We start from the raw sequence: 51,945 nt of genomic DNA, 5'->3' as shown, positions 1-51,945 counted from the left end.
AGGCTTGTTTCTTTTTAGATTGTGAGCTCTTTGGGGACAGAGAGCCATCTTATTTGTATATTTATTTTTCTGTGTAAAGTGCTTGAGAACTTTGGTTGAAGATAGTAGGCAGGAGGAGGGAAAAATGATTGTGTGGAATCAAGGTAGGAGGGGGGAAAGCTGGGTAGGACAGCTTTTCCTCCTACCTTGCTCAAATGCTGGGTATGAAAACTGGGTAGAACAGCACTATCCTACCCAGCTCTTCTCCTACCTTGATTCCTCACAATCACTTCTCCCTCCTCCTACCTAGTTGTTTGCTCCCACACAACCAAAAATTGGGAGTATGCACAGCTCCCAAACACGTGTTCTACCCAGTTTTCAGTTGTGTGAATGACCTCAGTAGCTGCTAGGAATGAGTACATAAGATGGTGAAAATCTCACTGTTGTTTATATATTGGCTTACATCTAGCATGCAGTTTAGTAATACTTTCTTATCTATAAATAAACTGATATGAATAGAAAATAATGCCTTCCTCCCTCATGAGTGGTGGTAGCCAAGTTGCTGGTTGGCATTTATCAGAGTCATAGGGATTCAAATCACTTCTTACTGAACAGGTTTCTGTACTTCATCTAGTTGTAAATAGAGTTTAGGTATCCATCAGTTCAGGTATGGCAAAGATAATCAGTGGAGATGCATAACATTCCTTTTGTGTGCTGTAAAAAGCAGTACATTTAAACTACACTCCAGTCTAGTGATCTCTTGAGCTTCAATATTAAGGATGTTTCCATGTGCAGGAGATTTACTTTAAATCATTTTTAGCCTCCCACTATTTATCTGAATGTGTTCTCTTAGTGTAGAATAGAGGAGCAGACATTTATAAAATGTGCATTCTGCTCAATGTAGAATTAAAAAAAAAATTGGGTAAACATATAACACAGAACATACAATTGTTTATAATTGTTGGGAATTCTCTCTGGTAAGGAACCCCTTTTTCATTATAGCAGAGTGCACAGAGGCACAACACAGCGGATTTAGTTAGGCATGCGTGTATGCTGAGAGTAAAGTAACTTGGAGCCATTTCATAGTTTCAAATCAGTATATATGGCATTTATTAAAGAACTCCATTCTAGATAGGAAAGTGAGGAGTTAGGATGTCTAATCTAGCTAGCTAGCTAGCTGGATGCAGATGGATTCTTTATCTCTGCACAAATGGTGCAGGGGAGTGGAGCTTGCATGTTTCAAGTTAGAAGGAACAGGAAGAGAAGAGAGGAAGGAAGTGGCTGGAAGGAAGGAAGTCCCCTGAGAGTAGCAATCTACATTCCAAGGGGATAGTGTCAGAGCAGTAGAGAAGGGATGACCAATGTCTTGACCCTCTGGCCCTCTGACTCACTAGTCTGTTCCCCACTGTCTTTGAGACAAGAGACAGCGCATAATCCTTCACTTCCAACAATAACAGAGCCACATGCAATTGCATCCCTTTCTACAATCACATAAGCTCTAATTTCTACTTCAGTGTAGACTTCATATTTGCATTACACGGCAATTTAGGAAGAAAAAAAAACCAACAACAACCCTGCTTTAGTATTAGTGTGTGAAAGCACCCAAAGTAACTAACTGGTTTATTATGGCATTTCTAAAATAAACCCACTGGTTGACTGTTTTGCCGTTACAGGCCACTTCTCTGAGAACGCTACCCCTCCCTCTTCTCTAGAGTTTAAGATAGTGTCAGAGTATGCCCATTGTTCTTACTAAGAGGTGTGCATATTAAGCATAAGCATATCACTTAGAACAAGCAGCACAATTCTAAACAAGAATAACAAGAATGTTTATGATTTCAGCTTTTAATCTGCTTTGCAAAACTGTTTCTGAGGTTGAAATAGTGTCCAATATTCCTGGTGCGCAAATGTGCTTTTATTGCTGTTGTGAAAGGCATTTTATTTGTAGATAATTCAGACTTCATTTCAGGCATTCTACTTACATACAGGCTCGCGCTCTCTCTCGCTCTCTCTGTTAACTTTGCCTCCTTTGTTTTGCTAAGTTGTATTTCACATGAAATATGGTGTCTTGTGGCTTCTCAGTGCTAAAACCACTACACGAAAAAGACTGAAAGCCACTGCTGTTGCAGCTGCTCTCCTGCTACTGCTGCACATTGTTTGAAGCATAGCAGAGGCAAGGAGGCGGGATAGATGACTAGGACTACAATTGTAAGCACCGTTACTAGGCAATAAGACTAATTGAACATGGTGGGACTTACTTTTGAGTAAACACACACTAGATTGTGCTGCAGATCTGGGTGCCTTACAGCCTGATCCTAAGAGCTGCGGTTCCAGTAAATTAGTGCTTAAACGTGAGTGTGTCGAGCCTTGTGTCAAACCACGGCACCATTCCGTTGTGGTCCTCAGACTGATAGGCCTGGAGTAGTGCCACATTGCAACTGGCAACACATTTGACTTCCGACTGATATCAGCTAATGCACGGTGATGTGCAGATTAGACTTCCACATCTTTCAAGGAAGACTTTTCGGAGAGCAGCCCAGTCAGCTCTGCTTCCCATGTTCAAGATGGCTGTAGTTCAGAATAGCTGACAACATTCACGTTAGGGCATCGTTCAAAAGCAAACCCCCAAATTAACAGAAGCAAGTACTGAAGCAAAAGTTATGTCCCTTCTGCTTCCAACAGGAACATTAGATTTACATTGTTTTATTTCTCAGACCAAGATGCACTGTGTCTTCAGCACTGATAACTGTGTAGCAGTTATGTAGGAATGCCATTGAGTCTGCTTCCCTTGAATAATGGTGAATCTAATGAAAGTGTGTGGTGAATACTGTTCAAGAAACTAGCCTTCATCCCTCCACTGCTGCTTGTTTGCTGGCTCTTAAAATTAGAGACAAAAAGGAAACTCAATATGTTCTAACACCAATTCCAGTCCACCCCTTTAGTTGTCTGACTCAGTTATTTAACATGGAGTGTGTACACTTCACATTTAGAGTAATGCACTCTTTCCCCACAACACAATGAGCTCATGATGGCTAGGTAATGAGATGTGAGGTGAATAAGAATAACAACACATAATGTGGCGGTAAGGAGGAGAGTAATGGACAGTGCAGATAGGAGAGAGGAAGGACTCCAGACTGACTTCATTTCCCCTGCAATTATTCAAACATTTATATCCCACAAATAGATCTACATTTTTCTTGGGTGAGAGTTTAAATCTACATTTTCAAGGCAGCTGACCAAAGAAGACAATAAAACCAAAACAAAACAGACTTTAAAAGCATTGTAATTAAAATCACTAGCTGGCATCCTGACTAATGAAGCACTCATGGAAGTCTGCACAGTGCATGCCGTTCCCCCAGGGCATGGGGGGAAAGCATGCATGAAAAGCACAGTGCAGGGGAAACATGCATTCCCTGAAGACTGCTCATGGTTCAGAAGCGCTCTGTTGGAAAGATGTTGCTGAGGGTCAGGAACATGTCTCAAATGCACACAAGTGGGAGGACTGGGAGAGTTGTGTGTGGGGTCCTGGTGTGTCCCTGCAGAGCCTCCTTATACATACACTTCATTAGTTAGGATGTCAGCTACTATCTGCAGAGCAACTAAAACTGCCATAGAACAGCAATTCAAAAATCAGTTGGAGGCCTGGACAGATTAAACACAAAGTGGTGGCTAGCGCCTAAAACTTCTCAAATGAGATGTCGGGTAGGGTTGTGGACAGAACTGGCTGGCCCAATTCAGTTTGAGCCTGGACTAGACTCGAACCAGACCAGGCCAGTTCAGTCTGTCACCCCCTCAAACCCACCCAGATTAGTTTGGTCCGGGCGGTGGCGTTTGCAAACATTTTTTTAATATTACTTACTCCCTTCAGGGGAGTTATGGGAGGCGGAGGCGGGGGGTCCACAGAGGTTCCCCCTCCACCCGCCAGCTTCCCTTGCAGCCCAAATCGGCCCATTCGACTGGCTCGTCGGCCCGTTCGGGCCTTCCTGCTCCAGCGCGGCAGCTATTTTGGAGGCCGCTGCGCCTGCAATTGGCCTCTGCACGAACAAGAAGGTTCTTCAAGTAGGGCTGCAAAAGGATCTTCAACTTGTCCATTAGTCATAGCTGGTTAAAGGTGCTATGTGGAAACATGTTCTGGAGTGAGTTAGCATGTCTGTGCATGTGCAGAGAGACATATCTCACAAATGAGTAGGTATAGCGACTCACATGCATCAGATATTAAAGGGAAATCATTGCAGGTCAGAAAACATGCCTTCCAAGTCAGTCTGTTTCCCCCACTTTTTTGTTCTGTGTTGCTGTTTTTTGTTACAAATTAAGCTCAGCCCCACTGTAGTTTTATAACTGAAGGTAAAAGAAGGAAAGAGAGAAAAGTAAACAAGTGTGAATTTAATTATGATGCAGATAGACAGACACTAGGATATAATGAACATGCTCTGCTTCTTGGCAGCCTCTTTTCAACTGGAATCAGGACAGAAATCCCTGAGATTTACTAAGACAAACTTATTTTGCAAATGAACACAGCTTAGAGTGCAATGGGCATTACCAGTTCAGATCTATCTTTAGCTTCCAGCCCAGCTTAAGGATAATTATACATGCTCCATAAGAGCAAGTTACAGTATTTATTTATTTTTTAAATGATGAAACATCACTTCCAAGTGAAAACTCTTCCCCCCACCCTTAAATTCAGAACAATACAGGGATGTTTGTTAGCTTGTTTGTTGCATTTTTATACCACCTTTCTGCCTTGACCAAAGCACGCAAAGCAGTTCAGTCTTAATAAACACGTTACATGAGGTTCATAAAACAGCCCTGTATCAGGCCATTGACTGGCTTCTCAGAAGAGGAGAACAAGAACTCCCTGACCTGGGCACCTCCTTCCTTGCCTTCCTCTGTGAGGATGTGAGAGATGAAGATAAATTCCCTATTGAGAGTATAGTACAAAAAATGGTTTCATCCTAAGATTGATTGTATTGGATAAAAGACACGTAGCAGGGGCACTCATCTGCTCTACTGCAGCAGTGCCACATAGGAGTATTTTTCTGTGCTAACAAAGCTGCTTGGCAGCAGCAGTAGACAAGCAAGTTTTTGCAACGGTTTTAGAGTGCTGGGGGCACAAACAACGCTGCACAGTTTATCCAAGTTCCCTCTTCTTAAGGACCTTTAAGACCTAATGGTTGTGGCAGGGTAAGTTGCAAAGTAGCTATGTCTGTAAACTGCAATATGTTGTGATCCTGTCTCTTTAAGAGTAGTTTTACAAAGCCAACAGAAGGGAAGGCCTGCTTCCTGTAGCTGAAGGAGGAGCCTTACTGTTGTATTCTATCCAGTATCTTTTATGTTTTGTTGTTTAGAGATTTGTCCCAGTAGGGATCCTGTAGAGCAGGCCAGCTCAACTTTGCCCCCGCCTCCTCCCCCACCGCCAGCTGTCTTTAGACCACAACTACCATAATCCCCAGCCACAGTGGCCAATAGCCAGGGATTATGGGAGTTGTAGGCCAACATTTGCAGGTGGGCCAAAATTGAGCAGCCCTGCCCAGTGGGTGGGGGGGTGTGGAGTCAGAAAGGAAAGGAGAAGGATGTTTTTGCTGATACTCCTGGCACTGCCATACATTTCAAACATAAAATTCAGATGAAGGCAAATGCAATACCTGTACAACACAAAGTGAGGAACATACCCATAACATTGCACCAATCACTTAGAGAAGAGCTCTTAAGACTACAGCATACTGACATCATACAGCCTGTTGATTCATCAGAATTGGTCTCTCCCATTATTCTTAAGAGAAAATCAGATACACCTTGAATATGCATAGATTTAAGAGATGTGAACTCCAATATGTTAGTGGATTGTCATCCATTACCCAGTATCAATGAAGTGCTGCTTACTCTGAAAGAGGCCTCAGTCTTCACAACTTGGGACTTGTCTTTGGCCTGCCATCAAATTCCTCTGCTCAAACATTCTCACAAATACGCAGCCTTCATTACCCTAGAGGGTCTTTTTTCAATACAAAAGACTGCCCTTTGGATTAGCCTCTGCAGTTTTGGTATTTCAAAGAATGATGCTTCCAATTTTGGGGACTACGGATGGCATCACTTACTTTCAGGATGACATTTTAATGCATGTCAAAACTATTGAGGAGCATGATGCTAAACTGACAGAAGTCTTAAGAAAACTCCAACAAGATGGGCTTACTATCTCTGCAGAGAAATGTCCGTTTTGCATACTTGGGACACACAATATTTCAGTGTGGCGTACATTCAGGAAGCACCAGAGCCACACAACAAGGATGCTCTTGGCTCATTTTTAGGAAATGTGTTAGACAATTTGCCTCCAGAGTTGCTCCATTGTGTCTTCCTTTTTAAAAGAATGTAGCATTTATCTGGGATGCAAGACTAATTTCAGGCTATCAAATCGGCCATGGCTGAAAGCGCTGCTCCCACCTATTTTGGCACCAACAGGCACACTATTGTAACCACTGATGCTTCTGAATATGGTTTAGGTGCTGTCTTGACCCAGCAAAAAGGGGACAGGGAAGTTAGAGTTGCTTTTGGTTCCAGAGAAGATGTATTCTGACATTGAAAAAGAAGCTCCAGCATGTTTCTGGGTGGTGAGGCACTTCAGGACTTACTTGTGGGGCAGAAAATTCACTTTACAATCAGACCATACACCCCTACCTGCTTTATTTACTACTCAGGGATCAATAAAAATAATAATAAAATAATAATAATAAGTTGAGCAACCCCAAGAATAGCCAAATAGATCACCAGACTTAGGGATTTTGATATTCCAGGTGGCATATCTTCCATGTCTTCAGAAGACAACAGCAGATCATTTATCTCGACTTCCACTTCCAGGCCAAAAGGAGATCCCAAAAGATGAGCATGAGGGGTAGTAATTGTGCAAATAGCTTCACCCACTCATGGAGTGATGACATAAGTCTTCTGAATGGAAAGCAGCCCTCAGTGCTGATCAAGTGCTTGCTTGTTTGCGTGCCATCAAGTCTCTGTGTCGACTCTTAGCGGCCACATAGACCTTACATAACTAATAGATGGCCACACAAAAACAAGGTACTTGAACATCTTCAACCATACATGCATGAGCTGTCTCTTAATGAGCTGGTGCTGAGAACTGTTTGTTTGATGGTGCCAATCTCCTTACACACAAAAGTGATCAAAATTGCTCACACAGATCATCTGGGCATGAGCTTGACTAAAAGGCGAATTAGAGAAAGTTTTTGGTGGCAAGGAATGGACATATATTGACGAGATGAGATCAGGCACTATATAGCTTGTGTTGTAAGGTGACTTTTGCCACCTCTTTGATTCCAGTCGAGTATCACAATAGTCCCTTGGAAAAAACTTGCTCTGGATATAAGGGGGCCTTTTGATAACCAACTCACAAGCCAAAGCTTTGTTCTAGTGATGGTGGATTACTATTCCAGATGCTCAGAAGTTTTATTTCATGACAACATTACTGCAAATAAGGTGATCCAATTCATAGCTGCAGTTTTTGCAAGATAAGGCCTTCCTAAAGGACTAATGACTGAAAATGGGACACAGCTTACCTCATTTGAAATGGAGCAATATTTGCACAACCATGGGATAAAATATAAGACTATTTCTTTGCACCATCCTTCAGAGAATGGCTTAGTGGGAATAATGGATTAGTGAAAAAAAGTTTACAACTGGCTACTATGCAACAACAATCCTGGAAAGAAGCAATCTGTGAAATTCTATTTGCTTATCAAACTGCTCCTCATTCCATGCCTTCTCACCCTGGCATGGAAGGCTTTCCATGCTTTCTCACCCTGAAGATGCAGAGGTTTGTGATCAGGTAAGGTAGAAGCAACAAAAATACAATATGTATGTGGATCAGAAACAGGGTGTGAAACAGCAGACATTTCAGGTGGGAGACCTTGTTGAGTTTGGCTGCCTTTATAACGTGAGAAAGGAATGTCTCCAATATACTAGATCAAAACAAATAATTGAAATCTGAGGAGATTCTGTCGTATTGGATGATGGAAAGAAATGGAACAGTTCAAGACTTTCAAGCATGCATACTATGAGAAAAGAGGGAATGGAGTCTGGTCTCAAGAGAGGAACTGGAAAGGATTTTGATCTTGCCTCCAGTTTGGACCTCACAGAGGAGGCTGATGAAAGTGATGGACAATCCTTTTTACCAGAAAGAATGTCACTAACAGCTCCTGTGCCAGAGAACCCAAGACTTAAGTGAAGTCAGCATGACAGGAGACCACCTAAAAGACTTCAAAATTTTAAATCAATTCAATTCTGGTTGTTATAAAGGGGAGGGATATGTTACATTCTATCCAGTATCTTTTATGTTTTGTTGTTTAGAAGTTTTATCCCAGTGGAAATCCTGTCAAGTGTGTGTGGGGGGGCGGGTGGAGTCCTAATGGTGAAGGAGAAGATTGAGTTGTTCCTGAATAAACTCTTAGTTAAATCTATATCAGATTATTTTGTGTTTGTGAGGGAAGCAGCTATAACACACTTATGTTAAGAGTTCAGGAAAGAGATCTTGCAACTGGGGCCATTTTCTCTCTGTGTCCTGGCCTTTCAATAAAGAACTAGGGGTGCAAATATTGTTTTGAAAAGCACCTATTTATACAATTAAAATTATATCATTTCACCATTTAATTGTTAACAAGTTCACAACTCCAATTAGGAAGAAAAGGTGAAGAAGAAAGGAGATTCCAGCTCACTTTCCTCAGACTGTCTGAGGCAGGGCAGGTTGCCACATCTCCACCTCAGAGTGGCTGCTGCTTTTCATTCCTCAAACAAACCCCTGTCTCTTGAGCCTTCCTTGAATGGATGCCACATGACAGTATCTAAGGTTTGGTTGTCCGAAAGGCAAAAAGTTATTTCTGGGCTGTAGTACAGTTGGGAGCTCACACAACTAAGTGCTGTTCCATGCAAATACATAATTAAATAAACTCCTTCAAACACACACACACACTAGCCTACCAGGGAGAACGTTTTAGCCTCCCCTTTCCCCTGACATGCTACTTCTGTACGTGCAGGGAGGTATCTTGGTCTTTGTTTACCGAACAGGCATTCAGTCATGGGATCCTCCACATCTCATGATTGTGCAGCCCAGCACAGGGTTTACCACCTTGGTAAGAACTAGGTCGAAAAGGAAGTGCAGTCGTGGGTTTCATTTAGCAAGTAGTGCAGAGCTGGATGGCTCTGCTTGCCAGGGATATGATGCTTCTTTGGCTATAGCGGTGCAAGCAAATGTGTCATATAATTATGTCTTTCATTGTGTTACATAATACTGTATAAGAGCCCCTCTAACATGATAGAAAACTCACAGAAAGAGTTGCTGATACTGGTCGAAGTCGGCAGTTGTTGCATCTTTCTTGCTTTCCCCCTTACTGCCTGCATACATTTGGTTAGGTAGGAAAGGCAATTGAGTTCAAAGCAATTTCTTACCCAACAGCCTTATTATTTTTGTTATTAACATCTTTTGGCAGTTAACATGCAACTGCAGTTCTCCAGGAGATTAAAGAAGAGATGTGAAAAACCCCAAACCTAGGAATGAGCATAACCCCAAAGAAAGCTCCACTAACCGCCATGAAGAGAACTGTTTTAGTACAAAGTCGTTCACTGAGGAAACACAGGGGATGTACACAATTTAGCAGCAAAAGAGGGTAAATAGTTAGGATGCACCAGCCCTGTAAATGGCTTCCATTCTCGTGTGACTGTGGACATTTTCAATGTAAAGCAGTCCTTTTTATGGAATTACAATATAAATTAAGGATCATTTCTATATCGATGAAAATAGTTTCTCCATTCTGTCTGGATAGGCAGACCAGGATAATAATAGCATATAGAAATGAGTAATTCTAAGTAGAGCGAATGGAGCTTACTTTCCATTTATTTTAACATAGTAAATCTTACTTTGGACACCCTCCAGTCCCGTGTGCTGTGTATTTGGTTTGTATCTGACTGTCAGCACATGGCCTGATCCTCCCATAGAGTGCAGTGGAACTTACTCCCAAGCAAATGTACATAGGACTGCACTTGCTTCTTGGCTATGCCAGTGCTGGTACAGGCTCTCCTGATTTGCCCCTCATTCAGACATATCCCCTGTGAACAAATAGAAAACTAGATGTCAGGGACAAGGGTTCCAGCCTAGCCTTTTCCTGACATGCTAGCTTTTGATCTAGCATGGATATGGTGAGTATTATGAGCATATGAGCTCCTGCTTGCAGGCTGTAGTGCTGCAGCCCAGCCCAGCCACTGATTTACCTTTTTATTTTCTGTGTGTGAAATCTAGGCCTGAAAACGTTAAGATTTTGTCTGGGATGAGGGATGAGAAGTGTCTCGTGCCAGTTGTGTAAGATTCCAAACAGGAAACTCCAAAAAGCAAATGTGTTGAGAGTCCTTCACATGAAGGCAGTAGATAAGAAGCATTTATTCAGCTCTAGTTGTCTGTACATGAATGTTTTTCTAATGGGTCCAGCTTTTGTAGCTGCATACAAACCAATCCATTGATGCTTCATAAAATCTGCAAGGGGACGTGAAATTTTGGTAGCATTCAAAGAATAAAGCAATTGCGTGTTCAGAAGTTTAAACATTTCCTGAAGGATTTCTTTTTCCTTGCTTTCTAGACTCTCTGAAAATCATGCCCCATGTGTCATTTGCTAATAAGCATTTATATAGCTTTTTGCAATGCCACTGTGCTTTTCAGGCTCAAAGACGTGATCAAGATTTGCTACTGTAATGTCAGCAACAAAACAGACACTGCCTACATAATCATCTTTAACCAAACTGCAGTCACTAACTGGATTCTACTTTTTAATATCTTAGAAAAGAAGAATTCTAAAGGGCTCAATTGAACTGTCCAAGATTAAATGTGTAGAAATTGTGAACAGTGACATCACAATTCCATGTAACTATAAATATCCTTTCCAGGTAAGTGAAAGTCAGTCTCATAAATCATACCAGCCACAGAGTTCATTTTTAACATAACTGAAGACTGCATATTTAGTTTTTCTAGATACATCAATGTGTCACACTGATAATGTGCAACTGAAGTCTGAAATTTTGCATAAGGCCATAAGTGAAAGCAGATTTAGCTGTGATGAGGTACTGATTCTTTTTAGCAATATTAGTAAAAATCTGCATTTGACATGTGCAGCCTCCCTGAACCGAATGCAATCATATCATTCTGCCCTATTTTATAGAAAGCTACCTAAAATGTCAGGAAAATCTGGAACTAAAAACAATGGACAACATCCAGATTAATGCTGCCCTCACATTAGAACATTTGGCACATGCAGTGATTTCCCCCAGTGTCCCCCAGGGACATGCATTGAGGGCAGCAGAGGGAAGAGAGGATTAGGAAAAATAATTGGGTGTGAAAAAATATTCTAATATGAGGATAGTGTTAGTCTGGATGCTGTCCAATGTTTTTAAAAATCTGAGTCTCTTTAATGAACACACTTTGATTTTCCTCCTTTGATTTTATGATAAAATTTAGTGCAACTTAGTTGGATTGCTGCTTTCAATAGTTTAAGGGAAAATAACTCCCTGGGTGATAGTATGGGGAGACATGATCAAATCAGCCTCTTGACTTTCCAGATTTGTTTCTATTCTGGTGCTGGGGTTCATTCAGTGGTCAGAAATGTGTCCCTGCTGCTCTATGTGGCATCGTTCTGACTGCATTCTGAAACCATCAGATTTACTTTTCTTCACAGAGTGATTCATAACTTGGTAATTCTTCTGGGAGTATACAGAGGGATGGTAATGAATAGACCTATAAATTTACGTCATTAAGGTATGGAATTACACATTCAGCTGCAAACATGCAAAGTGATAGAAGGAGCGATTTACGCAGGAGAAGCAGAGGGTGGGAGGCGCTTAACCTTTTCCTTGCACATCACTTTTTCTCTGCAGTATCTTCTCCAGTCAGCTAACCCCCATCTGGGCTTCCATGTGTTTTCAGGTTAATAGGAGATAATAGCTGGAAGCAGAACCTACAGCAGAAAAACTGCAAGTAGGGGAAGGTTAAATAGCAACCAATCCATGGAGTTGGGTTGGGAACCTTGTGTTTGGTGATTAATGTGCAGTTCCTCTCTGACTGAGTACTGGGCAGACCTACAGAATGCTAAATGTACTTGTGATTAATTTCTACTTTTTAGTTGCATTAAAAAAAGTATCCTTCTACATAGCTTAGTTTTACATTTGTCAATGAGATGAAGACTCCATAATATTTTGATGAATTTAGTAATGTCAAGGAATTCTTCTACTCTATGTCTTATGGCACTAGCACAGATTTTGGTATGTCACAGAATTCAGCATTTTGAGAATCTCAATGAATTTGCACTTCTTAATTTTTTTTTAAAGCAGTTTTATTGTGTGTGGAAATTTTATTCATTTGTTTGTTCATCATATTTCTATACTGCCCAAAACTTGCATCTCTGAAAATATGAAATTGGCTTGAAAATAGGCCACTATTTTCCTGCAGTAATAAACAGTGCCTTTTTGTCTTCTGAACTTCCTGTTCTTCCTCTTGGTAAACAGAAATTTGTACAAAATAATAAACTTGCCCAGTTTTTACATGCATTCAAATACTGGAATTAATTATCCAAATCCCCTGAACTGGATTTTTAAATATCTATGTTGAGAGAACACACAATTCAGATTCTTAATTTCAGCAATACATCAGGGAGTCTAAATAGATCATGGATAATTCCTATTTGGCTTAGAATTTATTCTAATCACTTTTTTTCTTACATAGGTTTTTCACGACAACTATCTGCTATACGTGTTTGCTCCCGACCAAGCAAGCTGTCAGAAATGGGTGTTAGCTCTGAAAGAAGGTAACTGATCACAGTATCATCACTTTAACTGAAGTATTCTAAGATTAGCACTGAATGGAAGTGAGGGTGTGGGAGAAATAGTACCTGCTGGTGCCACCCCTAATCTCCTCACATTCAGCTGAAGTGTGTACAGTGTGGGTTCCCCTCCACCTTGCATGCCATCTTACTAATGCCTAATTGTACAAGCGAGAAGAGTTTACAGAAATATTTTAAAGCAATATTTAATCACAGGCTTCAACTGCGTGATTAGGCACTAGAGGGACTACACAGCTAAATGGCGGGGAGACATGGATGCTCATGCTCTTCCAAAATGCGTTTGAGAGGGTTGGTGGTCATATTGTCAGAATCAGCCCAATTCTTAAAGTAACAGCAGGTCTAAAGAGGGTTTTTGGTACCTCAAAAACTAACAAATATTGTGACATAGGTTATGTAGGCCAGAGCCCATTTCGACTGCACTTCAGAAATACCACGTAAGGCTAAACTAGAGAGTCCCTTAATCACACAGCTTGCAAGTGCATGCTTGGTTTTTAAATGTTAACCATCTGTTATTTGCCATGGGAAAACATGCTTCAACTAGTACTTTTTTCCTTGGCAAGTAACAGCTGCAGGGCCAGTCCAAACTGGACTGGGACTGCAATGGGTGAGTAGGGTTAAGTCCCCTCCCCCACCATGGTCCTAATCTATGGGGGGACCAATTCAGCTGCTGTTAACAGCTCTCTCGCTCTCTCTCGCTCTCTCTTTGAGTACCTGCTTAAAGCAAAGTGAATTTGACTGTTAAAGCATTTCATGCCTCTTTCCTCCATTGCTGTGCATGTATGAGAGAAGGTGAATGTATGCAAGAAAATGAATTTACACTCACATTTCAGTTTTCCTGTGAGGATTGTGTCCAGAGGCCGTGATCCGTGGTCTCCAAGGTCTAGGGGGCCTCCAAATGACTGGGGGGCCTTCTGAAGCCACCCCATGTCCACCCTAGAGCTTGTGCCTTGTGTCCAGGGGCACTTTAACCCCTGGACCTTGGGGCCCCAGTCTGTGGCCTCCAAGGTCCAGGGGGCCACCCCACGCCCTTCCTGCCACAGCCTGCTGAAGTGAACCTACGTGGGGTTTTTTATCATTTCAGCTGCTGTGCGGCTGAGAGGTGGCCGCGGGGGTGGGTGGGTTAGTCAATCCATCATCGTCCTCCCCCCCCCATCCCCTGCTGGCAGGAGCAACTTTTGGACCTGTCCTTTTTGCCCTGTGGCTGTTGCTAGCTGCAAGGCACGCCTGCGCAGTTGAGAGAGAGATCATCACAAGCCCGTGATGTCACAAGCTTGCAACGATCTCTCTCAACTGCATAGGAGGACCTCGCAGTTAGCAACAGCCACTGGACCAAAAGGTAGGCCCAGCAATTGTTCCCGCCACTGCCGGGTGGGTGGGTGGAGGACGACTGCCTGGTTCACCCCTGGCAGGCACCCCTTGGCCGCATGGTGCCTGAAACAAAAACACATAGGTTCGCCACAGCAGGAGGCCCCCCAAAGTAGGTTTCAGGGGTCCTCATGGCAGGGGGGCCTCACAGCGCGGGTGGTCCGGGAGCCAAAATTACCTAGGTGCGCCCCTGCCTGTGTCACCCATAAGTAAAACTGTAAAGTAGTAGAAATTACCATTTCAGTCTGGAGGTGAGGGGTCAAACTTTTGTATGCTGTCCAGTGTGAAATATATGACAGCTAGCACATCAGCAAGAAAGAATTAACATAGCCCTCTTCCCCATAGGCTGGTTTGCTACATGCAGAAAGCTTTTGACATGAGAAAACATGATCCCCACACCTATACTCTTAAATTGATCACTCTAGAACAGTGATTCTCAAACTTGGGTCCTCAGGTGTTATTGGACTTCAACTCCCATAATCCTCAAGCAAAGGCCACTGAGGCTGGGGATTATGGGAGTTGAAGTCCAATAACACCTGAGGACCCAAGTTTGAGAATCCCTGCTCTAGAATCTTGATCATTCAAGTCTCCTGGCACATTCTGCTTAATGTGTAGTAAAGCTCTTATACATTCTGTTATTCAGTTATGTTCCATTAGAAAATGAATTTAGCCATAGCAGATAAATCATTACATCTCAGCCCTATTAGCTTCCAGTGATAGCTCAAGGGAAAATCTTGCTATGAAGGGATGAACAAAGTATACAGTGCTACATGGGGTAAGTAAAGCTATGTGTAATTCATCTTCCAGTTCCCAGTCATTGTTGGTTGCTGTTGGGTTTCTCTTGGGATTATAATAACGTTCCTCATCATCTGGCATTACATAACTATAAAGACTGCTGGCCAACATTATGATGGAGGTGTTGGTATTTACGATCTTAATTTTTTCGATCAACTGTTTCAGAGACCAGAAACAACAACAGTTTAGTGACAAAATATCACCCTAACTTCTGGATGGATGGAAGATGGAGATGCTGTGCTCAGACAGAAAAACTGGCAACAGGCTGTGTGGAGTACATTACAGCCAAGAGTGGTATGAAATTCATTCCAGATGTCCTCATTCCTTCTGAATCAGTACTGAATCAGTGATCTAGCCTTGTGTCTGGTGCATTCATTTAGATAAGATGTCAAGCAAGCCCCTGGTCAAGTTTAGTAGCAGATATTATATTATATCTCTGAAGAGAAGAGGGGGAGAAGCTACAGCCATGTGCTGGTTAAATTTTCATCAGCTAGTTACTCAAGCTTTCATCATCACTGTTACGTCAAGGCAGCTAACCAAATTGAATAATGATAAAAATAAAAACCAAGCAAGGCAGCAGATAAAACACAATTACAATAAACCAGTTAGTAAAAATCTTTAAAATAGTAATCTAGGCAGACTTTATTACAGTCGATGACCAGCAGAAAAAAAATCTAATCCAGTTAAGAGGGAGTATACACTTGTCCCTGATCAACCACGAGAGTTCCATTCCTGGAAAACCTTGCTGCTGGCAAATTCACGGTTGACAAGGCATTGAAACCAGTGGGAAACAGGGGGTTAGGGGGAGCATGGTAACAAAAAGATTGGGGGGAAACAGTTAAAAATGGAAAAAACACTCTCTGACCCCTGGAAATAGCCCCTGAAAATGACCCCCTGGCCCCCAGAAATGACACCCTGACCACCAAAATCCCCCCCAAACCCCCAAAATTTCCAAAAAAATTGTACCAAATCGCAAATACTCAGGTCACGGTTGGTGAGAACTGCCACAATTTCCCAGTCGCGGATACTCAAATCCACAATTGGGGAAACCTGTGGTTGGTGAGGGACAACTGTATATTATAAAAGATGACCAAATGCAAAGACAGATGACCAAAGACAGATTTCTTGTGGTGCCTGAAGAAAGTAATGAAGGGCACTTTCACCAAGAAATGGCTCCTGGTAAGAAGGCCCTCTCACTTGGAGACACTTCCCTAATCCCTGAAGGTTGGGAGCCCATAGAAGAGCCTCCTATGACACCTTAGCTGATGAGCAGGCACAATAGGGAGAAGACAGTCCTTCAGATATTATTTATTTATTTATTTATTTTTACATTTCTATACCGCCTTTCGTTAAAAGAAAACCCCAAGGCGGTTTACAAAAATTAAAACATACAATAAAAGCAATAAAAACATCAAGCAATAAAAACATCAAGCTAAAAACATATAACACAGGCATAAAAACAAGACAACAGATAACAGATAAAAACACAGAGAAGCCGCAGTAAAAACAATTATGTAAAAGCCTGGGTAAAAAGCCAAGTCTTTAAAAGCTTTCTAAAAGCCGTGATGGGGTCTGAGGAACGAATGGCCACTGGGAGAGCATTCCAGAGTCTAGGGGCAGCAACAGAGAAGGCCCTGTCCTGAGTGCACGAAAGCTGGGCCTCCCTCATTGTCGGCAACTGGAGCAGGGCCCCCTCACATGTCCTTGTCAAGCGGGCAGCAACCCTTGGGAGCAGGCGGTCCCTCAAATACCCCAGGCCCAAACTGTTAAGGGCTTTAAAGGTCAAAACCAGCACCTTGAATTGGACCCGGAAACGAACCGGCAGCCAGCGCAGCTCTTTCAAAATGGGGGTGATATGTTCCCAACGGGCAGCTCTGGATAACACCCTCGCTGCCACGTTTTGCACTAGCTGCAGTTTCTGGATACTCTTCAAGGGCAGCCCCACGTAGAGCGTGTTACGGTAATCCAGCCACAACGTGACTAAGGCGTGGGTAACCGTGGCCAGATCTGCCTTCTCGAGAAAGGGACGCAGCTGGCGCACCAGCCGAAGCCGTGCAAAGGCACCCCTGGCCACCGCCTCCACCTGAGCTTCCAAAAGCAGAGCCGGGTCCAGTAGTACCCCCAAGCTGCGTACTTGCTCCTTCAAGGGGAGTGCAACCCCATCCACAACCGGTAAAATCTCCTCATCCTGATTGGCTCTCCTACTGACCAACAGTACCTCCGTCTTATCCGGATTCAATTTTGTTAGCCCACATCCAACCCATCACGGCCTCCAGCCCCCGATTCAGGACGTCCACCGCCTCCCTAGGATCAAATGATAAGGAGAGATAGAGCTGAGTGTCATCCGCATATTGCTGACAACTCAGTCCAAATCCCCGGATGACCTCTCCCAGCGGCTTCATGTAGATGTTAAACAGCATGGGGGACAAGACCAATCCCTGCGGGACCCCACAGGCCAACGGCCACGGGGCCGAGCAGTAGTCCCCCAGCACCACCTTCTGGACCCTCCCCTCAAGAAAGGACTGGAACCACTGCAACTCAGTGCCTCCGATTCCCATACTCGAGAGGCGGCCCAGGAGGATACCATGGTCGATGGTATCGAACGCCGCCGAGAGGTCCAGCAGAACCAACAGGGACTCACTCCCCCTGTCTAGTTCCCGGCGTAGGTCATCCACTAGAGCGACCAAGGCAGCCTCAGTCCCATACCCGGGGCAGAAGCCAGATTGAAAAGGGTCCAGATAATCCGTATCATCCAAGACCCTCTGCAGCTGGGACGCCACCACACGCTCCATCACCTTGCCCAAAAAGGGAAGGTTAGACACAGGTCTATAGTTGTCTAGGTTGGAGGGATCAAGGGAGGGCTTTTTTAATAGTGGTCTTACCACCGCCTCCTTGAGGCACAATGGCATCCTGCCCTCCCTTAATGAAGCATTAATGATCACCTCCATCCATCTGCCTGTCCCCTCCCTGGCAGCTTTTATTAGCCAGGAAGGGCAAGGGTCAAGAGCGCACAAAGTCGCCCGCACACTGCCCAAGATCTTGTCCACATCCTCAGGCCGCACCAACTGAAAAGAATCCAACACAACGGGACCAGATGGTACCAAAGGCACGTCTGCCGGAACTGCCAAAACTCTAGAGTCCAGGTCAGCACGGATGTAAGCGACTTTATCTGCAAAGTGACAGGTAAACCGATCACAAAGAGCTGTAGATGACTCCTCCCCCATTGTCTGGGGGGATGTGTGGAGCAAAGTTTTCACCACAAGAAACAGCTCTGTTTGTCTGCACTGAGCAGACGCAATGGAGGCGGAGAAAAAGCATTTCTTCGCCACCCCCACTGCCACGGCGTAGTCCCTAAAATGGGCTCTAGCCCGTGTTCGATCGGATTCGTGCCGACTCTTCCTCCAGCGTCGCTCCAGCCGTCATCCGAGTTGCTTCATCGCCCTAAGCTCCAAGGTAAACCAAGGAGCCGAACGGGCTCCACCAAGCCGGAGAGGGCGTTTAGGAGCAACCATGTCAACAGCCCGGGCCACCTCTCCATTCCAGAGATCAGCCAAGGCCTCAACAGGGTCACCAGCTCTGGACACTGGAAACTCCCCGAGGGCCATCTGAAATCCAAGCGGATCCATAAGCCTCCGGGGGCGGACCATCTTAATCGGCCCACCACCCCTACAGAGGGCAGACGGAGCAGTCAAACTAAACCCCACCAGGTGATGATCTGTCCATGACAAGGGAGTGGTCTCAAATTCCCCCACCTCCAGATCATTTATTTCCCGGTCGGCAAAAACCAGATCCAGAGTGTGTCCCGTCACATGGGTAGGGCCCGATACCAATTGAGACAGGCCCATGGTTACCATGGAGGCCATGAAATCCTGAGCCGCACCCACTAGGGGGGCCTCAGCGTGGACATTGAAATCCCCCAAAACAATAAGCCTGGGGGAACCCAAGGCCACCTCCGAGACCACTCCCGCCAGCTCAGGTAGGGAGACTGAAGTGCAGCGGGGTGGTCAGTACACCAACAGAATCCCCAGCCTATCTCGGAGGCCCACCCTCAAGGACAAACACTTGAAATTCTGAGATTGCCTGACCGGGCACCTAGAAACGGGGAGAGTCTCTCGAAAGATGACCGCAGCGCCTCCTCCCCGACCCACGAGGTGGGGCTGCTGCACGATCTGGAAACCTGGAGGACAAAGCTGAGAGAGACCAACCCCGCCCAGCGCATCCAACCAGGTCTCCGTCACACACACCACGTCAGCACGCTCATCCACAATCAGATCGTGGATGAGAGATGTTTTTGCGTTAACTTACCTGGCATTCAGCAGCAGCACCCTAATCCTTAAGGGAGTGTTCTCAGAGCTCCCTAGGGTCAGAGGATTGGGAGAAGGGCCAGAAAAAGGAACAGGCCTCAATTGCCTGGACCGATTTCCCCTGTAACGGCCTGCCCAACTCCCACCGCCATACCTCCCTCTGCCCGCTACCCGTGATATTGCCGCCCCCACTCCAGACCCACTTTTTTGCTCTCCCAGACACATCTCCCCAGACTAACCCACCACGGCCTCTTGGCTTAATAAAAACCAGAACCAGGCTTATGTAAACTCCTGCTAGCTTCTTGATTAAGGGAAGACGGATCTTCAGGCAGAAGGAGAGAGATCTCCTGGGCCCCCAGGCAGCTTGCCCCACGGCTGAGAGCCACAAGGACGAGAGCCCTTGGGCCAGCCTGCCCTATACAGTGGCAGAAGCCCCAGCTCAGCAACAGCCCAGGAGATGTTACACACCTGGAGAAGAGGTGGGGCAGAAGCAAAAGACAGTCAGTGCCCCACCCAAGCTGTTCCCTTCTTCCTTCTTACCCAAGTCCCTGGGCTTCATCCTGAGCCATTTAAGGCTTTAAAGACCAAAATAACCCTCTGAATTTAGCCTAGAAATGGACTGGTGTCCTGTGGAGATCTTTTAACACTGACATAATATGGTCATGGCCTAATATTTTCTAGTAGCATTTTGTCTTTTAAGAGTTGGCAACCCTATGTATGGTCAAAGTACCTCATGCAGGGAAGCATGATACTCTATATATCATCATAAGATCACTGTGAAATAATATAAATAGCATCACTGTAAAATAAAAGCATCCCTCTGTTACATAAGGATATGGCCCAGTTTTGAGGAACAACCAGGGGCGTAGGGACCACTGAACAAGGGAGGACGAGTGTCCCCTGACTGCCAGGGTCTGGAGTTGCTGCCAAGGCACCCACGCAACCTCAGCCAGGGCATCCCCTTGTCCTCTTCCTGTACCCAGCTGGCAAGCATAGTGCTCGCCGGTTGGTTGTACAAAGCATGCCCTTCTCCTCCCCAGCCCGTGTTTCACTGAAACACTGGCTGGGCTTGAGCGGGGGAGAAAGCGTAGCCAGCCAACGTTTCAATGAAACGCTGATAGGGAAGATGGGAGAGGATCCAAATGCACCCTCTCCTAGGCAGGGGCCACGCCCCCTGTGTCCAACGTTAAAAATTTCTGAGTTTTAAATTTGATTTTTAAACTGATTTTTAAAAAAAGTTTTAAAATTGTTTTGTATTGTATTTTGTATATCTCCCCCACCCTCCGCTTTTGGGGATGTTGTGTTTTTTTTATGTTATGTGTTTTTATTTGATGTTTTAATGCTGTGTTGTGAGACGCCCAGAGAACAATTTGTTATGGGGTGGCTAACAAATAAAGTTTGTTTATTAATGGGGATGAGGCCAGTTGGCCCTTACAGAGCTTCCCCAGTCAGTGGTTCACTGAATCACTGACTGGGAGCTCCTTTCCCTGCCTCCCGAGGAGGCAGGGAAAGGAGCTCCTATTCAATGATTCAATGAACTGCTGACTGGAGAAGCTCTGCAGGAGCTGACTGCCCCATCCCTGGAATTGTCCATGCCCCCTAAGGGTGATGTCAGACACAGGGGTGTGGCTTGGGGCATGCATGAGCTTTGTGTGTGTGCTTGACAGTCACGGGGCTGAGGAGACACCGGCAAGACCAAAAGTTCTCCGGCTGCCCAAATGCTTTCTACACTCTTGGGAACAACATTGGAGTAAATGATTGATGGAATGAGGGTTTAGCATTTTGGAATGGTTAAATATGAGTTACACATGCAGATCTGTTTTGATTTGATACAGGTGAACATTTGCTACATGGTGACCACTTGAAAATTTGCTGCATGGTAGCTCTAATCACCTGGAGAGTTGGTTGCCTGTATTCTCTGAACATGTGATTAACTGACAATTATCATATAGCCTCCACACTCTGTTTCTTTCAATTTCTGGGCCATTGCAGGTGTGATCAAAGTTGCTTCATTGCATGGTCAGAGCCTATAGCTACTAGCTCTATGCAAAAAGAGCTACCATGTGGTTATTTGAATCTGCCAGGTTTCCAGTGTTGTAGTGTTCTAATTAGTAAAGTAGTAAGGGATGTGCACAAAACAGATATCTGTCCTGTTTTGAACTTGAAACGAAATACAAACAGAAATCCGGCAAAAAGCAGATAGTTATAGCAGCAAACACACAGCATATTATACTCAGTGCTGAGAAAAGAAAACCACAGAATCAAACCTACCTTCCTCCTCTCCTGATGTATCCTATTCAAGACAGGCACACTATAAAGGTTCTCTCTACCTCCCAGTCCCTTTGAATAAATTTTGAAACTCCTGCCATTTGTGTTCCTCTTCCCTCCCCGCAACCAATGGTGGCACAGTTGCCCATGACAACACTTGATTTGTATGATAACAAGTCAACCAAGAAGCAAGCCAATTGGAAGCCAGTGCCAGGAAACCAATCAGCAAGGGGGAAACAGGCCTCCAAAATGGTGCTTGAAATTTTTCCATCAGTAGGATAGTTCTGCTCTGAGCTCAAAACAGGCCCTTTATTTAAAAGGTGTTTCAAATTCAAAACACTTGAAACAGCCCATTTTGAACCGAAACATTTCACCATCAAAATGTTCTGTACATCCTTAGAAGTACCACATCTCTCATTTTCCCAGTAGTTATTTCTGCATTGACCTAGACATGTGTCATTATTTTTGCATATTTTCTTTCAGTTTCCAAGAAACCTCTTCCTCCAACACCAGAGGATAATCAGGTGAGCACAGGGAAATGGGTCATACATGGAGATTAAACAAAGCATTTTAAAATTCAAAACATGAGAACCTGTTCTCAGTTCTGAAATCTGATGTCAGAATTTGTACTTTAAATTTTATGTAATGATGGCAAAACATTTGTTAAAAAATTGTATAATGTTTATATTTAAATATCTGCATAAATGCATGTATTCAAATGAGCAAATATACATTGCTGTGTTTGTTTCTTCATCTTTTATACTGTCATTTTATTATTTTCAGAATATGCTTTGGAAACATCTACTAATAATCCTGAATTGGATATTATTCCCCTTTGAGTTTTTTAGTGCAGTCATTCATAATATGAAAAAGAATGAAATCACATATTGATTTAAAACAGGGCTTCCCAATAGTACCATTAGGGATACTTGAAGGTTTCCCAGGGGGTATTCAGAACCCTCCTACTGGCTTGAAGTCAGCACATCCTCAGCCCTCCGTCTATGCACCTGATTGCCTTTTCCTCTGCTCCTGATTGCCTGGCTACGTGCTGAAGCTCAGAGTACTCCTCCCCTCATCTGCACACACACAAAATCTCTGTGGGGTATCTAAGCTGAAGGTTTGTGACAGAAGGGGTGCGCTTGTTAAAAAAAGGGTTGGGAACCCCTGATTTAAAACATATATGGAGGCACATCACACAAGCAGTGTGAAGTGTCAGGAGAGAAGGTTTGCAGGGAGAGCGGCTTTGACCCACTCTCCCCGCAGATGATAATGTACCCATCGCTGGGCGTGCAGATCACCTGCCCAGATGAGTGGCAGCTGGACTCCAGCGCTCCTGCACCTCGCTGCATCTCGCCAAGCAGTTCCCAGGGTTGGGTGAAGGCAAGCGCTGCCATTCGCCCCCCTCCAGAGCCCCTGTAAATTCCTGGGATCCTCCCTCCTCCCCCCCCCCCAAGTGTGTTCACCGCAGCTGCAAACAGACACACATCCCCAAAAAATGAGGTTAATGGTGCGCTTGCTCCGTTAACCTCATTTAAGAGGGTGGCTACACAAGTGGGCTTGCTATCATGGAGCCACTGGGCTCGCCCTTGAGCCCATTGGTTCTCACGGGTTGCAGGAACTGGGTTGGGCTCCCTTAGCCCAGTTCCTGCTGGTCGTGAGAATAGTTTCATGGTGTCAGTTCACTTAATCTCAAATCTGAAAACACTCTATGTACATGTACAGCCAGTTGCCTTATGTCTTCTACTGCACTGCCATGTACATGGTGGGTATGGGGCCACACCAACCTTTCTGTGGGTCCAGTTTCTAGCCTCCTTGGTTTATCAGATGCCTCAGAGTGGTGCAGGAGAGGTGGTTATATAATCACCCTTTCCTTTCCTCTCCTCCTGCGCTAATACCCATGTCCGGTTCCCTCTTCAGGAGAACGTTGGTCCCGTTCCCAGAGAGCAGCCCTCAGCACTGGCTGCCTCAAGTTTAAATAGCCCTGTGCAGACCTGGCAGGGCTCCAGTCCTACCCTCAACTCTACCCCCTCCCAAGTCTTGTTCCCTGCTTCCTTTCCTCCCCAGTCTTGCAAAGTTACCAGGATTGCTACCAGCAGCTCCTTGTTCCACGGCCCCTCAGCAATTCAGGGTGTGCGCCAATCTGATGGCAGCCCACCCGTCACACTGCCGGGGAGGAAAGGAAACCCCAAAGAAGGGATGCCCTGCCCCTTACGCTCCTTGCCATCAGCTGCGGGGCCACGAAGAGGTTGGGGCACTGGAGCGCTCCAACACGCATATATGATTATACACGTGATAAGGAATACATATTTCCATCTTTAAGAAGTGGGCAGAAAGGTTGTAAAAAGCTGATTTAATGTTTTTGCTTAAATATTTTGTTACTCTGCAGAGATTATTTTCAGACTCCAAGGAGTTCTTAGCAATAGCCATTTATGACTACACTGCCCAGAATCCTCAGGAGTTATCATTACAGTATAATGAAGAATACTATGTGATTGACAGCTCTGAAGTCCACTGGTGGTTGGTTCAGGATAAGAATGGGTAGGTATCCCTTAGAAAGGAGAACCAAATCCCAACCAGTTTGGAAATCAAATGCTCAGGCTGTATTTCTTTCTCATTTCTTCATTTTGCTTTGCTGTCTCCTCTAGAGCTGTTCCTGGAGTATTGTACCATTCATCTTGGTTAAAGATACTACAGTATGACCCATAATTTAATGCAGAGTTAAGCACTTAAATTATGTTCAAACCAAAGTTCAGTGTTGGAATGATCATCATTTGCTTGTAGACCAGGGGTGACCAAGTGCGACCCTCCGGCTGTGGTTGGCCTACAACTCCCATCATTCCCAGTCACAGTAGCTAGGGATGATGGGTGTTGTAGGCCAACTACAGCTGGAGGGCCACAGTTTGAAACCCCTGTTGTAAAAGATGAAATTCAAGCAGGACTCAAATGGCAGCATGGAAAGCGGGTTGGAAATGGTAAATCTACATCTATACACCAGATTCTTACCCTCAGTTACATCCTATCTGCACAGCTGTGACTGTCTCAAGGGATGTTTTAAGTAGTTCCACAACTGCGCTCTTGTTCAACAATGCCAGGCACAGCAGCCCCGGTGGGTCAGAAGCCCCAGATTGTCTTGCACAACATGTTGAACATTGTACCTTGTGTAGGTAGGACACTGGTTCTCACTGGTTACTTTCACATTCATCTGCCCTACAAACAGATCAAGAACTTAGTGCATGTCACTTGTGGGAACCAGATGTTTTCATCCTGTGCATCTTAACTAATTTACTGGGGCATAAACCTTTGGGGAAAATAGTCTACTTCAAAAAATGCATGGCATTCAATGGTAACAGGTATAGTATACATATGGGTTGATTTACACATAAACCAAATTTATAAGGTGAGAATTAAAGGTAGATTTGGACTTCATTCTAACTGCAGAGGTACTTTAATATTTTAAGATGGAAGTTCAGAGTTCTGCTGACTAGGAATGTTATGGGAAATTGTTCATTATTTATTGCCAATACATGATGTATTAAAACATATGATGTATTAAAATCTTGTATAGTGTAGCCATTTTATAATCAGCATGAGGCACATATATCAAGGCTTGTTAACAGAGGAAGTTTATCACAGACCTTTTGAAACTATTACTTTTGCTGGGAAATGCCTACGATTCTAATGTACTAATATCAAGGCATCTTGTTTTTTTAATCAGGCATGAAGGATATGTCCCAAGTAGCTACGTGGTGGAAAAATCACCAGAAAATCTGCAGATATATGAGTAAGATTATTTTGTTTCATGAGATGCTACATTATCACTGTGAGAATGTAAAATTAAGCTTTTTACCAAGACAATCTAATGAAGGAATAAATCGGTTAAAGTTCTGTTTAGAAGGAACAATTGATAATCAGCTTTGTTAAGTTAATGTAAAAATGTTAACTGCTCTATGGCTAAAAGTTATTTCGAGGAGTAGTTAGTGTGATTGTCTCCCACTGAAAAAAGCATAAGAAGGCAATGAAAGTCCCAAGACTCTGTTTCATCTACAAAATTTGATTGCAGCCTGAAGATTTGGAATTATGTTTTTGTTTTAATGATGGATTCATTCTTAGTATGTTCATATCAAATTAACATTCATAACTGTTCACATAATTGTTCATGGGGGCAGGGCCATATTGTACACATCATCCTTAACTTAATAATTCAGAAGAATAAGTTTCCTGGCAATTCTAAAAAGCATTAAGCCAAGAGACTTAGAACTAAATCAAGATTCTCTGATCTTTGTAGATGGTACAACAAGGATATCAGCAGAAGCAAGGCAGAAGCTCTGCTGAAGGAAGAGGTAAGATGGTGGTCATATTTTAATTTATTTGGACGGTTTAGTTTTGTGGCTTTGGCAGATGCACATCAAATACAGCTGACAGCTGATTGGTGTTCCCAATACATTTCAATGGAGAAATCTTTCTCAAGAGATTTTTGAAATTTAAACAGCAGCGTAATACAGTTCCATGCAATCTAAAGAACCATGGAATTGCATTGAATCACAGTTTAGATTTCAAAAAACACCACTTCTGTCAGCGTTTTTCAGGTGTGGCAGTGGCTAACATTTATGCTTTGAGATTTTATCCTAAAGAATCACATTTGCAGTCTGGGGCTGCTCATAGGAAATAGAGTGTTGAACCTGGGTCATGAGGAAGACCAAGATTCAAGTCCCGGCTCAGCCATGATGTTCACTGGGTGACCTCAACCTAACCTTTCTCAACCTAAGTTGCTCATAGAATTGTGGAGAGGATGGATAACTACCTGCCTGCTGTCTTGAACTGCTTGGAAGAAGATTGGGATCCAAATGTGAGCACCCTCTACTAGCACAAGACAGGGTGACATGAAATGTTTTATGCCAACAAAGCACTTTGAAGACTAGCTGTTTCTGAGATTTGTACCATTCCTCCTTTAAAGAGAAGTACAAGCCTTAACTCATTGATCAATTGGATCATACAGATAAGCTGAGGTGAAGTGGTTTGGTGTGTCCAAACTTTGAAAACATTCTTTGTACAAACTTAGCCCATGAGTCCATTTCTACTCCCTTTATTCTCTTCTCTTTATTCTCTTCTCTTTATTCTCTTCTCTTTATTCTTTTTTCAGGATAAGGAAGGAGCCTTCATGGTGAGAGACTCAAGGCAGCCTGGCACATATACAGTCTCTGTCTTCAAAAAAGCTTTGAGGCAAGGCAGATCTTAACAGAATTTTGCACTGTGTGAATTATTTTAGGATATATATATATATATATATATAGAGAGAGAGAGAGAGAGAGAGAGAGAGAGAGAGAGAGAGAGACTTCTGAACTCTTCCCTTTCACCTCAGAATCATGCAGGTGAATTGTAAAAATGAGAGCATCAGTTAAAGAAATCTTTACATTTAAATTTTCCCCAAGTTTGAGATAAACAAGCAAAGAAAACAACATCATATCTGTGTAATACGTAGCATAAAAAGATACTTGTTTTTATAATCCTTATTATTTGGCCTGTTGTAGTAATACAATCTATCATGATGCATTTAAAGCATGAATAACTGCAGGGCAGGGAAAGACAAGTGATAGACAGGAGAATCTGCCCTATTCTCCAAATGTACCTATGACTACATCCTATTGTTTCCATGCTTCCTCAGTGCATGGGAACTATTGCAATGGCTTCTTTCAATGCCATTCAAGTAAGATGGGAGTCCTGAGATCATGTGGTAGAGTTAACCAGAATGGTTATTTCCTACAACAGCATTGCTTGTTGAGGCAACTCTGATCCCCTCATGCTGAGACAAGTAAATGGGCCAGAAAGGGAAGGTGAAGCACGCATCAGTCTTTTGAACATTTTTTAAAATAAATAAATAAAATAAACCAATCAAACCTACCTACTCCCAGACTTTCCAAAGTGTGAGATTCTAATGGTGATGTGTCTGCTAATTATTTTAGATAAACTTTTGTTTTGTTTTAATTGATTTAATATTGTTTTTAGAATATCATTTTTTAAAATTGTTTTTAAATTGCTGTGTTTAAAATTTTGTTTTGTTTTGTGGTTTTTAACTAATGTTTTATCTTTGTTTTTAATCTGGTTGTAAACTGCCCAGAGACTTAAGTTTTGGGCAGTATAAAAATACGTTAAATAAATAAATAAATAAAACAAAAGGAGGAAGTCAAAAGCTTTAAATATCATTTAGACATGTAGACATGTGAAGAGGTTTCAGGGGTTAATCAACATTGTTTCATTGTCCTTAAAGGCAGAACAGATCTCTTCCTTTCTTTCTACCAAATGCTTATTAATGCTTGATAGTTCCCTACTACTTCCCTACCTTGGAATTTTATCTGCCTCTACATTATTTTGAAAGAAATGTTTTTAATTTTTAGTAATGAAAACAACCCCGTTGTAAAGCATTATCATATCAAAGAGACAAGTGACAATCCCAAGAAGTTCTACTTGGCAGAGAAACATGTTTTTGATTGTATTCCGCAATTGATCAACTATCACCAGCACAATTCAGGAGGTGAGTGCAATTAGAAGATATAAGAAAAGACGGGAAACTGAAATAATTCAAAGGAATGTTTTGGAAGAAAGGAAGGGTTCTTACAGTCTGCATGAGGCCAGCTGTCTGGTAATCAGGAGATTTGTGAGTTGTGCACAGTTCCGATTTCTGGTCATAAGAACCTGGAAATTTTTGGCAATGTCGGGTTTGCACCAGCCTAACATTTAATGGGATTGGCAATGTAGAGTACTGAAAATTTCTGGGTTCTTACAATCAGAAATCAAGAGAATGCATGGACCATGAATCTCCTGAATCCCAGTCAACCGGCTGTGCATGTATTATGAGAACCTGCCCAAAGAAAGATTGGCCCTGTTCTTAAGACCTGCACGATCATAGTTAAAGCTTTAACTACAGTCTCTGAGCCAGGTGTGCTCCCACAGAGTGTGACATGAAAACCAGTGCTGTGCTGGAAATTGTAGTCTCACTGCTGCAGTTAACTAGCATTAAACTAAGATCAGCAACTACATTCTGATTGTAGTTGCCAGTCATAGTTTAATGCTCAATCACGGCTGTGGGACTATGATTGCCAATAATGTGCAGGTTTCATTGTCACACTTCACAGCTTGGCAATCATAGTTAGCCGTTTAACTACGTTCTAACTACTATTTACCAGGTTGTAAAAACAGGCTTATTGTATTTGTATACCATTTGTATACTTTAAAATGTTCAAAGTAGTACACAACAATAGGGATGAAAATAGCATGCACAATCAATTAAAATAATCAAAATAAAAAATAGAATCAGAATAATCACTATGAGACCAAAAGTCCAATGTAAGACAAAGAGAGCTGCTTAAGAGAGAGAAGTTCAACAAAACAAAACAAAATAAAATAAAATAAAGGTAGATAGCATGCTGCTTACATAGTTTTACATTGACTTGGAGTTTCATAAGCCTAGGAATTCAGACAAAGAAGAACAGACAACTAAATAATGGCAGTTCTCCTATATCAGACAAATTCAAAATATGGCAGTTTATTTCCAATTAGTACATGAAACGTGACACTGGTCTACTTTTGTACTCCTCATGCTCTCCTTAACTTCAGTCCATAGGCTCCCTGCCTCACTCCTTTCTGCCTCTTTCCTGCCACTCTATGTTGTTCTCTGTATTGTAGGTCTTGTTAGTCGTTTGCGATATGCTGTTTGCTCCTGGAGAGAAAAGGCCCCTGTTACTGCTGGGCTAAGCTATGGTAAGCAGACCTGATCACATTGACCTGATTCTGTTTATTCTTTTGTTACATTCATCTCACTTGGCATCAAATTGTGGAAAGCGGGCAGAATCTGTTACCCCTTACACTGATTCTAACTTCCCATAGAAGTTAACGGCATATCTTATTGAAAACAAAGAGGCTCAGATCAATGACTGGGACAAAGTCCAGAAAGGTTGCTGTGTTCGTCTGTTACAATAAAAATAATAGATTCTTGTGATTCCTTAGTCACATCTATCATTCAATTGGTTTTCTGCCCCTTTCTAGGAAAATGGATGATAAACCCTCAGGAACTGACATTTGAGCAGGAGATTGGCATTGGCCAATTTGGGGTGGTGCATCTTGGCTACTGGCTTCAGCAGATGAGAGTGGCCATAAAGACCATTCGCCCAGGAGCAATGTCAGAAGAAGATTTCATTGAGGAGGCCCAAGTCATGATGTAAGCAAAACCAAAGCCTGCCAAGGCTCACAGCACTGCATAGAACAAAGTTCAGTAGACTTGATTTTGCATAAGTGCTATTTTTTCTGTACTGAGTTATTGTTATAGAGCTACATTATTGCTTTAGAACTCTTAGTGTGCTCAACTAATGTGTGTTTGGATAATTTCTGTAGTCAGAGCCAAAACATTCAAGCTCTTTGCTTTCTCTACAGTAGTATTAAATGTGCTTCAAGGATAAACTGGAAAGCTATGGCTATTTTTTTCTTTTCTTTTTTGCAATGAGATTACAACAGTGCATAAAACATGATCAAGGATAGTAACAATATATGTGAGTATAAATGAAAAAGAAAAGGAAGGGGGGGAAGATCAGTTAAACATAATAAGATACAACCAATGTAGGAGAAAAGAAAGAGGTGGGAGAAGACACCTTCTTCTAAGGATATATATCTTGTTTCAAAGCATAAGTTCCAGAAAGCATGGAATTTATTTTAAACCACAGTACTAGAAGCACAGTTGAAATGTATACCAAGAAGGAGGAAAGGTATGACCAAGTTCAGGAGGATGCCAGCATGGCTAACAAGTAGTGTCAGGGAAGCTATAAAAGGGAAGAAGACTTCATTCAGAAAATGGAAGTCCTGCCCAAATGAAGAGAACAGGAAGAAACATAAACTCTGGCAAAAAAAATGCAAGGACACAATAAGGGATGCAAAGAGAGAGTTTGAGGAGCATATAGCTAGAAGTGCCAAGGGGAATAACAAAAACTTCTTTAAATATATCAGAAGTAGAAAACCTGCCAGGGAGGCAGTTGGACCTTTAGATGATGAGGGTGTGAAAGGATTATTAAGGAGGATGAGGAGATTGCAGAGCAGCTGAATGAGTTCTTTGCATCTGTCTTCACAGCAGAGGATACTGACCATATACTCTCTCCAGAACTGAGTTTTTTAGGTTTAGCGGCTGAGGAACTGGATGAATTTGAGGTGACAAGGGAAGATGTTCTAAACTGTCTTGAAAAGCTAAAAATTAACAAATCACCATTTATGGAATTCCTTGCCATGGGATGTGGTGATGGCCACCAGCTTGGATGGCTTTAGAAGGGGCTTAGACAGATTCATGGAGGACAGGTCTATCAATGGCTACTAGTCTGGTGGCTGTGGGCCATCTCCAGTCTCAGAGGCACAATGCCTCTCAATATTTGTTGCAGGGGAGCAACAGCAGGGCATGCACATACCTCTTGCCTGTGGGCTCCCCAGAGGCATCTGGTGGGCCACTGTGTGAAACAGGATGATGGATTAGATGGGCCTTGTGCCTGATCCAGCAGGGCTTTTCTTATGTTCTTATGTTCATAAGCAATTCATTAAAATTTGACCAAATAGCTGAAAAACTCCTCATCTTTAACTTTCTGTCAGAAAAAAAGCCAGTTCAGATGCTGATAAGGAACACATATCAGTTATCCAAAGTTGCAGTTCTGGAGTAAATTTGTCCTTCCAGTGTTATATTATAGTTCTTTTGGTAAACAACCCCCCCCCCCCGCCCCAAGCACAAAGAATCCAAAATTCTTGATGTAATGCTAGATTCCATAGCTGGGGATGTATCCCAATAAAACATGAACATCCTTGACAGGCAATGATTGCTGCAGAGTCATATTAACAACCTTATGGATTTCAAGCCAAAATGCCATGATAACTGGATAGGACCAAACCATATGCATTAGTGTACCCTCATACAGATTACACCTCCAGCATCCAGAAGTCTGCAACCATCCTTGTTAAACATTTTCTGAGGTGTCCAATAAGCAAGGAATAAAGTTTTCTACTGTATTTGCTGCATTTTGAGATCCAAAGAGACATCCTTCACTGCCTTAGAAGCAACCTGCCATTAATTTAATGAGATAGGGTATTCAAGATCATTGTTCCAAAGATCTAGGATATAATTGATATCAATCTTATCAATATCTTTAAGCTTCTGATAGAGCAAGGTTGCATCCAATAGATGTTCTAATAATAGAAATGGAGTTTCAGAAGCTTCAATCACATCAGCACCAAGGAGCCACAATAGTAAATGCTTTAGCTACATGAACTGCTAGCTAGCATTTAAAGATAGATTAAACTCAGCTCTCAACATGTCAAAAGATTTAAAAACAGCTTCAGAAGAGATCAATTGATCTGATGTAATGATGTTGTGGGAGGCCCACTTAACCCAATAAAAAGATTTATGAGCAATCTTCAAACAGGGATTCTCCCACAATGTAAACTTTTCATGCTGGAAAGGATCAAAACCATATCTGGAACCCAAAGTTCTCCATATATGCCTTGCGGCTTTAAACACCGGTAATGACCCAGACCCATGAACAAATGATGAACAGAGCAACTGCCAAAATTTCAGTGGGGTCAGATAATAACTTTCAAGGTTATCTTTTCCCAATATCTTTTCCCATTATCTTCCCCAATATCTTTTGCCCAAGGCATGATAGAAATGAACTCATTGTTCCACCCCAAGATTGAAGATAGATGCCCAATAAATGCCCAATAACAAGCCTGAAAATGCAGAAAGTATCATTGATGTTTACTAAATGAAAATCTGGGTGGGTGTCCTTGCCATAAGAAGTCATTGACTAATTTATAAACTTGCTTAAAATATGATAAAGGTATAAGAATGGGAAGACCTCTTTAAAAATGTATGAACCTCAGCATTTCATTCATCTTAACCACATTTATTTTGCGTCAGTTACTCAATGAAATTGTAGCCCACCAATCTAAGTAATTTTTATTTGAACCAAAATTTGGGAAAATCTGAATTTACTAACTGAGAGAGCTTCCTAGAAACTCCTGTGCTTAAATAGACAAAAGACTCTGGACATCACCTAAAACCACAAACTCTACACCACAAACTCTTTATGTTCTACAATATGTAGAATATAAAGACATCAAATCCAATTTATCCCAATTTATGAAGTACCCAGATAAATTACCAAACTTTTGAACTAAAGAAATAAGATTAGGAACTGAGACCTCTGGTGTATCAATAAAACATAAAATTCATCTGCATATAAAATCAACTTGTGCTCAGTCCCACCTAGTGTAATACCCTTTATGTTGTCAGAGACTCTAATAGTGGTGTAATGCAATGCTTTTTAATGTAAACCACCCTACGCCATTTTGGGTGGTATAGAAATCAAATAAATAAATAATAAAGATGATGGTGGTGATGATGATGATAACAACAACAACAGAAGGAATAGAACTGCCCAATGGAAGCAACATCAAGAACCTGGAAGAGAAAGAACATTACAAATACTTGGGCATTCTCCAGGCTGATAACATCGTACACGCTGAAGTTAAAAGAAAAATTGGAAGTGAATAATCAGGAGAGTTAGAAAAATCCTAAAGTCCAAACTCAATGGCGGGAACACCATACACGCCATAAACACTTGGGCTATACCTGTTATCAGATACACTGCAGGAATAATAGACTGGACCCAGGCAGAGCTAGAGATGATAGATAGTAAGACCAGGAAAATCATGACCATCAATCATGCTCTACATCCCCGCAGTGATGTATATAGGCTATACCTCCCTCACAGCTCAGGTGGAAGAGGAATGCTACAAGTCCATCAAACAGTAGAGGAGGAGAAAAGAGGCCTTACAGAATATATAAAGGGCATTGAAGAAGATGCACTTAAAATGGTCAATAATGAGAAACTATTAAACACCAATGAAATAAAGCAGGCCTACAAGAAAGAACAAGTCAAGAACCGAGCAGAAAAATGGAAAAATAAGCCCCTGCATGGTCAATATTTGCACAATATAAGTGGAAAATCAGACATCACCAAGACCTGGCAATGGCTTAAGAATGGCAACTTGAAGAATGAAACAGAGGGTCTAATATTGGCTGCACACGAACAGACACTAAGAACAAATGCAATAAGAGCAAAATTAGAAAAATCCACCACAAACAGCAAGTGCTGCCTTTGTAAAGAAGCAGATGAAACCATGGACCACCTAATCAGCTGCTGTGCAACGATCACACAGACTGACTACAAGCAAAGGCATGACAAGGTAGAAGGGCTGATACACTGGAAAATCTGCAAAAAATACAAGCTACCTGTAGCCAAAAATAGGTGGGACCATAAAATTGAAAAAGTGGTAGAAAACGAAGATGCAAAAATATTATGGGACTTCCGACTACAAACAGACAAACATCTGCCACAGAATACACCAGATATAACTGTAGTCGAGAGGGGGGAAAACAAGTTAAAATAATTGACATAGCAATAGCAGGGGATAGCAGAATAGAAGAAAAAGAAATAGAAAAAATCACCAAATACAAAGACCTACAAATTGAAATTGAAAGGCTGTGGCAGAAAAAGACCAAAATAATCCCAGTGGTAATTGGCGCCCTGGGTGCAATTCCAAAAGACCTTGAAGAGCACCTCAACACCATAGGGGCCACAGAAATCACCATCAGCCAATTACAAAAAGCAACTTTACTGGGAACAGCCTATATTCTGCGACGATATCTATAATAACAACAACAGCATTGACAATAAAATTCAGCCATTCCAGGTCCTTGGGAAGGACTCGATGTCTGGATAAAACAAACCAATCAATAACACCTGTCTGACTGTGTAAATGAATGAATGAATGAATAAATAAATAAATAAATAAAAGCACAAGCCAGGGGTCACACCATATTAAATAGAAGAGGGGATAGAACATCCCTGATATGTGCACCATTCTAGCCTAATTGAAGGGGACAATAGTCCATTGGTGATGACTTGTGAATAAGGAGCCATGTATAGCACAGTAACACAAGTCAAAAAACTTGGTGGAAATCCAAATTTAATCAAAACATGATTCAAGAACCCAAGATGGACTATGTCAAATGTCTTCTCTGCATGTAAAGAAATTATAACCACCTGGTCTTGCTTCTCTGAAGAAAAGGCTAATACAGCAATCAGCAATCTAATATTATCTGATCCTTGATGACCAGATATAAACCCGGTCTGAACTGGATAAATAATGGTAGGGAGCACAGTCTGCACCCTATGTGCCGGTGTGGCTGTCAATATCTTAGTGTCAACATTTAACAAAGAGAGAGCTCTATAGCTTGTGCATAAACCAGGATCTTTACTGGGCTTAAGAAGAACAGTTATATAAGCTTCATTGAAAGAAGGAGGGAAGTACTTACTTTAAAAAGCGTCATTATAGACCAATAAAATTGGAGCCAGGAAACTAATATATTTCTTGTAAAACTCCACAGAAGATCCATCAGGCTCCGGAGCCCATCCAGATTTCATAGGTTTAATTGTGGTCATTATTTCCTGTAGAGAAAGAGATGCAGCTAAAAGATTGATCTGATCTTGTGTTAAATGTGGAAGATGCACCTTTTGCAGGAAACAATCTATGTCTGCCTTAGATATACTACTACTGCACAACTTAGAATAAAACTTTTAAAAATGCTGATTTATAAATTCAGGATCTGTGTGGATATTGCCTTGAGTATCCCTGATATACGTTATAATGTTATGCTGCTTAATCTGCTTCAGTCTAGAAGCCACAAGTTTACTAGATCACCACCACCACCTTTCCCCAATATCTTTGCTTAGTACAATTCAACAGAAAATCATTTCCTAAGGAATATGACTTATTGAGTTCATATTTAGTTGAAAGTAAAGTTTTATCTGACTCAGTATAATGCATATAAGGTTAATAAATCTTTAACTTGCTTCTCAAAAGATACCATCTGAGCCATTTGTTGCCTTTTTAAATATGAAAAATAAGCAATTATCTAGCCCCACAAAAATACTTTAAAAGTATCCCAAACCAGGAATGATGATGTAATAGAGCCCCCGTTAAAACAAAAAAAGCCCCCCATTTCCTGTTCCATTTGTCTAGTAAATTGTAGATCATTCAGCAAGGATATATTCATATACCATGAGTGCTTTGCAGGGTTCTCTTCCTCCAATATTCTGATAGATTTGATGCTTGCTAAAAGAATAAAAGCTGTTAACTGAATTTCACATTGTTTGTTAAATGTCTGAATGAAAATCTACAAAGTCATTATGTAAAATGCACAGGTTGGCAGCTGATCTTTGTGTTTTTGTTTTTAACACTGGGCTCTAATCGCTAATACAGAGGAACAAGGTATCTGCAGGCAGCATACAGCAACTTATCTCTACAGCTCTTTGTCCTGAGAACTCTTTTTCAGATCCTAAGAACCTCTGCTATAATTTTCAAACGATGTATTTCTAACCCTCATGGTTGGGAAGGAACAACTGAAAATGTGACATCAACATACCCTAAAGGAACAGAAGCCAGAAAATATTGGCAATAAATAAAAGCCATTTATTTTAAATGAATATAAAGAGCCTAGGTTGCGCTAGGTCTTCACTATTTTTCAAGCAGGGGCTTGAAAATCTTTAGTGTAAGAGCCACTTCCCACTGCACTGACCTTCACACAGGGGGCTGCACTTTTTCCAATGCTGGTGGAGGGGCTTTTAAGAGAAACAGAACCTTGTCGATCCCTAGCACCATTTTGGAAGGTGTGCACAGAGTGCTTGCTGGTAAATGTAGTCCTTCCATAGAACTCTATAAGGAAAGCCCTGGGAAGGACTACGCATCCATCCACTCCATGCACACCTTCCAAGATGGTGCTGTGGATTGAGAGGGCTCTATTTCCCTTAAAGGGGCTCAACTAGCACTGGGAAAAGCCAGGACATCATGGTAGGAATGATTGCCTCTGTGCAGTGCCAGGGAGACTGTGCGGAGTATTTGGCTTTGGCCAAAGTTTGCACATACTTTTAACAGTTAGTCAGGGAGCTGCATTTAGGGTCAGTGGGAATAACCATTGGTTCCTGGGCTTTGCAGTGAAGAACACTGCCTTGGATGAATATTGCAGCAATTTCATGTTATTGGAAAATCCAGCTTAGCTATAAAACTGTTGCTCATGCTAGGTTTCTACTGCAGCTGGTGTTGCTACACAAATGCCTTCTAAAGATTCTTAGGATACTGGTGCCAGCCTCAAAGGAGGTGAAAATTCATAGCTGTATAATTGTATTCAGGGTTCCCAGATCCAGATGGTGAAAAAAGTTGATATCCATCACTAGAAAGGTAGAAATAGAGGATTCTTTTTTTAAAAAAAGTCTATGAAACGTCTCTACTTTGCATCACATTTGCATATGTTTATTGGTATTATATTTGCATATTTTGATAAAAATTGGATGATAGAATATACACAGCTCACCACTGTGAAGCTGATGACTAGGTGAGCTGTATGTCTGCTCAGTCTGCTATCTGGGAGCAGAGTTCTCAAGGACCCTGCTTCTTAACTGTAAATCATATCCTGCTTATGTTGACCACATGCACTCCTCTGACCTTCCCTATGCATCACCCAGCCTTCTCTCCCAGCCAGGCCAGCAACTTCACCTCTTGGCTCGAGGCAGGGCAGCCAGCTAGCTACCAAGCCAGCTTCTTTGCATGCTGGCACAGTGGTATGTGCATGGTTTCCCACTTGCTTGCTGGGCCCACCTATCTGTGCTCCAGCATCACGTTTCTCTGCAACCTGCTACTGAAGCAGAATCTCCCCTCCAGCTTCTCCATTGGATGGATGGATGATCGGTAGGATGCCGGCAGGGGAAAGAGATAAAGGAAGAGAAGCTGCTCATGAGAGCAAAGTGTTCTGTGCAAACAAAATGTTCCTGCTGCCCCCCAGAACTTCAGATACCACAACAAATGCAAAAAAAAGTCATTTTGTCCACAAAATAGTCTCTGTGCCTCCTAATGAGTAAAAAAGGTCATTTGGTCCACAAAGTAGCACTTAGCAATAGCAGCAATAGCACTTACATTTATATACCGCTCTATAGCCAGAGCTCTCTAAGCGGTTTACAATGATTTTTAGCATATTGCCCCCAACATTCTGGGTACTCATTTTACCGACCTCGGAAGGATGGAAGGCTGAGTCAACCTTGAGCCCCTGGTCAGGATCGAACTTGTAACCTTCTGGTTACAGGGCGGCAGTTTTACCACTGTGCCACCAGGGGCTCTTTCACTGTGCCACCAGGGGCTCTTAGTAGTTGCATGTCCTCTATAAAAGTCCATAGTTGGAAACCCTATTGTGTAGTTACTTCAACCAGTAGTGGCTGGTGCAGGCAGTTCTGGCATGGGGGGAGGCGAGAGGGCTTTAGAAATAAATTAACAGGTGCTTACCAGTGTTAGGGCAGCACCTGCAAGCGCCTCAAGCAGCGACACTCCGCCTGGGATCCCTGTGGGGTGGCAGTGTGACCCTGACCAGAGTTTTTATTTTTATTCTTATCTACTTTCTTTTAAGGCGCCTCTTGCCACCTGCCCAGCTCCGCCCCACCAGCCACTACTGACTTCAATCGAGATACATCTTGTGTAATATATGTGCTTTCAGAGACACAAAGAACAGACTCTGATAATCTATTTCACTATCACGGCAAGATTTAATGTCGAAATGGCACAAGCATTTATTCTATACAGAGTTCTTCAGCCAAAAGAAAAGTAGAAAGGTCTGGGTTTAAAAGAATGGGGTTAATAGGCACTTCAAATAATTCAAAAGTGATAGCTAAATCCCCAGTAGAAAAGAATTTTTTTTAAAAAAAGACAATTCAGTGAAGGAATTCAGTTGTTTAATGAAGTTTTCCAGGTGCCTTTCTCACCACTTTTAATTTGTTTAGACACCCATTCCTGCGTCTAGCTTTTTTTCTTTCATAGCCATCTTCTTGTTGAAATTGACATTAAGTTTACTGCTAGGTATGCCCATATAGCAGTTTCTGCAGAGGACTGCACATGTCAATACTGATTTCTCCTTCTGTGTCAACAGGAAACTCTCTCATCCCAAATTAGTACAGTTGCATGGGGTATGCATGCAGCAAGCTCCCATGTGCCTTGTGTTTGAGTTCATGGAGCATGGCTGTTTGACTGATTATTTAAAGAAGGAACGGGGGAACTTGTCAAAAGAAGACCTCCTGGGAATGTGCCAAGACGTGTGTGAAGGAATGGCATATCTGGAGCAAGCATCTGTCATTCACAGAGACCTGGTATGTCTGGATTATGTCTATGGCTCTCTTGTGCTAAGAAGCAAGTTTGCAGCTCTTGAAGTAGGAAGAAAATGAAATTATCTCCGCATATAATCCTTAATTTTTTATAATTAAGAGTGCAACAAATATTTTTTCCATTTCAGTTTTTGGGCCCAAAGTAAAGATTTAGAGGAAGGATAGAAATATTTCTTGAAAACCCATTTAACTGTGAGAATATTTACCATTTCTGTTTCATGCCATTGCTTCCTCTATCTGCTGCATCTGCAAGATCTCCCCCACCCCACCGCCACCACTTTCTGGTTACTGCATCTTTTGTCTTCCTGGATTATTTGGTTATATGTAATCCAAGCCAATTGGAGATCATGTAGTGAATGGAATAATGCCATCGTGGCTACATGATGACATCAGTGAGGGCAAACAAAAATCAACTGAGAGTGAGGACAATGCTTCTTGGAGTGGTCATATGATCCCAGCCAATGAACAGAATGGTATCTTTACACTACATAGCCAATCGGATTTTGCTATGTGATGATGTCACTGAAGGCAGATCAAGCCAATTGAGATGAAAATGTACATGAGTAAGCAAATATTTTCATAGCATTGCTGAGAAATCAAAAGTGTGTGTGGTGGGGGGAGCACTTTTCAGCACTGCAAAAATGTTCCTGAAAAACAGTGAGTAACAGTCAGCTTAGTCCTACTAATAATCGTCCTGCTCTCCCTTTTCCATAGGCTGCACGGAATTGTTTGGTAGGAGAATTCCATGTTGTCAAAGTATCAGATTTTGGAATGTCACGGTAATTTAAACCTTGTATACATAACTAACCATTTACTCAACTGATGGAATTTCACTGTTGTCCCTTCTCTTTGAAGTGCATCCAACATCAGACTCATTGTGGTGGCAAAATCTACATTTGGTCTGCAGCTCATCTTTGCTCCATTCTTGCTGGAACTTCCTCTAATTCCTCCTTTATGGCTGGAAATGGACAATTGTTTTTAAGAGGAATGCAGATGCTGCAGTAGTCCTCATTGCCCATCACGTGCACACTGATTTCTTTTATACTGCTGTTATCTCTGGCCAAATAGGTTTTGCAAGTTGGCTAGACAGGTTTTGCACTATGAAAACTTATAAAATCTGTGAACAGTGTGCACATCACCAATAGTGAAATCTTTATATAACTTTCTGATTTTTAAAAGAAAACTATCATGATCTGTAACTCACGGTTCTGCCTTGCATCACCCGCTTATTTCCTAGACATCATTTCACCAAACTCTGTGGCTGCAGATATTCTATCTATAGTGCACCCTAGTTTTCTGCTTCCACAACAATTCTGAAATTACTGCTTCTCTAAAGAAAGTTAACAAGATAAGGAGGTGAAGAAAGGGAATCATGGGAAAGATGTCTGTTCATAATATATGTAGTGGGCTCTGCTATAGTGTAAAACCATAAGCAACCTCTTCTGTTAGTACAGTGCTACAACACAGGTCATGATGGTGTTAAACTCAGCCAAAGATATAGTGACCCCACTGTAAATGGTTACACTCTCTAATAACTTGGAATCAATACAGTGGACAGTAGCCTAATCCTATGCATGCTTACTTGGAAATAAATCCTCCCTGAGATTAGTGGGGCTTACTCCCAAGTACGTGTGCTTACAATTGAAACCTAGTGGCCCAGTCTAGGGCATGTTTACTCAGAAGTAGATTCTGTTGAACTTAATTGAGTTTACCCCCAAGCAAGTATGCCTAGGTCCAAAATCTTAGTTTAGCTCCTATCTTAAGGGAGGTCATTATATTCCTGTTACAACAATGCAGGGGACCATGAATATAAAGGGACAGTTGATGTTGAGACCGCCCCATAAAAAGGCTATTCACAGGAACAGCCTAGTCCAGGCTAGGGCAGCCCAACCTAAGCTCGGCTGCTTGTGTGCAGTGCCTAGATCACTCCTGATCCTGGCACTCCTGCCCAGCCTTACCATGCTGGGTAAGTGTGCCCTTAACCCTGGCACTGGGGTTGTGTGGATGTTTGCAGCCTGAGCATGCACAGAGCTGGGCGCCTAGAGCACCTGCTCCTGGGGGATTCCCCCAATGCTTGTTGTGCAGTACATTGTGGATTATCCAGAGGCTGGGATGCATTGCCCTGGCCTCCGGAGATCCACGCTACTCCAAGCAGTGCAGATCATGTGGGAATGCTATCCGCACTCCCACCACTGAGGTAGGATTGTCTGGGGGGAAGTTGAGTTCTGTGCAGCCTCCCCCCATTTACCCACCTACCCACGTGATTGTATGCATAGCCTTATAGTGTATAAATTAATACGAATTTAATCTAATCCTTGCAGTCTGTGCACTCTGCCAATTGGCTATAGTCTTTCCCCATGTGTAATGGTGTATGTGTCATGCCATACTGGAATTACTACAGTGGCTTGTGCCCTAAGCATGTGTGTCTGTCCTAGGTATGTTCTTGATGATCAGTATACCAGCTCCATGGGCACCAAATTCCCCATCAAGTGGTCAGCACCAGAGGTTTTCTCCTATAGCCGGTATAGCACCAAATCTGATGTCTGGTCATTTGGTAAGAGCCATTCATACAATTGCTTCCAATCCTTAGATTTCACAAAGGAAAGTTTGTAGAGACTATCTAGATAAAATGTCCCAGTTTGTGTCCCCTATCCCCACTTGTGTGAGAAGACATACAAACATATTTGAATTTTTTTGTAATGTGAAGTTATTTAAGCCATATCTGAGTTAACATTTCCTACAGCCAGAAGGAAAATTGTAAACAGCATTGTTTGACTTATTATTACCACTCCACATAGCATGGTTTGTATAAGAGAATTCCTCTGTCATGTCATGGCATCATGCTTCTGAAAACCTTTCTGCTTTACTATTCTCTATTCTTTTTGTATTCTCCACTGACTTATTAAATCATCCCATGGAGAACGGGATCAAAAAACCATGAACATAAGAACTAGTCTACTCTGCATCTATGATTGAGCATTTCAAGGATGGTATAATAGTTCATTCATTAATATCATATTTTCATTCGTTCATTCTTTCATTCAGCACATTTTTATACCACCCCATATGTAAGTCCCTGGGCAGTTCACAATCTAAAAAACATATCCTAGGAAAAGCATTCCTTAAATGTATAGATTTTTAGAAAATGTTTTAATTATAAAGCGCTCTCCTTTTTGTGAACCAGCATTGCTAGTTAGCAGTAATTTAGGCTGAACCAAAATGAAGCATTTCCAAAATGAGCACTTGCTCATTTTGCATTGATCCTTCATTATTTGAGTTTGTCTCCAGTCATAGGAAACAACAAAACTTCAGTTAAAAATGGTACTTCAGCCTAGACTCAAGCCTGCTTTCATTCAGGAAAATTGTTATTTATTTATTTTTTGCTGAGTCCAGTTAATACTCAGATTTTTATTTCAGTGGAGAAGTAACACCAAGAGACAAAAAGATTAAATAAAACACATGAGTTGATTGTGGCAAATCAATGGTAAATGAAGGAATAAAATTTCTAACTTTGTAGGAGTAGCAGCAGCATAACAAAAATAAGAGACTATCTAAGCAGAGATAAACAGACAATGTACTGACAATCAGAGAACTGATAGGAGAATTTCCATAGGAAATCTCATTGAGTCTCATTAGGAGGGAAATTGTACAGCAGTAAATGGTATGTGAAGAATTTATGGAAGAAAGATAGATTGTGGAAAATTATCACACCTTTGGAGCCGTACCTTCTGTAGAAATTATATTTTGTTTATTTTGTTTCAGGAGTACTGATGTGGGAGATATTCAGTGAAGGCAGAATGCCTTATGAGAACCGGACAAACATTGAAGTGGTGGACGAAATCAGTGCTGGTCTCCGTTTGTATAAACCCAGACTGGCCTCCAGTACTATTTACAAGCTCATGAGACAGTGCTGGAGTGAGGTCAGTGCTGTAAGAGGTGCAACTAACCACATGCAATAGCATGTGGGGTCAGAAAACTGTTCCATTAGCCTTTACTTGGTAGATGCAGAATAGGGAAATCAAGTTAATTCTAAATTTAAAACAATTTTCAATATTCTAAAGAAAAGCAATCTGCAGATAGGGAATTTCTAATTTGTCATAGGTTCTAGAATGTGACCAAAAGCCTATATAGAAAATATTGATCCCTTTCTCACAATGCCTGAGAAAGGGCTCGAGAGAGAGCAGATATGAAGGCTGCTAGCATTTACTTCCCCACAGACAATCCCTCTGTCTTTGCTGGGCGGACGGATCACATGCCCAGACGATGCTGGCTGCACCCAGCAGCTTGGAAGGTTGGGGGGCTGGGAAATGTTACCCCACCCCCAAAACTCCCACAATGCACCACGCAAGTGCGCAGTGCATTGTGGGAATTCCCCTGATGCCAGCCGGGAGCTCCGCAGTCTCCCAGCCCCGGCTGCAAGCAGCCAGGGAGGGCAGGCGAGCAGAAAAATTGGGCTAAGAGAGTGCTTGATCTCTTAACCTCATTTTGGAGGCAGGCTCCGCAGGTGGGTTTGCTGCCAGGCCACTGGCGGGAGCCAAGCAGCTCCTAGCGGTTCTCATGCGCAGGCAGAATTGGGCTGGGCTTCCTTAGCCTGGTTTTGCCTGCACATGAGAACAGCTTCATTGTTTGCAAGATATCATTTCCCCTGAAGCTTTATTTCGAAGGATTTAAAACTAAACGATTGAACACTGAGAAGGAATGATAGGTAGCAGAGAGTCGGACAAGGTATAACAGTTTAAAGTCATATCTCAGCAGCCCTATTGCTAGACTGTTGGAGCTGCCTTTTAAGTGATGCAGCAGCCTCGGCAGGTCCCTACTGTCCACAGAGGGCTGCCACTCATGAGGGCATATATTCTCTTTATATAGTCTTTTATGGGTAGGAAGAGGGGTTTTTTGCTACCAAGAAAAAAGTGAGCTAACTTCTTAGAAAAAGGAGGCTGAGGGCATATCCAAACTCCAGTCTGTTTTCATCATCGTGTAATCTCTCTAAACATCTACAATATACTGTTTTGGTTTGTTTCAGAAGATTTTCAGTATTGCTTAATGCTTTCCTAATTGCAATTGGCTTTCACCAAGTAGTATTTAATTGTATTTAATAATTTAATTTAATAGTATTTAATTTCCCCTCCACTTTTTAATCTACAGAAGCAAGACGACAGACCATCCTTTGCTGACCTGCAGTACTACCTTAGTGAAATATCTGAATCCGATTTTTAACTGGAAGTTAAAGGACCCTATTGGTTTCTCAAGTTGAGAACATCCAAAAACATGCTCTTTCATGTACATCCATTGGCCAGATGTATCCATCATGCAGAACCTCTAGAGGAAGCCAGCCTGAAATTCTTACAGGAGTTTGTGTATGTGTTTTGAGAGCTGCAGAATGAGAAAATGGATAAAACAAGCTTTCAAGGTTGTGTCTAAGCATCTGACAAACTGACTAGTGAGGATCCTAGAACCCACCTTCCCTTTCATATGATGATGGTGATGGTGGTGATGGTAATAATGGTAATTATAATGGTAATGCCAACACCACTACTTAGGATGATGAGATTGACCACTGCTTTACCAAGCTGAAACTTTAGTAGCAGTACTCCAAAAACCTTGGAAATAATGTCCGAGATGTTGAACTATGACTCTGACCCTCAAAACCTGCTTGAAGAGGATATTCAACTATTCACAAACTAATATTTTTGAGATCTGAAACATGATGCTCTTAAAAGGAAGTTGCATGGATTAACACGATAGATAAGACACAACAAGCATTGGTGGGACTAGAACTAGGGGTCATCCAATGAAACTGATTGCCAGGAAATTTAGGACCAACAAACAGAAGACCTTTTTCACACAACGCATAATCAACTTGTGGAATTCTCTGCCACACAATGTGGTGATAGCCAACAACCTGGATGGCTTTAAGAGGGGTTTGGATAACTTCATGGAGGAGAGGTCTATCAACGGCTACCAGTCTGAGGGCAATAGGCCACCTCCAGCCTCAGATGCAGGATGCCTCTGAATACCAGTTGCAGGGGAGTAACAGCAGGAGAGAGGGCATGCCCTCAACTCCTGCCTGTAGGCTTCTAGCGGTATTTGGTGGGCCGCTGTGTTGCAGGATGCTGGACTAGATGGGCCTTGGGCCTGATCCAGCAGGGATCTTCTTATGTTTTAATCACTGCACATTGTGCATTGAGAAGGTTAAAGATGGGCTACCAGCCCTGGAATATAAATTATGGGAACCTCTCACTTGTTAATCTTCAAAATTTAGACAATATTTCAAAAGAGGATAGGAAGTAGGCACTTCCAAATCCTCAATGGAGTTTGCTGGTGAGTTACAGTTGTTTCAAAAATGGCATCTATCATATTACATAAGAACAACTGACTGAACAATTTGATTCAGTGACCCAGCTCAGATGTAATGTAAGGCTATGGCCGCCATCAGACATCATGCCAAACTGGAGGCAACCATGCCAGAGTTTGGGGTGTGGGGTAATCCGAATGTGGGAAACCTTGGTTCCTTTAGAAAAGCGACCAAAGTTTTCCAGCCACAAACCTGAATTGGCACCCTCGGTTCCTCTTTGGTTTTGCCACCAAAATCTCCAGTCTGAAAGTGGTGGCTTGTCCGAAGGCTGCCTGTAGTCATAACCAGAGTTGAGGCTAGGAAACTCCTTCCCCTCTCCATCTCTTATTGGCTGCTGTCGCTGTCCTTCATGAGAAGTGGAAGCCCATGCAGCCACTTCTGTCCCCTTTTCAGGCTCCCAGACTCCTGATCGGGATCGTCTGGGAATGTGGCGAAGGGAATGGGGCCAAATCGCGGGTCCATTGGACTCGCAGTTTGCTACTATGTGCGAAAACGGCCTAAGGTTTGCCATTATGAAGGAGTTTCAGGGGGCTGGTTCAGACATAATGTGGAACCTTGGTTAAACCTGGTTCTTCATGCCATCCCCAAAGCTTGGAAGCATACACTCTCCCAATGCCTTTGTGAGCATCTATCAATTGTGACCAGTATTCCCTGTAACAGGGATTCCCAGATGCAGTTGACTATAGCTCCCACCATTCCCAGCCAAAGGTCACTGCAGCTGGGGATACTGGGAGTTGTAGTCAACAACATCTGGGAATCCCTGTTACAGGGAACACTGGTTATGACATCTGGAACCAGCAGATCTTTATTTATTCTAATCTATTTACTTGAAACAAATTGTGATCTGTACCCAAAGTTCGATGTGACTTACAGAGTGTAGTTTATTTCAGGTAAGTAGGTTGGAATGAACTGAAATTGGCCACTCAGATGTCTCGACTGATCTTGGTTTATATACTAGCCTAAATTGGAAGTAGATGCTTGCATGGAAATGGGAGAGAGAGGAAGTGCACCTAGGGGATGTCACACAGAACCAGGCATAACTGTGATTCTGTGTTACTTCTGAACTAGTTCAGTAAGCCTGGACTTATCTGCTACCATCTCCTCTTTCTTCACTTTGCACTAAAGAGATGGAACTTTTGTTCATTGTGCAAACTACATTTTATCAACTCATGCACTAACGAACTCTGGTTAGTGCAAACCATAGTTTCTGCACGTATCTTGATATCAAACCAAGATCAGAAGCTTCTAATCTCCTTTCCTGTGTGGATAAGAAGAAAATGCTTTCCAGCTTTTGTGCATGTAATGACAAATCACGTTTTGTTGTTTCTTCTAAACTGGGTCTTCCTCCCCATTTCACCCTGTTCCATGCTGGAAAATCCTGCTAAAGAACTGGAGTGTGATTTCAGAATATTGGCTAGGGAGCTCTTATTCATTTACACACCAAAAAATATGGGTTATGGGAAGGAAAATGATAAAGATGTTAGGAATCCTGGTCACACAATTCTGAATTTTGGATAACGCCTGAGATGGAGAAATATCTAATCAAGTCAGCCAGAAGCATTATTTTTATGAATCAAAGTATCTGGGTGTTTTTAAGTTGTTTTGGGGGATAAGGTGGGATTATGGTATTTGTGGTTTTGGTATTTGTGCTGTGGGCTTCTCATGGATGTGATATCTCTAGATGTGGTATTAAAAATATTTGCAATTTAACCCCTTTGTTAATACACTTACATGTATGGTGGGAAACACCTCACATTTAAAAAATGAACTCCTGTATATAAAGAAAACATGTAAATCCACTGCAAATAAACTTTAATTCTAAACCTTTTACCTTTTTTTATTTTGCCATTTGCAGACAAATTAGAACAATTTAAAACATTGTTTGATAGTTTGCTATCTTGTATCATACAGCGCACTATGTATATATTGCACTAGCTGAAATATGCTTTTCTCTGTGCCAAAAATAATAAACTATTGTGATTTTTTGATTACAGCCCCTGTTTGTTGCTTCATTGTTGTTTTCATGTATTCTTCCATGTCCTGTGGTGGAAGAACATTGTGTTATTCAAGGCAGAACATCCTAAAGACAAAACTCCAAGGAATCTGACTCTCAGATGGAAATGATGTGCAGGTTTAGAAGCAGAAGCAGAAAAATTCATAAGACATCTTTAAAATCAGGATAAAAGAGGAATTATGGCTCCTCACATATACTTTTTGTCTCTGTGCTCTTAAACAACCATGTCTTGGTAACCAGTTGTTACCATCTTATTGTCTGTAAGGAAGGTGCTTCAGCATCATTTTGGTTACCCTCTTCTGCACCTTTTCCAGCTGTAGAATATCTTTTTTGAGAAGTGGCAACCAGAGCACTATACAGTATCTCAAACGTGGCTGCACTATAGATTTGTATATGGGCATTATAATACCCACAGTTATATTTTAGATCCCTTTCCTAATGACCTCTAACATGAAATTTGCCTCTTTCACAGCTGTCACTCACTGAGGCTATTCACAAACACATGCCCGATCCTGGTGGTACTATGGTGGCAAACCCACCTATGGAGCCACCCTTGAAAACGTTGAGGGAGTGAGCGCTCCCTTTACCTCTTTTTTTTTTTTTTTTGCCCAAGGAGGGTAAAGGGGATCCCCATAATGGACCACACACTCGTGTGGTACATTATTGGAGTTCCGGGGGGGGGCAGGCAACGCAGGGCAACAGGCCCCGGCACCCCAACTCTCGGCGTTACCAGCAGCAGCCAGTGCTCGTCTGGGCAGGCAATCTGCTTGCCCAAGGAAAGACAACAGATTGTCTGTGGGGAGGTAAGTTCTTCAGGGCTTCCGTCCCACAAACCCTATTGCTGTTTATCACTACTTGTAAGAAACGGCTCACTGAGTCAACATTTTCGTAGAGCTATCCACCATGACTTCAAGATCACTTTCCTGCTTAGGCACCAGCAGCTCAGACCCCATCAGCATATATGTGATTTTTGCTCCAATATGAATCACTTTACATTTATTTATATTGAACCATATTTGCCATTTTCCAGTTTGGAGATATTCTTTTGCAGCTCTATGCAATCTGTTTTAGTTGTTGCCACTCTAAATAGTTTGGTGCCAATTATAAACTTAGCTGCCTTGCTGCTTACCCTAACCCTAACTTAAACTGGTGGCTTTCTTATATTTAGCAGAGAAAGAGTAACTGTCCCTATCCGACCCCAGCACAGTGTTTTTCTAGTGGATGATCATCTTATTTTTATTTCTTTTTCTATGTAAATTACTTTGTGGATTTTTTTGTTGAAAAGTGGTATACAAATATTTGTAAAAATAATGATAATAAAAACTCCATAACATTGGGGACCTTAATTTGATTGATCATTGATTGATCTCCTTTTTATTGAACCGGTTTGGCCCAGTTCAATGGGCTATGCTTGTAAAAAGGAGGATTCCCCTTTATAAGCAAAGGGGAATCCTACCTTTAAAAGTCTTCTAGGGGTGGCCGGAGGGTAGGGATGGTGAAAGGGCACCTTGCCAGTGGCAGCTCCTCTAAACCCCCGTGCTCCCCTCAGCATGCACAGAGGCCAGAACTCCCGCTGTGTGGGCTGTGCTACTCAGGGGAGCACCACAGTTTAGAGGAGCCACCAGTAAGCTGCCCTCTCACCACCACCCCTCCCAGCCTTCTTTAGAAACCTTTTAAAGGCAGGATACCCCTTTGCTTGTAAAGTGGAATCCTCGAACTGTAAGTCAGTCAAACCAGTTTGTAATGGACTGGGTCTGGTTCAGTTCGAACTCAGACTGGCCACCTTTTTTTGAGGCTGGTTCAGTTCAAATTCAAACCAGGTGAACCAGGCCAGTTTGAATCAAACCCGGTTTGATTTGAATTGGTTCTGCACATCCCTAATTGATATGTCCTAGAATAAGAGTAGGCAACCTTGACTCTGCAGGTGTTGTTGAACTACAACTCCCATAATCTCCAGCCACAATTTATTTATTCTTCCCCTGCCATGAACATCATCTCTTGTCATCTGTATTTGATTCAGTTCTTCAGACTTCCTCCCTGAAAAGATCAGTCCAGGCGTGGAAATCTGCCCTGTATGAGGATAACTGCAAATAATTCATCCAGCTTCTCTGCAACCTCCATATCCTCCTTAAATGTCCTTCTGATTCCCTTGTCATCTAATGGAACACCTGCCCAGCTGCTTAGCTACAATTGAACAAGTGGGGATAATTGTCCCTGGGCCTCTGGGTAAGGGGGCCTCCCCACCAGCTGGCTGACAGCTTGTTTTTTGCTCTCCCTCTCACACCTCTCTGAAGAATGCAGGGGCCTATCTCCTCCTCCTCCTCCTCCTCCTCCTCCTTCGTCTCAGGGCCCACTCCAACCTTTCTTAGGGCCCCTCTGTCAGGTTTTCTTCTGAAATACTTAAATATATATATATAATTTGGTAGTATCCACAGTTGTCTTTAGTTCTAGAAAAAGTACTCCTGTTCCAGACTACAGACTCCTGTTCCAGAATAAGAAGAACTGTGATATTACGCATGCTCCCAGTGTGATGTGGAGTTATCCCCATGGGGTGATTCTGATATTAGACAATGTTAAAAAAACAAACTTTTACACAGCATAGAAATATTTTTATGTTTGATGTTTGTAGCCAAACATGCCACCAATTATTTTTTAACATACCTTATTGTCAGCCTATTTTTCTTCAGCCTATATTTATTCTGAGTTTGTGTTCCGTTCCATTATTTTTTTTCATTTGCACATTACTTCAATGTTCTGAAGGAAGACTTCTTGCCTTTTATATCTTCCTCAGCTCTACTTGTTAATCATGTTGACATCCTCTTGGACTTGCCGGTACCTTATTTACTCTGTAGTTTTAAATAAGTTCCACCTGTTCCAGAGAGAGCTGACCCTCTTAACTTAGCCTTTCAGTCCCCTTCATTTTTTAGAAGTTTCTTTCTTGAAGTCAAATATATGTTCATGGGACCTTCTTGGCAATTTTACATTCCTACTGTCTGGACTGCATTTTAATGTTGTTGCTGCTGGAGTTTTATACATTTGCTTTCTTGCTATGATAATCCCATATTGTATTTGCATTTTTAAAATTAAGTTAGACACTTTCAGCATTTTAAAAATGGGAGAACAGGACAAACAACATAAAGAAATAATATGTGTAGGAGAGGGGAAAAAACCACATTTATTAGTTGCAGATTGTTAAAGTAATGTCTAAGGAATCTTTCATGAAAATTCTACCCTTACAAAATATTGCTATTGTATGTAAAACTTTGTTTTTTTTAACATTGTGTAATATCAGAATCACCCCATGTTGATTCTGATATTACACAATTCCACACAGGGGTGTAGCTGTAATTGGGTGGGTGGGTGTAGCTATAATTGAGCCCGTAGCTCATGAGTCATGAGGGCCCCCCAGCTCCAGTCCTCCCTCTTTTCTTTATTATCTCCCTCACTCCGAAGGGCCGCCGGGAAACACAGGCTCCCTCTCCTCTAGCTACACCCATGACTCACATCAAACAGGGTGTGAGCATTAACTGGCAACATGGGGCAACAAAGGGGCAGGCAGACTGGTATGCTGCCATAACCTATATTTATTGGAAACACTTGGCCAGGATATAACTCCTTTGCTGCATACTTCCTTTAGCCTGGGTTCCACGCCATGTTTTGTTTGTTTGTGAGGACCCCCAATATGAGCCTGGGGCTCTCTCTCTGTCATGCCCCTACTCGAGGACAATGGAGAGGAGTGGGAGTCAGGGGACTTACCCTGTGGGGAGGCTCCTGAGGAGGAGCAGTCCGGTGATTTGAATGGGGAGGTAGTTGAGACAGGCCAGGGTGAGTGTTTGTCTCAGGAGGGGCCAGCAGGGCTGGGTGATCTTTGGAGAGAAGGATCAGGGTCTGAGCCAGAGACTGAATGGCTACTATTTCCTTGAGGACGCAGGAGGGAAAACCATCAACAGCAGGTGAGTGAATTACAGAGAAGTAGTCGACTGACAAGAAGACAGCAGGAGCTGGATTGAATCTATGGCAGCTGGTGCGGGTGGAGTGTTGATTAAGTGGACTGAGCTGTCAGCAATATGCGGATGACACTCAGCTCTATCTCTCCTTGTCATCTGATCCTAGGGAGGCGGTGGATGTCCTGAATCGGGGGCTGGAGGCTGTGATGGGTTGGATGTGGGCTAACAAACTGAAATTGAATCCGGATAAGACGGAGGTACTGTTGGTCAGTAGGAGAGCCAATCGGGATGAGGAGATTTTACCGGTTGTGGATGGGGTTGCACTCCCCTTGAAGGAGCAAGTACGCAGCTTGGGGGTACTACTGGACCCTGCTCTGCTTTTGGAGGCTCAAGTGGAGGCGGTGGCCAGGGGTGCCTTTGCACGGCTTCGGCTGGTGCGCCAGTTGCGTCCCTTTCTCGAGAAGGCAGATCTGGCCACGGTTACCCACACCTTAGTCACGTCGCGGCTGGACTACTGTAACACGCTCTACGTGTGGCTGCCCTTGAAGAATATCTGGAAACTACAGCTAGTACAAAATGCGGCAGCGAGGGTTCTATCCGGAGCTGCCCGTTGGGAACATATTACCCCCATTTTGAAAGAGCTGCACTGGCTGGTTTTGACCTTTAAAGCCCTAAACGGTTTGGGCCCGGGGTATTTGAGGGACCGCCTGCTCCCAAGGGTTGCTGCCCGCTTGACTAGGACATCTGAGGGGGCCCTGCTC

The 51,945-nt window shown here is 42.5% G+C and overlaps 1 protein-coding gene across 1 annotated transcript; it reads left to right on the top strand.

The window, feature by feature from the left end:
• The first annotated feature begins 12,702 nt into the window (after nucleotides 1–12,702).
• On the top strand, nucleotides 12,703–47,216 carry ITK (IL2 inducible T cell kinase). The gene is made up of 15 exons (XM_053288177.1): nucleotides 12,703–12,815; nucleotides 15,177–15,305; nucleotides 22,067–22,107; nucleotides 23,970–24,121; nucleotides 25,299–25,364; nucleotides 25,869–25,923; nucleotides 26,724–26,803; nucleotides 27,976–28,112; nucleotides 29,264–29,338; nucleotides 29,624–29,795; nucleotides 38,637–38,853; nucleotides 39,583–39,647; nucleotides 41,304–41,422; nucleotides 42,631–42,788; nucleotides 44,014–47,216. The coding sequence occupies exons 2-15, from the start codon at nucleotides 15,227–15,229 to the stop codon at nucleotides 44,083–44,085; spliced, it is 1,488 nt and encodes a 495-aa protein (XP_053144152.1). The 5' UTR covers nucleotides 12,703–12,815; nucleotides 15,177–15,226; the 3' UTR covers nucleotides 44,086–47,216.
• The last annotated feature ends 4,729 nt before the right edge of the window (nucleotides 47,217–51,945 follow it).

Source organism: Hemicordylus capensis, chromosome 2, assembly GCF_027244095.1.
Source record: "Hemicordylus capensis ecotype Gifberg chromosome 2, rHemCap1.1.pri, whole genome shotgun sequence".
NCBI lineage: Eukaryota > Metazoa > Chordata > Lepidosauria > Squamata > Cordylidae > Hemicordylus > Hemicordylus capensis.
Note: the sequence above shows the minus strand (reverse complement) of the source record. Positions and strands in the feature narration are given on the sequence as shown.

Bases quoted from the DNA above. Each gene is read 5' to 3' on its own strand.
- ITK (XM_053288177.1), top strand. From the start codon at position 15,227: ATGGATGGAAGATGGAGATGCTGTGCTCAGACAGAAAAACTGGCAACA. The intron at 15,306-22,066 runs GTATGAAATTCA...ATTTTCTTTCAG, and splicing joins GTACATTACAGCCAAGAGTG to TTTCCAAGAAACCTCTTCCT. The intron at 42,789-44,013 runs GTCAGTGCTGTA...TTTAATCTACAG, and splicing joins TGAGACAGTGCTGGAGTGAG to AAGCAAGACGACAGACCATC.